We start from the raw sequence: 68,846 nt of genomic DNA on the forward strand, positions 1-68,846 counted from the left end.
TATATGATGCTGAAATTTCAAGGTTATAAAGGTCTAATCAAATTAAATAATTTAAAGTGTACATCTAATTGCCTATGTCTTTATCAATTTCTAAATTAGTGAATAAATGCTGTGTCTCCCGCCATGAGCTGCCTGTGATCCTGATTCACCACTAGGCTTTCTGGCTGATAGGTTTGGTATAATAAATTCAAATGTAATTTTAAAATTGCTTTATACTGTTCTACTCTATTGTTAGTTTTAAAACTTATAACTCAGGGATTACTAAATAAAAAATTTTGCTTAGATACCCTTAAACTATCTGTATAATTCTAAATATACTCTAAATTGAGATCTATTAATTTTAAAGGCATTTATTTGTTTATGTCAAAACTTGGGGGGGCTGGAGAGATGGCTCAGAGGTTAAGAGCACTAGCTGCTCTTCCAAAGGTCCTGAGTTCAATTCCCAGCAACCACATGGTGGCTCACAACCATCTATAATAAGATCTGGTGCCCGATTCTGGCATGCATGTGTATATGCTGACAGAACATTGTATACATAATAAATAAATATAAAAAAAGAAGCATTAAAAAAAAAAACTTGGTGTTTGTGCTACCATCTTTACTATCAAAAGGTTAAAATATGCTTGGTCTCATTTTCTAAATATGGTAATATTATTAATCTATAGTATCTTAAATGGACTTTTTATATAAATCCTAAAGTCCTAATATTTAATGGTTAATAAATGCAAGTTAATAGTCAGTCATCTCACAGATGATCATAGATGTTCAAGTTCTCTAACATGTCCTAAAATGTATTTATAGTCCTACAGATGCAAACATGGTCTCACTGCTATCTTAATTAGACAGCTGAGGATGGTTCCCTGAGTCACCATGCAGGAGTTGGTAAAAATAATAAGGGAGGAGTCTTCCTGATAGGTCATCTACAGCACAAAACTATGCTCCAGACCTTGCTGCTTTGAGGCTGTCAGCATTTCTACAGAAAAAAACAAGAGGTCTGCAATGCCCCATCCCACTGGTGTATAACCGAAAGTCAGCTCCACCTGGTAACTGTTTCCCATAACTTGGGTCCCATAGACATATTACCAACTTATGTCTTGAGAAACTTCAGGTGCCTTCTCAGTCTTCATATACAGCCATAAGTCTTCATATGAGGGTTACGCCTCACTCCTAGAGCTGCTACTGTCAGGTCTAGACACAGTCTGCTTTGTTGCCAGACTCAAGACACAGGTCTCAGATATAACTTTTTACCCTCCCCTTAGCTAAAGAACAATAAATGTTTGCAATAGTCTCATGGCAAATAACCAGATACAAAGGCCTAACTACACAGAAGTTTAAGTTATGAAGCTTCTAAGAAAATGTTGTTTGAGGGACTAAGAAAATGTTTTAAGGTTGGTAAACGCAAGTTATGAATGTTTGAGAGTCTGAAGAAAATGTTTCATGCAAATTAAAAGAGTCTAAATGTTTGAGAGTCTAAGAGAGTGTTTTAAGGTTGGTAAATGCAAGTTATAAATGTTTGAGGCTCTAAGAAACACCAACACCGGCTGATCGGTGAGTTTTCGCTCCTGGTTGGCATCAATTCCTGGGCACCAATCTCTACATCCCTACGCCTAACACCAGCAGACTGGTGAGGCTTCACTTCTGGTTGGGGCAAATGCTTCTTACTGCTCTCACCAACCTATATCCAAACCCTTCATCTAGGACCGTCTTCTCCCCTGAGGTAAGATTTTCCCTCTACTGGCACGGTTTCTCTCCCTTCCCCTCGCACTCATCCACGAAATCCTAGCTAGCTAACTATACTGTGTCTGCTATGGGCAACTATACCCTTGGTCTCTGGCCAGTGCTGATGAGCTGTTGGAACAGATTGTACCATACTACTCTACTGAGTCAAACCTTGCTCTTGGGACGCTTTGACAGGTCCCTGCTCAACGGGAATAGTCCATTCGTCCAGATTCTCCTCTGGGATGTCTTCTGAGATTTCAGATTTCTCCACCTAATGCCTGCTTTAAGGGCCTCTAAGCTTATAGATCTCTGCAACCAAACTTGGCCCCAAGTTCCCTTAGATGACAGATCCAAAATAAAACCTTTTTAATTATTTCCAGTGATTGGGTAAATGGAGGTTCCCTCAGGTAAATGGAGGTCCCCACCTTCAAGTCTCTTCTTTGATCCAAACCTTCCACCTCTGTTTGCTCTCCCAAAAGTTCTAAATGTACACCTAAAGAAATTTTCTCCATAACCTACTTTACTTTGTCTTCTGCCTATACATATATATATATATATATATATATATATATATATATATATATATATTTTTTTTTTTTTCCCAGTATCCTGCCAGATCCAGGTGTTTCCTACATCTATGACAGCACCAAAGCAGCTACCATAGGTGTTCTACTCTGACCTCACAGACTGCATGAGGGTGGACCTGTACTTTCCCTCCCAGTCATGGGTATTCTCACAGACCCTGGACAACATCAAAACAGACTACTCTTCTTGGGCTTGGCCAGCATTTCAGCCTTTTGACCTCCTTATTCCTGCCCTAGTGTCAGCAGGAAGTAGCTAAAGATGATTGATTTCTTCGCCCAAGATCCACTTATTATCAACAAAAGGCTAAAATGGTGTGCTTCAGGCCCAAGACCAACAGCTCCAGCTTCTCCCAGCATTCCTCAGTCCCTATCTGCTGCTGGGCATGGCTGGCAAACTCTACCCTCTACCCTGAACTTTCCAGGGCAGGGGTTTCCCCTCCTCTTCACCATGTACAATCTGGACATTTTGTTGCTATTACTTTTTTTTTCTCCTCTCTATTAACCGCTTGCATGGCAACCAAGAACTGCTTCCAATGAACCTACATTTACATACTTTAACTTACCTTACATGAGAAGGAGTTTGCCGTCCTTTTTTATTTATAGAAAAAGGGAGAAATGTTAGCATATAGGCGGCCTGCTTCTGGGTTGCCTAGTAACCTATGATGTCATCATACCACTCACCAGGTGTGTGGCAGGCCGGGTTCAGCACGCACAAGCTAGAAAAGGACCAACCTGCTACTTTGTGTCTCTCTTACCTTCTTCTCCTACTCTCCTCTCTCATTCTCTCCACCTCACCTTCTTTCCTGGGGGGCTCCCACCATGTCTCTCTTTTTCCTTTTCCTCTCTCTCTCTCCACCTCTATCCAACAAATCTCTTTCATATATCTGTTGTGTGCGTGGCATCATTTTAAAATAAATACTAACACCTCCTGCTTGTGGATGGGTCCAACAAATTCAAGGCCAGACCAGAATGTGTTTACCTCAAAGCTGTGGCCCTATCCACTGACCTGAAAGTGGGGGAAGACCTCCTTCAAAGACCCTTAAAACCTCCAGCCCTCAAGGAAAGACAAGGTTCCTTCATACAGTCCTCCCCTCTTATTCTGTGTGCCTTTTGTTTGTGTGTATTCTCCCACACCTAATTATTCATTCATTCATTAGTTGTTTCTTTCTTTCTTCTTTGTTTTTTCAAGACAGGTTTTTCTGTGTAGCCTTGGCTGTCCTGGACTCTATTTGTAGACCTGGTTGGCCTTGAACTCACAGAGATCTGCCTGCCTCTGCCTCCCTGAGCGCTGGGATTACAGGTGTGTGCCACCTTGCTGGCCATCAAAGCATTTCTTATCTCTAGTGTTGCACCCCTTTAATCCCAGCATGGGAGTCAGAGGCAGGCAGATCTCTGCGGACCCTGGGTACAAAAAAAAAAAAAAAAAAAAAAAAAAAAAAAGAAAGAAAGAAAGAAAGTTAAGAAAGAGAGAAAGAAAAGATAATGAATATTTGAACATAGGGAGTGTCCCCAGAAATATTTGAAACTCAAAATTGTCAATGTATAAAATTGTTACTAAAGGAATAAGTATACAAATTGAGAACCCTGGGTGGTTTTACTGTTACTTAAAAACAGTATGAATTGTGAGAAGTAAACTAAACAATGTATTAAACTTAAAAGAAATGTAGTTATCAGAGCATAGTAGTGCCTGCCTTTAATCCCAGCCACTCTAGAGGCAGAGGCAAGCAGTTCTCTGAGTTCCAGGAGAGCCAGAGGTACATAGTGAGAATTGAACCCAGGTCCTCTGGAATAGCAAGAAGTGCACTGTTGCAGGTTATATGACCACACCTGGCTAGCACACCCCTTTAATCTAAGAATTTTCTTTTTTGTAAACAGGTGGGTATGGTGTGGCTCAGCCCTAGCACACACCTTCAATCAAAGAGCTTTCTGTAAACCTGATTAAATAAAGTTAATTGTAGGTCAAGAGGCGGAGCAAGCAACCAGCTATCTGAAAGTGAACATGGAAAATAAAAACCAAAGAGAGTGAGAGGAAGACTGTAGGATGGATAGACACAAGAAATAGAAAGAAGGGACACTGAGTTGAAGGGTATTCAAGACATCACGGAGGAGAAAGAGCTTTTTCCAGCCGGTTGCATTTTCTGCCTCTCTGAGCTAGTAGGCATTCATCTGGCTCCTGAGTCTTTATCGGTAAAATTGAACGATTGAGATTTTCTTTCTTTAAAACAATACTGCACTAAACCACTTTAGTGAGCTATCTTTCCAACCTCAGGTCCTCATTCTTGTGTGGCAAACCCTACTGACTGAGCTAGCTGGAATTTAAAAAAAAAAATTTTAAAATTTTATTTTAAATTTATATTCTGCCTGTATGTAGGTCTGTGTACCACATATGTCCTGAGTGCCTACGGAGGCCAAAAGAAGGTATTGGGTCTCCTGGAACTAGAGTTACAAATGTTTGTGAGCTACCATGGAGGGCTGAGAATTGAACTTGGTTCTCTGGAGAAGCAGCTAGTGCTCTTATCTCTGAGCCATTTTTCCAGCCTCCTGGATGGATTTTTTTTTTTCTTTCCCTGAAACAGGGTTTTTCTGTGTAGTTCTGGCTGTCCTGGGAACCACTCTGCAGATCAGGGTGGTTGGCCTCCAACTCACAAAGGCCTGCCTCTGCCTTCAGAGTGCTGGGACCAAAGGCATGTGCCTAGCTGGAATATGTGATTGTCAGCTGGTGAGGCGCTTCAACTAGATTGAGGAGCTCCTTTCCTTTCTCGTGTTTCCATTACTTTCCTGTCTTTCTACTTTGTCTCTTCCACTGCTGGGCTTGATATGGAAGGCCTGAAATCTTAGCATTCAGGAGGCTGAGACAGGAGGATTTCAATGAGTTCTAGACCATACTAGGCCACACAGTGAGATGTTTGCATATATCTCAATAAATAACAAAAACCAAAACCCAACCAAAGCTAAAACAGCAATAACACAAAACAAATCCCAAACATCCAAAAAGTCCCTGTGAAAAAGATGTTGCCATTGTTACCCACACTTTGTGGAACCCTTTCCTGAGAGTGACTCCATCCAGAGGGTTATCCTTCTTGAAGTAAAAGACTTAACAGGGGGGCTGGAGAGATGGCTCAGAGGTTAAGAGCACTGGCTGCTCTTCCAGAGGTCCTGAGTTCAGTTCCCAGCATCCACATGGTGGCTCACAGCCATTGATAGTGAGATCTGGTGCTTCTTCTGGCGTGCAGGTGAACATGCAGACAGAATACTGTATAAGTAATAAATAAATAAATCTTTAAAAAAAAAAAAGACTTAACAGGTTGAAAACGAATAGCAGAAGTTAATTCAATGGCCAAAGAATCAAAACAAAACAAAACAGCCTCTAGCTTGCTAATCAACTTCTTTACCCTTTAGGAGTGGAAGTCATAGATACAATGTTAAAAATTAGGGAAGGTAAGTCTGGTGACAAAGGGCTATAAGCCTAGCACTGGGAGGTGGAAGCAGGAGGATCAGAAGACAATTTTGTGGAATTCAGTTCTCTCCTTCCACCTTTGTTCAGGTTGTGGGGACTGCACTCAGGTCACTAGGCTTGTGTGACAAGTGTTTTTTTTTTTTTTTTTTTTTTTTAAGTTTTGTTTTGTGAATAGGGTTTCTCTGTGTGGCCTTGGCTGTCCTGAACTCCCTTTATAGACCAGGCTGGCCTTGAACTCACAGGGATCTGCCTGCCTCTGCCTCCCAGTGCTGGAATTAAAGGCGTGCACCACCACACTCCCCTGGCTATGTGACAAGTTCTTCTATCCACATCTACACGGTTCCCCCTCCCCCGTTCTGAGACAGGTTTGTAGCTGGTCTTTGCTACTTTATGGGTTCTTTTTTCTACCCTTATTTTCCCTTTTCCTCCCCCATAAGATAGGAGAAAGAGGATACAGGGGGAGATCTCTGAATCTAATTTCTTCTTGGCTTGTAGCTACTTTGCTACTTTGTGGGTTCTTTTTCCCACTCTTTATTCCCATCCCCACCCCCATTTCACCCCTATCACTAGATAGGAGAGAAAGAATGATAGAGGGGAGAGAGATAGAGATTCTTGAATCTAATTTCTTCTTTGCTCAGAGCTGGTCTTTGCTACTTCGTGGCTTCTTTTTCCCACCCTTTATTCCCTCTACATCCCCTGTCACTAGATAGGACAGAAAGGAGAGGGAAGAGGGGGACTGAGAGGGAGAAAGAGAGAGAGAGATCCTTGAATCTAATTTATTTCTTCTTAAACTACCTTCAGCTACACTTCTGCTAGAGCACAAGGCAAATTATAGTCAGCTGCTGTGGATAGTCTGAAGCAGCCCTGGGATTAAAATGAAAACATTCTTATTTCTGTGCTTTTTAAAGAAACCAAAAATTCTAAAATTCTCACTACACAGGTTCTGATTATGTAGCCCAGGCTGGCCTCATAATCATGGCAATGAAGTTAACTTTCCTTTTTGTGTACGTGTCTTTGTTTTTCTTTTAGCTGCTCACAGCCTTCTTCCAGCAAGTGATTCCTAGGGAAATTCAAATTTCTTGGGTTCATTGTTCCCACAGTCTAAAAGCTAAGGAAAGGACATAATGTCTCTTTAGTATATTCTCATTCCTGTCAGGCAGGCTGCGGACAGAGGAATCATATGTTTAACTGCTTACACAGCAAGACCTTGTCCCACACAAAAACAAACCTTAGCAGGGATTACTCGTATGACCTCATAAACTGAATGCTTTACCACTGTGTATATTCCTAGGCCCCACCTAAAAACAAAATGGGGGACAATGAATCTATCTTATAACGCTGAGGACATTAAATGAATTGTAATAGCTAAGAATATTTTAAGTAGATAATGGTAAATGTCATGGGTATGCTGTCATGGTTAGTGAGCTCTTAGGTGATGCACGGGGACTATGTTAAGTGCTTTGAACACTTTTGTTTGTTTTGAGACAGGGTCTCTACTGAGCTCTCGGTGTCCTGGAATTCACCATGAGGTCCAGCCTAGCCCTACAGAGATCCGCTTGCCTTTGCGTAGCGAGTGCTAGGATTAAAGGCGTGTCCTTCGCCACCACGTCCCACTACTTTGCTCACTTTAATTTTCGACTAAGAATAAACCCCTTAGGGGAGGTACTATACTATCACTTAGACAAAGGGAAACTGGTTTTGAGAGGATGGGGGTGATTATGCCGGATTCGAAAAATCACAACTCCGCCCCAGGAAAAAGCGGCTTATTTCAAGGCATCTCAGACCAATGGGCAGTGCAGCACCAATGCCTCTGCTCACCGTTCGACTGGACACTGGCCTTGCCTGCCCTCCGGCTCAGATTTCTGCTCCGGGTCTGGCACAGGAAAAACAGGGCTCTAAGAGCCCGAACCAAATACCCAGATATGTGGCGCCTTTCCTAATCTAGCGCAGGCAGCGACTCCTCCGCACGTCACTTGGGCGCAAACCGTCTGCCCGGTTCACCTGCCCGGGCCAAACGCAGGAGCAGCCCCGCCGCCGCGGGCCCAGCCGTCGCTCACCGGCCCAGCGACGCCTCCCACGGTCTGTTGCAGCGCTCGGCGGAAACCCAACCCTCAGCAGCTTCAGCCGTAGGCCCGCCCCTTCCTTCAGGCGGGAGCGCGGAGCGCCAAGTCGACGAGCGCAGCCAATGGGGGGATGCGGCGGCCGAGTGGCGGGAGGCTCTGTTGACACTGCCTGCGGGCTGTTAACGCGTGCTCTGGAAGGAGGAAGATTCGGGGAGAGATACCGGAGTCGCTCTTTGCCGCTGCTAAGATTCTCCTTCTGCCAGCCTAGATCTCTTACTGGTCCTTCCCGGGCTCCTGTTTAACTTCCCTCAGCTCTTTCCTGACCTTGACCTTCCTCGACTGAGGTTCGGCATCAGTCCAGCTGTGGTAAATTCCGGTTCCCCTCCGGAGGATCCAGGCACCTCGCCTTCGTACTTAAGCCTCTGATTTTCTGGTGACTGGTGATACCTTCAGGGAGGCAGCCCAGCTAGCTAGGGACATTATTCCGACTCCACCTTGCTCATCTGCAACCTCATCTGCTTCCTCTCCCGTTAACTTAGATAATAGCCGACTCCGCCTGGACTTGCGCTTTGGATTTCTTGAGACTTGGGTAACTGGCGACATTCCCATTTTGGACCCTAGCCTCTTCTGGTTGCGTCCCTCCCACTCATGCCGACTCCTTAGAAAACCTTTTCAGTGATCTAGCAGCTCGCCTCTGTAACATCCCTTGGTCTTGCCTTCTGTTTTTGAGTGTTTTTAACTTGGCTGATGGGTGCTTGACATCTGATGCTTCTGCGCCCAGGATGGTAAGTGTGACCTTAAGCAGACCTCAGGGGCCTTGCTGCCTGACCTCTGCAGGTACTCACGTTCTGTTCTCCCTTACAGAGGAGGAGCTTAGCTCCCAGCCAGGTGGCCAGGAGGAAACCAGAAAGCAGATCATCCGATGATGAAGACTGGGATCCTGGCACAGTAGTGAGTGTTCAGGGAAATAGGGAAAATGGGGAAACAGGGAAGTTTGGACAGGAAAGGAGTGTGGGGTTGGCGCCCGCGGTTCATAGTCATCTTCAGATCTTCAGGAAGTATCTTTCATACATTCAGAACTGTTTTTTTTTTTTTTTTTTTGAAACAGGGTTTCTCTGTGTGGCCCTCCTCGCTGACCTGTAACCTTGTAACTTGCTCTGTAGACTAGGCTGGCTTTAAATTCACAGAGATCCACCTGCCTCTGCCTCCAGAGTGCTGGGATTAAATGTGTTCACCACCACAGCTCGGCTTAAGTAAATTTTTAATGAAAACTTACAATGTACCAGGCACTGAATGAAATTAATAAAATTGTTGTCCCTCAGGGAGGTTCACTAGAAACTAATACAGCTTCTGTTTTCTTGGTGGGAGGAGTGTTATGTTGGGTCCCCGTGCTGCAAAAAGTGGCTGTGGTTGTGCACACCCGCCGTCTGGGCACTTCCCTAGACAAGGCAGTGTATGCAGGCCAGTCAGGGCTACATGAAACTGCATCAAAGAGAAAAAAAGTAGTTCTGGAACGTGGCGCTTTAGGGTTTCTCTGGTAGCCCTGGCGGCCCCTAAACTTGTTCTGTAGTTCAGGCTAGCCTCAGAATTTAGATATCCACCTGCCTCCCAAGTGCGGGGATTGAAGGCGTTCACAACCATGCCAGGCTAGCACTTCCTTTTGTAAATTATTTTATTTGTTTATTTGTTTGTCTTTTGAGACAGGAATTTTCTGTTCTGTAGCTCTCTGGCTGACTTGGAGTCCACTATGTAGAGCAGACAGATCCACCTGCCTATGCCTACTGAGTTCTGGGATTAATGGTGTGTCCTTGAAGGCACTTTTTGTTAGGGTCTGTATATGAGTAAAGGACTTGAGGAGGGCCCCTGGTGAATGGTGCAGGTGTGCCTTATAGTATCACATTGATTAAGATAGCTTGACACACTGGTCTAAGTGTGCTCTTGCCTGATGGCTTGGGGTTCACTTTTCTTAAATTTATTTTGGGGAGAGAATGTATATGCCATGGCACTTAGGAGAGTCAGTTATCTCCTAGTACTATGTGGGTTTGGGAATCAAGGTCATTAGGCTTGGAGACTAGTGTCTACACTGCTCAGCTGTTTTCACAGGGTCCCCCTCACCCTGGCAGTCCTCGAACTCCTGATGTAAGTTGAGCTTCCTCCTTCCCCCTTCAGAGTAAACCTCAGTGCTTGGCTGAGGGTGGGGCTCATTAGCATTGCGCTTTACAGGAAGTTTTTACCTGTGAGGGAGGGACAATGGCTGCCTCTTACCATTTACAAAAATCTCTGCAGGTGAGTCATGAATGGTGCTGCATTTGTATGTTGCTTATAAAAATGCTGGTTGTTTTTTTTATCTTAGAGTTGCAGTGATAGTCATATATGGTAATACATGTCAAGAGTTGCATGTGGTACCTGATAAAAAGTACATTTGTTTTTGTAATCTAGGTTGGCCTCAAACTTGCTATGTGGCCAAGCATGGGCTTGGATTCCTCATCCTCCTGCCTCCGTTGCCCAACTGCTGGGCTTACAGCTATGTGCTGGCAATTTTTTTTCCGTCATGCCCCCTAGTACAGGCTTTTCTATTTGCTAGACAAACAAACTCAACTGAGTGAGATTGCTAGCTTGCCTCAGCGTCTCAGCTACCTGGTACTACTGGTGCTCAGCACCACTTTACTAAGTACTTACATTGCTGGTCGGTCGCCATTAGGATGGTCTCTGGTGTTGTCCCAGTGTTGCAATATAGCTTTCCTGGTTATCCTAGACTCCCAAGAAACGCAAGTCCAGTGAAGAGATCCAGCCCCAGCAGTGTTTCCTGTCCCCCTTTCGGAAGCCTTTGACTCAGTTACTCAACCGACCACCATGTCTGGATAGCAGTCAACATGTAAGTCATAAGTACAAGTGGCCTGGTTTTGTGTGTGTGTGTGTGTGTGTGTGTGTGTGTGTGTGCACGCGCCCAATTATTTTGCCACAGTAGATTCTTTCCCTGAAGAGTGAGGCTTGATTGGAGTCTTCACTTGTGTATAACTGTGTGGGTACCAGATCTACTTTTTTTTTTTTTTTTTGAGACAGGGTTTCTCTGTGTAGCCCTGGCTGTCCTGGATTTGCTTTGGATTACCTCTGCCTCCTAGTGCTGGGATTAAAGGTATGCACCACCACAGCAGGGTACCAGGTCTAAGGTGGCTCAGATTCCTAAGGAAATGAAAGTCAAAGAGGAAGGGTGTAGCATTGATCAGATACTGCATGTGGCTTTTTGTTTTGTTTGTCTCCTTTTTTCCGAGGTGGTTGTTTCATATAGGCCCAGGGTGGCCTTGGAATTATTCAGAACTTTTATTCATTTACTTATATATGTGTGGGTATTTTGCCTGCATGTATGTCTGTGCATCATGTGTGTGCTTGGTGCTTGTAGAGGTCAAAAGAGGGTGTCAGGTCCCCTGGAATTGGAGTTACAGGTATTTGTGATCTGCCCAACTTGTGGGTGCTGGGAATTGAACCCAGGTTCTCTGGAAGAACAGCCAGTAGTGCCATGAACCCTTAATCGCCCTTCCTTTCTTTCCTGGATGCTGAATTACTGGTGTGTGCCAACTGGCTCAATTTTTTATGTCTTAGAAAATGCTTTTGTTTCCTCTAGTGTTCAACTTACCATGTCAGGGTCTTAAATTATTTTGAACAGCTTTTTTTTTTTTTTTTTTTTTTAAGTCAACGTTTTGTAGTAGCCCTGGCTGGTCATACTATGTGGACCAGGCTGGCACTGAAAGAGATTTTCCTGCTTCTGCCTCCTGAGTGGTAGGATTAAAAGTGTGCTCTACTACACCTGACTTTTTTTTTTTTTAATTGTTGCACATACCTTTTTATCTTGTGTGTATGTTTGTACGCACGGGCATGCATCCATACGTGTGGAGGTCAGAGGATAACTTCAGAGATTTTATTTCTTTCATTTTACTGTATGGTTTTCAGGATTCCAGGGATTAAATATAGGTTGCTAAGTTTAGTGGCAAGTGCTGACCAGCCCAAATTTTTCTTATCAAACTTTTGAGAGATGGGAAATATAACTGAATTTAGTCATTTGTATATTCAGTAAACGTCTAGAGGTAATTTTGCAGCCTGGGGGGGAGGCGGGGGCAGGAGGAATCTGGCCAGCCTGGATTAGGAAATTCACCCGGGTTTGATTCTTTTTAGAATGAGTATTTTGCACCATACTGCGTTCTTTGTTTGGTCTTCATCCCCTCCCCCACCTTCCCCTTGCATTACTGGTCCCCTTCCTCCTAGTCCTTTTGTTATTGCTTCTGGATTTCTCTGTTGTGCCGGTCGTCTTGGAATGCACTTTGTAGAACAAGCTGCCCTCAAACCGAGAGGTTCGACCGCCTCTCGTGGGATGTGCACCGCCATGCCCACCTCAGTATCGGTCCTTTAACATGTCTTATACCAGCGGTTCTCAACCTGTGGGTTGCAATCTCTTTGGCAAACCTATCTCCAAAAGTGTTCACAATTCATAACAGTAGCAAAACTACAGTTATGAAGTAGCAACTAAAATAATTTTATGGTTGGGGTTACCACAACATGAGGAATTGTATTAAAGGGTTGCAGTGTTAGGGAGGTTGAGAAACACTATTCTATATTGAGCTGTATCTCCAGCCTTTTTATTTTTTTATTTTTTTTCCACTTTGTGCTTGGAGATGGGATCTTAATAAGTTGCCCAGGCTGGACTTGAACTCTGTGCTACTAGATGTCTCATGGTATAATTACACATTTGACAAGGATAACATACAAATGGTTGTTTTCAAAATGGCTGTTTCATCCCGGGTATTCAGAGGCAAATTCAAGGCTGTCCTGGCCTGCATAATGAGCTCCCTGTTTCAACAACTTGTATTCTGGGAGTGTGAATCTATTTTGAAGGTCTCAGTAGTTTCTTATAGCAGAACAGATACCATACAGGAAATTTGCTGGACTTCCAATAATGTTTAATTTCAAAGTGTGCCGCCGTTTCAGGATTATTATGATGAAGTTTCTTCACCTTCCAGTAGAGGATGTGCTCTAGCAAGGATCTTTTGTAATCCTCTACCTCCTGGGTGTTTTCCTGCTGATAGTATAGGGGTAGGTATTTTGCCTTTTAGCAGTCTCTCAACATAATACCCTTTAGAATGTAATTTTATTGATTGACTAAGGGAGACTCCCATTGTATAGCCCAGGCTGAGTGCAAGAAGACTGTTGTGAGTTTCAGGCCAGCCTGGGCTACAGAGTGAGACCCTTTCTCAAGAAACTGAATAAAACCAGGGCTTTTATTCAGTTTTTTTTTTTTTATAAAAACAAACAAACAAACAAAAAACAATGGTTCAGTGGCTTATAGGATCTGACACAAAGCTTGATGGACCTGAGTTTGATCACCAGGACCCACGTGGTGGAAGGAAGGACCCCACTTCTGTGCATCATCCTCCATAGCACACACTACATCCCTTGCACTGTTGGGTACTAGCTTTGGTCTTGCCAAGGTTTACAAGCTATTGTAACTCCCTGAATAATCCAGGTGTATACGGATAAAGATCAAAGTTTTTTGAGAGTTGTCACTTAATTCATCTTTAATTCTCCTGTCTCCTCTTCCTCCCTGTTAGGATTGTGCAGCGGAGTTGTATGGCAGGTTCATAAATCATGCCACGTGACTGGGTCCATGTGGGAGGTTTTATTAAGGGAAGGGGGAGGGGGTCACAGAGACAGTATCTGGGCAGGGTAAGGGAGAGAGAAAGGAGGTGGTAGGAGTTCTCATATAAGGTGACCCAGAGTTTGTGCAGGTGGCTGCAGGTGGTCCGCAAATGGTCGTAGGTGGCCTCACAGATGCCTCATGTCCAGTTTGTCAGGTTTTTTGGGGACTGTCCGTAGAGATGCCTGCTTATCGATCCCAACACTTTCCCCCAACCTTTCTTCCTTCAGCTTTGCCTCATAGTCCATTGAGTAGTCTTGATTTCAGGTTAGCCCACAGGTTAGTTGGCTTTTTTGTTGTTATTGATGATCTTACCCTCTTTATACCTTTTTAACACGTTTCCTTGTCTTGGACCTTCCCATGGCAGGAAGCAGTCACTGGCTTTGGGCTGATATGCATGGCCATAAATAAAAGGTTAGATAAGAGGTCAAAAGCCAAAGCCATAGACTCAGGAAAGCTCTGCATCTGTCATAGCTGTGCATTGTCTGTGTGCGTGAATGTGTGTGAGTGCAGGTGTGCATGTGCTGGGCACCTGTGAAAGTCAGGACAACTTGTTGGAATGTGTTTTCTCACTGTGGATCTTGGGTGCTAACTCAGTTGAGTGTGTAGCAGGTACCGTGTGTGTGTGTGTGTGTGTGTGTGTGTGTATACCATTTGTGTGTGGGTGCCATCAGAGGCCAGATGAAGGCGTTGGATCTCCTGGAGCTGGACTTATGAGTAGTTCCAAATCTTCCCAAATTGAACTCGAGTCCTGGAAAAGCAGGGAGCCCTCTCAGCCGTTGAGCTGTTTCCTCAGGCACCTTCCCCACTTTTGAAGCAGGGTCTCATGCAGCCCAGGCTGATTTCAGAACTACTGTATAGCTAAGGGTGATCTTGAGCTCTTGATCCTCCTGCCTCTACTTCTCAAATTCTGGGTAAACAGGTATAAGCTACCACACTGGCTTAATCTTTTTTTGGGGGGATGACAAGATTTTACCCAACCTGGTTTCAGTCTCAGCATTCTCCTTGGCTAGTCTCCTTTGTACTAGGATTGTAGGTTTGCATCACTGTGCTTTCCTGGACCTCACAGGGGTCTTAGTGAGGATTAAGTCATAGGAAACTAGATGTAGTACATGCTTATTCTCTCAGGAAGCTGAGGCAGGAAGAGTGAAAGTTTGAAGCCAGCCTGGCTAGAGTCTGTAGTTAGGCCTGTCTTACACTGCCTCCCGAGCTGTGACACAATATAAGAGATTCTGCTCTTTTTAGCTGGGTCATTTATGGGTGTAGTTATATGTCATTGCTCCTTTCCTCTGTTGTTAGTATTTTACCGATGTTGTTTATGTTCTAATCTTTGGCTGGCTGTTTAATTTTCAAGAAGGCTCATACAGATTCATGAAAATTAAACAGCTGGCAGAAATGATACAGCAACAAATTTATTTGGGCTAGTAGTTACCTTGGTGTAAGAGTCATAAATCATCATTACACATAAAGTAAAATTAATCTAAGAAACCCTGAAATGGAACATATAAGACTATTGGTCTATAATATAACATCTTCAACAGTCTTTAATTCCTGTATTCCTTTTTCTTTTTAGGAAGCATTTATTCGAAGCATTTTGTCAAAGCCTTTCAAGGTCCCCATTCCAAATTATCAAGGTAAAATGGAGACTTTGTGGGGTTTTGTCTTCCTTTGTTTTTTTACTTTTTGTTTCCTGCATGGTTTGCTTTATGGGTTTTCTTATTTGGTTAGTTGGATTTTTGTTTTGTGTTTTGTTTTTAAAGTTCGTTGTATGTTTTGGTTGAGACAGGGTCTCAATGTGTAACCATGAACTGACTTTGTAGACTTGGCTGACAGGTTTTACAGAGATCTGCCTGCCTCTGTCTCCTACGTGCTATGTCTGGCAGTTTATGTTGTTGTTAATAATGTGTATGTATTGTGTTGCATTCTCATCTGTCCACCTGTTTGTCTTACCAAGGAGGTCAGAGGCATTGGATCCCTGAAGCTGGACTTACAGGCAGTTGTGACTTGCCTGACTTGGGAATCACACCCAGCATACGCTGTAACTGCTAAAACATCTCTGATCTGTTTGTTTTGACGCAGGCTTTTGTTATATAACCCAAAGTGCCCTTAATCACAGCAATTCTCCTGCCTCTGTATTCTGAGTGATGGTATTTCAAGTGCGCACCACCATGCCTGGCATATCTTTTCCTTTTTTTTTTTTTTTTTTTTTTTGAGTCCTTTGTGTCAATGTGCCTGTACAGATTGAAGATTTATATGCTATGCTGGCAATAAGTCAGTCCATTGGTGAATGTATTCCATGCAGTCCTCCTGAGGCCCGTGTGAAGGCTATACTGCATTTGGCGAGACTTGCCCAAGACTAATTGCCCATCATCTTAGTGGGGCATGTCAGTGCTCCGAAAGCGCTTGGTGGGCCTGGTGGCTCATGGGCCTGGCTTTCATTCAGTTCAGGCATGTTCCGTGTTAGTTCCTTCGTAAGGTTGACTGTGGGAGGTCTGATTCCCACAGTTTTTCTTTGTCTTGTTGAGGACATTGCATTGTGCCAGAACTGGGACTGGGGACAGAAGTGGCCAGCTCTCAAGTTCTCATATATGAAAGGCCTCTGTTGAGTTTCAGACTTTGCTACAGTTGACTCGAGATGAACGCCATAAAGCCCTCAGAAGTTTGTAGTTCAATAGGAGAAATAAAATAGGAAAAACGCTTGAGGGTTGAGGAGATAATAGTCAGACAGAGATGTAGAGATGGTTTGAAGGAGCTCTGGGAAAGGAGGTGGGCATTCAGGAAAGTTACATTAAGGATGGGCATTTGAGTTGGGGCTGCTGAATATATAGCTGGAGTGCCTGAATATAGAGGATTAGCTCACAGCTTGGTTGCTGATTTCTAGGTCCTCTGGGTTCTCGTGCATTGGGCCTGAAAAGGGCTGGTGTTCGTCGTGCCCTCCATGACCCTCTGGAAGAAGGTGCCTTGGTTTTGTATGAGCCTCCCCCACTGAGCGTCCATGACCAGCTGAAGCTTGACAAGTATGCACACTGGTATTTTTTGAGTAGTTCTGGCCCACTGTAAGTGTATATGCCTAGGAGGATGGAGGGTGTTTCTCCCTGCTTGGGGTTGTCATAGGCTGTCAGCTGTCTTGACAACTGCAGTATACCAAGAGCAAATGGTTGGGAAGGAGATTGTTAGAGAGAGTGGTTGTATTCGGGTTGTGGGGGTTCCTCTCTACCTTCTGCCATGCTTATTGGGAGGAGCAAGTGATGAGGTGGGGACAGGAGTCCTCCTAGAGCATGTCTGCACCCTGCTTTGTCACCTGATGGAGAAGGTGCTGTCTGGGGCTCTGGGCCATCAGAGGTTGACTTCCTGAGGTTGCCTTTGCCTGTTGACCATGGACTGTTTTCTGCTGTATTTTCTCAGGAACACACTCCCTGTCCACGTGGTTGTTGATCCTATTCTCAGTAAGGTGTTGCGGCCTCACCAGAGAGAGGTAAATGAGGGTCAGAGGGAGGGTGGGTGGCACCAGGGTCTAAGTAGGAGCCACGGTGGACTAAATGGTGTTATTCATCAGGGAGTGAAGTTCCTGTGGGAGTGTGTCACCAGTCGTCGAATCCCTGGCAGCCATGGCTGCATCATGGCTGATGAGATGGGCCTGGGAAAGACACTACAGTGCATCACACTGATGTGGACACTTTTACGCCAGAGCCCAGAGTGCAAGCCAGAAATTGAGAAAGCAGTGGTAGTGTCACCTTCCAGCCTGGTGAAGAACTGGTACAATGAGGTTGAGAAATGGCTTGGAGGGAGGATTCAACCTCTGGCCATTGATGGAGGCTCTAAGGACGAGATAGACCGAAAACTGGGTATGGAACTTTAGCCTTTTACTTTGTGTTCACTTGTGGCCAGCATTGATGGCAGTGTGGGCACAAGTGGGGAAATTGCCATTGAAAAACAGCTGAACTACAAACAGTTCTTTCTAGGCGATGTTGAACAGCGATCAGTCTGTTTTTCTCTAAGATCATCTAATTTGTGCTGACACTTTTCTGTTGTAGAAGGATTCATGAACCAGCGTGGAGCTAGAGTGCCTTCTCCCATTCTTATCATTTCCTATGAGACTTTCCGCCTTCATGTTGGAGCCCTTAAAAAAGGAAATGTTGGACTGGTCATATGTGACGAGGTACTTAACACTTTGTGGTCTGGGTGGTAGAAGATCAGGATGTCAGTTTTTATTAATCATTCCTGTCCCAGGACTCCACTAGTTACTGGGGAATGCTAGGAATAGAGAATGCCACACTGGAGGGGACAAGTGAGTGGGAGATCCTATGACACCAGTTTGCCAAAGGAGGGATGGAACAGTGCATAAAACTGAGGAGCTGAGCAGGGTGACACACACTTTAATTTCAGCGCTCAGGAGGCAGAGACAGGTGGATCTGTGAATTTGTGGCTTGGTCTGCTATAGTGAGTTCTAGGCTAGTAAATATGCTCTATGAGACCCTGTGTCAAACAAAGAAAACTCTGAGGAGAGTTTAGGTACTGTGGTCCAATTGGTATTTCCCCCCTCCCAAATAGTAATCTTAGACCAAAGAAGGACTTTGCAGTGCTTAAGGGAACAGTTTTAGAATTATTAGACACCTTTATTAAGATCCAGGCTCTGTCACTTAATAGTGTGGCCTTATACTTAAGTTACTTAACTGTGTGAGCTGCTGTTTCTGCATCAGGAAAATAGAGTGACTATACCTGCCTGGTAGGATTATTGTGAGGATTCAGTAAATTGATTGGGGAAGCTCTTATCCCAGGACCTGCTTTCTCCTAAGCTAAGCCTTGTTAAAGCTCCTTTTTATTCTCGGTTACTAATGTTTGAATGGTTAGATAAGAAAGTCTGTTGTGTTATATCGTATGATGGCAAAAGCCTATAATTCTAGAAACTGGAAAGCTGAGATGATCAAGCGTTGGTGCCAGGGCCTGGAGAGTTGGCTGGGTAGCTCAATGCCCTTACTGAGCATACTTACTCTCTCAGTAAGAGAGGTCCCCATAGGCTCATGTATTTGACTGCTTAGTCACTAGGGAGTGGAACTGCTTGAAAGGAAGAAGGATTAGGAAGTGTGGCTTTGTTGAAGGAAATGTTTGAGGTTTCAAAAGCCCATGCCAGATCCAGTTTTTCTCTCTGATCAGAATGTAGCTCTCAGCTACTGCTCTTCACCTACCTTCACCTTTGCTTGTGGTTTCTTTGCACACCAATGGAACATTGACAAAAACACTGATCTTAAAGATGTCCTGGGTTTGGTTCTCAGCACACATGAGGTGGCTCATAACCACACATTTGTTGTTTCTGTTTTGTTTTGGTTTTGAGACAGGGTTTCTCTGTGTTGCCTTGGCTGTCTTGGACTCACTTTGTAGTTGAGGCTGTTCTCCCAACTCACAGAGATCCACCTGCCTCTGCATCCTGAGTGCTAGGATTACAGATGTGTGCCACTATTCCCGGCTATTTCATAACCACACATGTAACTCCATTTCCACAGTATGTAATACTTTCTGGCTTCTGCAGGCACACGCACACATGTACAGATAAACTCATGCAGACACACACATTAATGAAAAAAATTACGTAGAAAAAGTTCATGCCAGCTTAGGCTACAAAAAACAAAAAACAACCTTTTTAAAAACAAAAGCAAAGTCTAGTGTGGACATTTTTTGTAGGGTTTTGTTCCTAAGTTTATGTGTTATGTGTGTATGCCTGGGTTCATGTATGTGTGCCATGGGTGCCAGAGCCTCTGGAGGCCAGAAGAAGTTGTTAGATTTCCTTAAACTGGAGTTAAGGGCTATTGTCAGCTCTCTGAGGCCTGGGTCCTCTGCAAGAGTAATGATCACTCTTAACCCAAGGTATCTATCTCTCCAGGTCAAGTGTCTGTCTGTCTGTGTATCTACTCATTCACTCGTCCATTTATCTATCTATCTGTCTTCTATCTATCTAGCTATAGATTTTATAGGCTAGCTGTGCATTTCTGACTAGTATGTATGCATGGTGGTAGAGATGCTAGAAAGCAGTGAGGCTGGTGGGTTTCTCACTGTTTGTATATCTACTCATTCATTCACTCGTCCATCTGTCTGTCTGTCTGTCTGTCTGTCTGTCTGTCTAGCTAGCTAGGCTAGCTGTGCATTTCTGACTAGTATGTATGCATGGTAGTAGAGATGCTAGAAAGCAGTGAGGCTGGTGGGTTTCTCACTGTGAAAGGATTTTGTGGCCACCCTTCTCTACCATATTTTCATTTCTTGGGAAGCCTAAGATTACTTGGCATACTTGGGTATCGTGGAGAATAGTTGAGAGGCAGTTCTGTCTGTCAAGTAATTGGCAGCCAGCTCAGGGAGGTCTTTGCCCTTATTGCCTGATTGTACCTGATCTGGCCTAATTTCAGGAGCAGTGTGCCTGATTAGTACTTAGTGAGAGCTTACCTGGGAATATTTCTTGCTATAGGAAAAGAGAGAGGAAGAAGAGAGTGTGTGTGTTTAGGGAGGAGACAGGTCAAAAGTTTACTTTTGGAGACCCTGATTGCTGGTTCTGAACTATTTTTCAATTGGCCTTTTATCTTTATGAAGGGTCTGTTTTTGTCTGTTGAGTTTCCTGATACGATGATGAGCAATTCCTCCTAATACATAGCAGCAGTATAGAATACATAGAGTATAGCAACAGTCTTGTGCTCAGGGCCTGGTATCTGTTTTATTTTATCACCATGTAGGGTGACTGATAGCAGCCTGGTCTAGGTCAAGGGACTATATTAGAGAAAGCAAGCTGAAGCTCTTTTTCCCTGGGAACATCTAAATTTACTTATTTTTCCATAGATAGGGTCTCCTCTAGTCCAGGTTGGCATAGACCTATGTAAGCCCAAGCTGGATTCATATTTGGCAGTCCTCTTGCCTCAGGCTTCTGAATCTGGGGTTACAGGTGTGGGCTACCATTCCTAGCTCAGAAGCTGGTCTCCCCCCTCCCCCAATGTGATGGTAGTGATAGGCCCTGACTGGAGCTCAGTGATTAGTTCAGTAGGAGCTAGAGTTGGCTGTCCTGTCTGCAGACTCAGACTGTTAATTAGGTTCCAGCCAAGTGCCTTTTAGGGGCCAAGCCCTTGGAATTCTGGGATGCCTTTTTTTTTTTTTTTTTCAGGGAGTTTCAGTTTAAAGGAACCCCAATTGTTGATGTGTAGCCAGTATTTACTACTTTGTGGGTTCCTTTCTCTCTTTCACCCTCTCCACTCCTATACTTCTTTCCTTTCAACTCCCTAACACTAATAGAGAAAAAAGGATAGAGGGGAATGGGGGGTGTCATTAATGTTAGACTACTTCCTGTTGATTAGGGGTATTGAGTTTTTGGGGGCAATTAGGTTATCTAATTTTTTTTTTCTCGTTTCTTTGGATAAGCTGCAACCAACAGCAACCAACCACCAACCAGCCACCCACTTATGGTGCTCTAGCATTTATATGTCCTGAAAAGTCCCCAGAATTCCAAACGTCACACACAGAAACTATCTGCAGCTGGCAAAAATCATGCCTCCGTTGAAGCACAAGGCAAATCATAGTCAGCTACTGTGAAGCAGCCTCATATCCCCACATCTCAGATAAAAACAAAAACATTCCCATAACTTTTCTGTGTTTTTTACAGAAACCAAAATTATACAATTCTCACTATATCAATGCTCATTAAAAGTTAAAATTTTGTTTAAATTTTTTTTAGATGAACCTTAATTTATTTGACATTTAACTAACACCCAGTTTGTACATGACTATTCAGTGCACTGAAAGTATTGTACATAGCAAAAATGTGCTTAAGAAGTCTGTGTCTGTTGACAGTGGGCGAGAGACAGGGCACGCAGTTAATAGACATTGGAGTTCCAGTCATAGCTCCATTAAACTTGTACAGTGTGATTTTTGGGTGACTGTTTACCTCTCTGAGCTTTAGTTTCTTCATTTCTAAAATGAATATAATTTTCATTTGCTGTATGGGTTATGAAGGAGTCAGGGAAGAGTCTTTGTTTAATAACATTGTCAAAGGAAGGCTGAATAGGACAAGTGTAATTTGTGTGTGTGTGTGTCTTTCTCAGCATGGAACAGAAAAACTGTTGGCGTGATCTTGGCCACTTGGTTCTTAGGAAGACTCCTTTTCTATTTTCTTGAGAATAAATGGCTTAAAGAGAAGTTACAGAGATGGCTACAGGAAGACAGGTTAGAGAAGAGGTGAACTATGAAGGGCAGCTCTTTGGATACGTTAGCTATATGGCCTCTCCCTGAAGGTGGAGTACAGCTGAGTTCTTTTAGCAACCATGGCTCGAATAAGACATCAAGGCATCTGGCTCTGAAAGCTTTGGGTTGGTTGGACTGCCAGGGAGGAGTAGGACTCCCTGGAAGCATACGTCTGTAACATGGCCACATGGACTGTGAAAGATTGGTTAGTAGTGGTTTGGACATGGGGGAATGGGAGGGGACAGAGGGAATCCTTGCTTTTTGATGTAACATTGGTCTACCTTGTGAGCCTAGTACTTCTCTCCAAGCCAATAGGTAAAGAAACTTAAGCTGACTGCCTAGTTCCTGCAACTTTAGGGATTGTGATGTTTGTGACTCTATACTTTGTTAGCATTTAGTTTTATCATTTATGACTATGAACTCTTCTAAGTGAGAATTAATTATCTTGCAGGGCCACAGGCTTAAGAACTCTGAGAATCAGACTTACCAGGCTTTGGACAGCTTGAATACCAGCCGGCGGGTGCTCATCTCCGGGACACCCATCCAAAATGACTTGCTTGAATATTTCAGCTTGGTGCACTTTGTTAATTCAGGCATTTTGGGTAAGGAATTCTGCCTGTTTTGTCCTTAGAGTGTAACTCTAGCTAAGGAGAGCAGGGAGACATTATTACCATTTAGATGTGGATTACTAGAAACTCTTATAGAAGGTTTCTCTTGTCAGGGAGTAGCCAAGCCATAGCCCAGCTGATACCTGTAATGGCAGCACCTGGGAGATGGAGGCAGGAAGACCAGGTTCAACACATTTCCAGCTACATAGGGAGTTGGAGGTTAGTCTGGGCTACATCAGAGTTTTCCTCAAAAAAGAAAAAGGGGGTGGGAGGCAAAGCTTTTGAGTGGCTTTGACTGTGGAGCAACTCGGGAAGACCCACTTGGTCCATTTGTCTTCTGTCCAGGCAGTGTTACCTGTGTAGACGATAGTTAAAATTATGTGTGATATATGTTAATGTGGGGATAGCCATGTAGGTGCCTGTGTATAGGCCTTTTCTTTAGTTGCTCTCTACCTTAGTTTTAAAATTTTTTTAAATTATTTTAAAATAATCTTTAAATTTATTTTTCAAAATTTTTATATGTGACTGTTTTGCCTACATACATGTATGTACGCCATCATGTCTGTGCCTGGTGCCCTTGGCATCAGATCTCCTGGAATTAGAGGTGTCCAGATGGTTGTTAGTCACTGTGTGGGTTCTGGGAACTGAACCAGGTCCTTTGCAAGAGGAGCAAGCACTCTTAACTGCTGAGGTGTGTTTTCAGGCCTTTAAACTCATTATTGTAGTGTGTGTCTTGTGTACATTGGTGCATCTGCCTATGGACTTCAGAGGGGAGTGTTAGATTTAGATCCCCGGAGCTTGAGTTACAGTCAGTTGTGAGCTGCCCTTCAAGGGTAGTAGGAACTGAATTTGGGTCCTGCAAGAATCTATATATGCTTTTAAACTCTGAGCTATCTCTGTAGCTCTCTACCTTAGTTTAAAACTTTTTTTTTCTTATATTTGTTTAGGTGTGTATGGGATGGGGTGAGTATGTGTGTGTTGTAAGAGTTCCCATCCATGTGGTCCTAGGAACTGAACTCAGGTTGTCAGGCTTTGTAGCAATTCCTTACTAGCTAAGCCATTCCACTTGCTTGTCACCTTATTCTTTTGAGACAGTCTGTCACTGAACCACTGAATGGCCAGCGACCTCTAGCGATCTGCCTGCCCTCTAGCTTTCCCATTGTTCTAGTACTCAGAAAATTCTTTTTAGACAGAACATACTGTTCAGAAGATTATTGCAATAAAACATCTGTGAAACTATCAGTAGTTCAGTTACTGCCACATCTGGCCTCCTACCCCATTGTAATTACTACCTTTTCCCAGGCATCATAGATTAATGGTGTGTGTGTGTGTGTGTGTGTGTGTGTGTGTGTGTGTGTGTAAAAGCACGTTTGTATGTTCATGTGTGATTTCTAGAAGTGGATTTCAATTATCTTTCTCAGTTGTTCTTCATTTTCATTTCACTTCCTTTTCTTTTCTTTTTTTGACAAGGTTTCTCTGTGTAACAGCCCTGGCTGTCCTGGAACTTATTCTGTAGACCACACTGGCTTTAAACTAGGAAACCTGCCTCTGCCTCCTAAGTGCTGGGATTAAAGGCATGTGCCACCATTTCCTTCCAGAAAAGACTGTTCTTGAGGCCAAGTATGTGGGCACATGTTTGTAATCCCAACACTCAGGAGGTAGCAGGACTACATAAGGAAACTTCACCCATAAACAAACAAACAAATAAAATGAGGAAGAAAAGAATAAGGCCAGGCATGGTGACTTAACCTCACACCTGTACTCACAGTCACACTTGGCAGACTGAACTGAGTGGAAATGTAGGCATGTATGTACTAGCATATTCAGCTTAATAACATGTCCTGATAAGTTTTCCTAAATTCCCATCCATTGTCTTGATGGTCTCTGCATCCCTGAATCAATACTATTTTATACTTTTGAATTAAAAAGTTGCTTTATTCATTCACCCAATGTACAGCACTAAGTAATAGGAATATATTCTAAGTTCTAATTCATCTTCTGCTTTGAAAGCTTCAGGACTTTGTCTTTTCTTTCTATATTTTTATTTTTTGTTAGTTTTTGTTTGTTTGAGACAGGGTTTCTTTTTGTGTAGCCCTGGTTGTCCTGGAACTCTTTCTGTAGACTGGCCTCGAACTCACAGAGATCTGCTTGCCTCTTCTTCCTGAGCATGTAGATTAAAGGCGTGTGTATGGGTGTTTGTCTTTGTGTATGCGTGTGCACTATATGCATGCAGTACCTTTGGAAGAGAGCATCAGACTCCCTAGAACAGGAGCTGCTGTGTGGATGCTGTGAACTGAACCCGGGTCCTCTGTAAGAGCAACAAGTGCTCTTAACCACTGAGCCATCTCTCCAGCTCCTTCTTTTTACCTTTTCTTAAGCATTTGACTCCAGGAAAACAGCAGAAAAGTTTTTCTCTTCCTTTTCCTTAAAGTCATTGGGACAATTACAGTTGTTCTTAAACTTATGTGTGCTATATGTTAAACAAGAGATTTAAGCCCAGTTACTGTAAGTGCTGAGGTAGGTGGCTTTTGTGCAAGAGCCAGCTTAACAAATCCTGTCTCAAAAATGACGAAGTCTAGCCTATGGGGTCTTGCTAGGCAGCTCAGGGTAACCTGAAATGCAAGATCTTGCCTCAGACTCCTGAGTACTGGTATTACAGTACTGGGATTGCTACTGTTGAACCTTTTGCTATTGTTGAACCTTTTCTTTCAGTTAGAAAAATGTTTTTTAAAACTTGCTTGTTTGTTTTCCATTTTAAACTTACTGTTAGGATGCCAGACAACAGCTTGTAGGAAGACAGCTTCCTCCTTCCATCATGTAGGTTTTAGGGATCAAACTCAGGTCATTGGGCTGGGCAGCAAAGCCAGGCCGAACCATCTCGCCAGATAATCTTTTTTGTTTGTTTGTTTGTTTGTTTGTTTTGAGGCAGGGTCTTGCTGTGTAGTAGTCTATGTTTGCCTCAAAATTCTGCCTCAGTTTCCTGATTTCTAGATTGACAGATACGTAACATGGCTAGTATGTTTTTTTTTAAAAAAATATTTTTACTTTGTGTTTATGTGCTTTGCCTGCATTTTTGTCTGTGTATCGTGTGTGCCTGTTGCCCACAGAGCCAGAAAGAGGGCGTAAGATCCCTTGGAGTTAGAGTTACAGATAGTTCTGGGGCACCCTGTGGGAGCTGAGATTTGATCCTGGGGTCCTCTGGAAGAGTAGCCAGTGTTCTTAGCTACTGAACCATGTCTTTGTACTCCATACAGCCAGATCTTTTACTTACTTATTTATTGTTTGAGACAGGCCTCACTATGTAGCCCTAGTTGGCCAGGAGTCTCCTGTGTTGACCAGGAAGCTTTGAACTACCTGCCTCTGCTGGGATTAAAGTTGTGTACTATCATGCCTAATGTCTTCCCCCCCGCCCCCCTTTAGTTTTTTGAAACAGTATTTCTCTGTGTAGCCCTGTCTATCCTGGAACTCCCTTTGTAGACCACGTTTGCCTCAAACTCACAGAGATCTAACTGCCTCTGCCTCCTGAGTGCTGGGATTAAAGTTGGCACCACCACCACCCAGTTGTTTTTTAAACTTTGTTGTGTGTGAGAGGGAGAGATGGATTCAGTGCCACATGCCTGTAATCCCAGCACTCAGGAAGGCAGAGGCAGGTGAATTTTTGTGAATTAGAGGCCAGCCTGGTCTACAAAGTGAGTCCAGGAAAAAAAACGGGGGTGGGAGGGAGGGAGGATGATTGGTAACATGGTGATCTGTCATTATTAGCAGTGAGAAAAATCATTCTACCCTTCTGTGCTTTAATACTCAATTTTCTCCTGTGTTTAGGAACTGCCCATGAGTTCAAGAAGCATTTTGAGCTGCCAATTTTGAAAAGTCGAGATGCAGCTGCCAGTGAGGCAGATAGGCACCTTGGGGAGGAACGTTTGCGGGAGCTCATCAGTATTGTGAATAGGTAATAGCCTCAACTTCGCTCATCCAAATGGCCTTCCAAGACATCTGAAAACTGCCTAGACTGTGGGCTTGGTCTGTCTGGAGCCTCTAAAGGGCTGGTGTTTGAGAGAAGGAATGGGATCTGTGTCATGAATTGTCACTGAATAAATAACAAAGTCTTACAGGCTAAGTTCCACTTCTGGGTAGCCCTGTGGTCTGTTTTGTTCTATCAGCCTTCCTGAAGAAGACATATCCTTGCCAGCACTTTAGAAGCTTCTTGACAGTTGTTTTTAACCTAAAGCATCAGGTTTCTGTGTAGACTAGTTCTATGGTGGGTTGGAGAGCTGAAGAATCTTTGTGTGGCTAGTAGGCCAAGGGTGTTGATTTATTTTTCAGGGGTTTTAAATGAACCAAGGGCAAGTACATTCTGGACTCCTGTTATTGGCATGTACCCTTGATGAGTTTCATTATGAATGCCCTGTCCTCCCCACTTAATGGCTACCTACCTCTTACCAATTTTAGATGGTAGAGTTATTGTGTCTCATGAATCTACAGCTTTAGCCCCCTTCTTTCTCTTCTTTTGAGCTAGTACCTCATGTATCCCAGGCTTTCTCCCAGATGTTGGGATTACAGGCATGTGCTATCATGTCTGACTAGGCAGGTACTCAGAAGATCCCTCTTTTTCTGGTCTGTCCAGAAGATAAGGGCTTAGTGATCCTGAGGTCATGTGACAGTGGATACCCGTGCAGATGCAAATAGATGCCTCCCAGTAAAGACAGTTTAGGGACTGGAGTGTTGGTTTAGTTAACTGGAGAACACAGGTTTTTGTGGGGGTTCCCAACATCCAAATAGTGGCACCCGTACTTCCAGTTCCAGGAAATCTGGTGCCCTCTTCCCTCATTTGAGGGCACTAGGTATGAACATGGTTACAGAGATACATGCAAGGAGAACACTCATGTACATAACACTTAACAAAAAGAAAGGCTTAAAGCTTGTGACCCGCTTTTTCCCATAGCTGCAGGGTGAATGCATGATCTTAGCTTTCTTTTAAAGACCAGCCAGCAAGCCAAAAGGAACAAGCGGAGTTGTCAGCTTAAAGCAGACAATTTTAAAGGTCTTTGTTCCACAATTGAGACTCTGAAACAAGTAAATAAATCTCATGTGCAATGATGAGTCTATAATGTAGCTCATAGAAATAATAGGTCTGACACCCTATAAAATAGAGTGAGTCTTGGTTCCCTAGGTAGGAGCTTTGGTTCTAGTGCATAGCACATTGGTGTCATCAGCCTTTTACCTTTTCTCATTTCCCCTAGGTGCCTGATACGGAGAACATCGGATATCCTCTCTAAGTATTTGCCAGTGAAGATTGAGCAGGTGGTTTGTTGTAGGTACTGAACTCAGCTGAAAGGTGTGCCGTGAGTGGGTACAAGCTTAGCTTCTGAAGTGTGGCTGAATCTCAAGATGTTTCCAGGGTAGTCGTGTGTGCTCCAGCTTTTTTTATTGAGTCGTCTGCTCTTTTATTTTCAGGCTGACACCCCTTCAAACTGAGCTATACAAGAGATTTCTGAGACAGGCTAAGCCTGAGGAAGTATTGCGTGAAGGCAAGATTAGTGTGTCTTCCCTGTCTTCTATCACCTCTCTGAAGAAGCTGTGTAACCGTGAGTGTGCCCATGCCCAGTATCTTCTGTGTGAGTGAGCAAGGGAGAGGAAGTCCCTGTGAGTAGGCTGGTGACCCAGAACTTCTCTAGAGACCTCCTGGAGGCCACATGTGTACTCTACTCTGTGAACCTTTACTTGGCAAACTTGCCTTCTGCGCAGTCCATCCTTGATGTTTGAAATGTGCTGACTGTGTAGTTGAGTGCTTGTATGTACATATCCTCTGATACAGCATGAGTCAGAACATAGTAGTGAGTGATGCAGTCTATCTAGGTTTCCAGATGATAGTGGTTACACCCTGTGGGAACTTGGAAAAGTTGTGAGTCCATAAATCCGTGCCAGATATCCAGAGAGTGAGCATTGAAGCAGAAGGTTCAGCAAAGCAAAGTCACTAGCATTTAGGTATGGTTTTGTTTGGTTGATTCCCCCCCCCCCCCCCCAGACCCGGCTCTCATCTATGAGAAGTGTGTGGCAGAGGAAGATGGCTTTGAGGGTACTTTGGATGTCTTCCCACCTGGTTATACTGCTAAAGCTGTAGAGCCACAGCTGTCAGGTGAGTCCTCCCTCTCAGATGTTCTCCTTGGATAAGGAACTCTAGAACAATAGAAAATTACCTCTGTGCTGATGCTATCCTGTCTGAAAGCAGGATACCAAGTGTAACAATCCCTGGATGACCAATTGTGAGGACTGATAGTAGTCACTCTTCCTAGGTAAGATGCTGGTCCTTGATTACATTCTGGCCATGACTCGAAGCCGGAGCAGTGACAAAGTCGTGCTGGTGTCTAATTATACTCAGACATTGGATCTCTTTGAAAAGCTGTGTCGGGCTCGAAGGTAGGAAAAGTCTAGCCAGGGTAACAAAGGGATATGTCTTCCTTACTGGCACTCTGGGAAGACTAGGGGTTTGTGATTATTGGATGTTTATAAAAATATGGCTATATGAAGGACTGTCCTGAGAAATTCTCTTCCCTAGTTGGCTGTGATGGCAGTAGCTCCATCACTGAACAGGCTGATATCCTGGTCCTTCAAATACTCCCACAAATCAGAATTCCTGCCCTTACTTCTCTATCCTTCTCTTTGGGAGGCCTTAGACTATGCATGAGCAGCCTCAGGAAAAGTTAATCCAGTCTTCTTCATAGCCAAAGCTCCAGGGGATCCATCCTTCTTGGGTCTTGATCTTTGGATGTCCCTCCAGGTATTTGTATGTTCGCCTGGATGGCACAATGTCCATTAAGAAGCGAGCCAAGGTTGTGGAGCGCTTTAATAGTCCATCAGTAAGTACACCAATGTGGTAGCATAAGAATTAAGCGTTGGCAGAGAAGCTATAAGGGGACAGTTTCATTGTTTTGTTGTGTTCTGGTGGGTGTGATAGGATGAAGCTGATCAGTGATGACTGGCTTAACTGACTTTGTGGGTTGGGAAATTGAATGGTAGGCAGAGCCACTTGTGGTCCTCAGGATAAGTCTAGAAGAGTTAAGAGACATTCCTAGTTTATGTTTACAGTGTGTGCACCCCACTCCCTCATTTTCTTCCCAGAGCCCTGATTTTGTCTTCATGCTGAGCAGCAAAGCTGGGGGCTGTGGTCTTAATCTCATTGGTGCTAACCGGCTGGTCATGTTTGATCCTGACTGGAACCCAGCCAATGATGAACAAGCTATGGCCAGAGTCTGGCGTGATGGTCAAAAGAAGACCTGCTATATTTACCGACTGCTATCTGTAAGGATGCTGATGGTGGTCGGAGTGGGGATGGGTCAGGAGACACGACCATCTTAACTGTTTCTCATCGTCTCCTTTTCCTTCTGTCTTTATCTGGCTACACTGTTCTTTACTCTCCTGTTCTCCCTCATCCCTTCTTTTTTCCTTCTACCTAACCTCCAGATGTTTCTTGCTGTGCTCTATGGATGCTTGTTCAGCATATACTTTTTATGGGCCACTATTTTCTTTCATGCTGTCATTTGCTTTAAAATCTTCTCACACTCCTTGTCCAGTTGGTCTAAGGAGCAATAATAATGTTTTCAATTATCCACTACAGATCATGTATACTGGTGTGGCTCTGGCTCATTGATTTTGGACATTTTCCCTAATATATGGCTATGCTGAGTACCATGCAGTTTTCATGCTTGACTTCATCTCTATTGATCTTGGTTCCCTCATCTGTGTATTTAAAAAAAATTCTTTTTAAAGATTTTATTTATTTAATGTGAGTGCTCTATCTGCATGACAGAAGCAGGCATCAGATTCCAGTATTGTGGTTATGAGCCACCATTTGATTGCTAGGAATTGGAACTCAGGACCTTTGGAAGTGGAAGTACAGACAGTGCTCTTAACCACTGAGCCATCTCTCCAGCTCTCATCTACGTACTCTTAAGGCTATACTATATTACTCACTTGTGCAGTTTATTGACTTTGCTCTTGACTTATAATCCATTTTTTTTTTTAAGTCAGCTCCTATTTTTAGCATTTTCTGAACTTCTCAACTCCTTTTATGGGACCTTAGGTATGGTATACAGATTTTTGCCATTATGAAAGTCTGTTTATAGTCTTTATATTTTTTATATTGAGTGTTCTTTGGCCTCAAGGACATAGGGATATTTCACCTGACATAAAATACTCAAATGATACTAAATGAGAGTTGGGCTTGATACAGACAACCTGTTACCCTAAATGGATTTAGCCAGGCCCCGATATCCTCCACTGGTGTAGCAAATAACCTGGTTATTTTGATCTTAGAACTATAAAAATGGATATTAACTATGAGACAGATATTAACATAGGATCTGTCCTTTTCATCCATTGCCCTTTTTCAAGATGTCTTCAACCCCTGGGTTTTCCTGCTCCCTCAGTATGTGCAGGGATGGCTGAGCCCTACATTTCATCCCACTCCTAGGCAGGAACAATCGAGGAGAAGATCTTTCAGCGACAGAGCCATAAGAAGGCACTGAGCAGCTGTGTGGTGGATGAAGAGCAGGATGTAGAACGGCACTTCTCTCTTGGTGAGCTGAAAGAGCTGTTTGTCCTGGATGAAGCCAGCCACAGCGACACACATGACAGGTACGTGGAATGCCCTTGTTATAATCTGAGCTACCTGAACAGCACAGAAATAAGATCTGTAATGACTACAAATTTGTCCTCCAACCTCAGGCTGCATTGCCGCCGTTGTGTAAACAGCCGCCAGGTCTGGCCGCCCCCTGATGGCTCTGACTGCACTTCAGACCTGGCTCATTGGAATCATAGCACAGATAAACGGGGGCTCCAGGATGAGGTACTCCAGGCTGCCTGGGATGCTTCACCTACAGCCATCACCTTCGTCTTCCACCAGCGTTCTCATGAGGAGCAGCGGGGCCTCCACTGATAACCAGCCGGTCTGGATGTAGTGTTTAGGGGAAGGATACAGGGAAAAGGGGTTCTCTGTCTCTCTCATGAGGCTCTGTTCAGTTTTGTTCTCTGAGAGAAAACCATCAAGAAGGGCTGCATGATGTTTGCCCAAAATTTATTTTGTAAGAAAAACTTTTTTTGGTTTAAAAAAAAAAAAGAAAGGAATAAAGGCATGAAAGGGACTGAGGCCTGGGAACAGATTGGTAAGCCCAGGAGGGAAGAGGCCTCGTGGTGGGCATTTCTATATGTCTCTAAAGCCTGGGTGCCTGCTTGAGGAGTAAAGCAGGTAACCCCAGAGCAGGGTTGGGAGCTTTTCTCAGTAAAGATAATGACCTATAACCTCCTGACCTGGGGTTCCCAGAGTACTGAGTAAGTGGCATAAAGCCTCTGAACTCAGTTATGGGAATGCCTTTGCTGGGCCTCATCAAGGCCTCCAGGACCTCAGTGCAAGGGAAGATGAAAACAAAACAAAAATAGACAAAGTGGAAGGAGAATGACAGAATCGGTGGCTGGGGATTCTGGGCAGCCCATACCTCAGCCCCTGCAAGCTGATGGTACTGAGGATGGGCCTGTGAGGTACGGACCCCATCACATGGTGCTGACATAATCTGCAAAGGCCTGGGATGAGTCCCACGAGTCGCTGACCACATGGCAGGTAGCCCGGAGCCGCCGTATTGCTTCCCTTGCTGTGACTGCATCCTGGTCTAGCCAGTTCTGGAAGAGGCGTAGGTGACCAAAGGCTCCACGACCCCAGCGCTCTAGTCGCTTGGCAAACTCCAGAAGCCCATCTGGCTTGATGCAGTTGGAACTAGTAGGGAAGAGATGGGTTAGGTATGCAGGAATCAACTAGGCTTTGGTCTATATCCCTCGTCTCCCAACCCCTAGCTTACCTGATATCCAACTGACAGAGAGAAGAGGAAGAGTCCTCTGAGAAAACATCTGCTAGGGCCAACAGGCCAGCATTCCCTGGAGAGAGGGAGGGGGGTACTCATTACCTCTACCCAAGAACAGCGAAACAAGTGTATCTTACCCCAGCTCTAGCTTGGGAGAGCCCTAGACCTAGCAGTTCTAAAGACCTAATACTGAAATATCTATATTGCAACTACTGTCTTTCAGTGGAGTGGGCAATACCTTTACCCCAAAAGTTTCTAGGTCAAAGGTTCCTTCCTTCCTCTCCAGGGTATGGTCCCTACCCAGGCGGTTCCCTGGTAGTCGAAGGCCCTTCAGTGTCGAGTTTCCTTTCATAGCAGCAACCATCTCAGGAAGAAATTGGGCTGGGCGCTTCTCAAACAGACGGCAGAAGGAGAAGGTAATCTCTGTCAAGAGAAAGTAGAATATATGGATGACTGAAGTAGGGCTGGTGCTGTTCTTTCTGCCTCAGGTGGTCCTAGCAAGGTATGTGAACATTTTATAGAGACCTGAAAAAAAGAATAATCTGTAATGTCCCAAGCAATGTTGGAATTTAATTCAAATAAGATATTGAGCCTAAGTGTTTGGCAGAAGAAGCATCTCTGCAGGGACACTTTTCTCCACCTCTTCCTCTCTTTAGTCACCGTGAGCATCTGAAAGGAATGTGCCACAACAGCATTGTTCATTTCTACCCACTATCTTATTTTTCAGTTGAACCCACCCAGTGTGTTACCAGCTACTAGCCCCTTAAAAACAAAAAACAAAATGGTGAGGTACTAAAAATTGGGTAAATGCTCATGTTTGTAGCAGAAGTTGATTTTGGGAGATTAGAAGGAAGGTCATAAAGTTCTACATCCTTTATAGTCAAGTCAAGGAAGATGTAAGAGCAGGGAAAGAACAGTGGATTGTACACTGAGATAGTGGCAAAACTACAATGAGGACACAGGAATGTTCAGGTTCTGGATTAGGATCTTACCTTGAAGGGTCAGATTCTGTAGCAAAAACAGCACCTCACTCTGACAGTCTGCAAGATTCATATCATGGAAGCTCAGCCTTTTCAGGGACGGGTTGTATTCTGGATAGGAGACAAGCCATGGGCAGTGGGGCTTAGTTTTCCCAGGGAACAATGCTAGGTCTCTACCTACTCTCCTTTACCATTCTTACCTTTGAGTGTTTGCAACACAAGCCCAAAATCCTGGGGAGAGGCAAAGGTGGCACTGTCCAGTGACAGCTGCTGTAGAGAACCTGAGGCCTTCAGAACAGAGCAAAGCAGTGGGGCTGGCTGAGCTCCTCGTGGAAATCCCATTTCCAACTGCTCTAGGCAGTTTTCTGTATATGATAGGAAGAGGAAATTCCAATTAGCCATCTGTAATTCACTTAAAAAATACATGTTTAGAGCATAGTGGTGCATGCCTTTAGTTCCAGCACTTAGGAGGCAGAGGTAGGCAGATTTCTGAGTTCAAAGCCAGCCTGGTCTATAACATAAGTCCAGGACAGCCAAGGCTACATGGAGAAACCCTGTCTTGAAAAACGAAAACAAGCTATGTATTTTATATGTGAGTACCACAGTGCTCAAATAAGGGTCAGAGAAAACTTACAACAGTCAATTCTACCTTGATAATCTCAGGCCTGGTACTTAGTACCTTCACTGGCCCGCTATTTCTACTTACAGTAGACTCACTATCTACTTGTCCTGTACCTGCTATGTGTTGGGCGTCATGCTAAGTTCTAGAAATGGATCATTAAATATAAAATCTTGTCTTTGCATTTAGGAGTAAGATACAAGCAAGTAAGTATATTCTAGGGCAGATGGCTCAGGGGTTATTTGCTTTGTAAGTGTGAAAACCTGACTTTGGATCCCTAGAACCTATATCAATGACATGCCTACAGTGGCCCACATCTGAAACTCCAGCACTGGAGAGGTGGAGTTAGGTAGATCTCAGGGTTCAATTGGTGAGTTAGTTTAGCCAAAATGGTGAGCTTCAGGTTTAGTAAGACAAATCTCCCCACCCCCAATAAATAAAGATGGAGAGATGGGAATTTAGCTAGTGGTAGGGGGTTTGCCTCACGTGTGAAGACCTAAGTTTAATTCCTGGAACTACAAACAAACAAACACCCCTCGGGTCTCTGTGATGACTCAGAAGGTAAAAGTGTGCTATACAAATCTAGTTTAGTCTCTGCATTCACAAAGGAGGACAGAACTGAGACCCAAAAGTTGTCCCCTCATTTGCAGTGATACACACGTGTGCATATACACAATAACAGAATTCTTAAGAGAAGAGGAAGAGAGAGGAAGACAACCTGTGTCCTCCACATATGTACAGACACGTGAACACATATAGAACAATGCCCAGTGCTGCAAGAGGAGGCCTAACAGGAAATAGAACATAAAGCAGGACTACCTATAATAGTTATCAGTTTAGATCCCCTACTGGAGACAGCTGTCCTTGTCACACTCATAGCAGTCTAGGGATCCATCTAACAAGGTTATTTTAAAACATGGCAGCTTGTAGGGGAAACATAATATGACAGCAAGGTTGCCTGGAACTCAATCTACTGGTTCCCTCTAGCCCCCCCAAAACTGCTGTACGTATAACTGGAAATATGTGTATGTGCATATACATTGCTTCACCTGGTATTTCCTCATCCCCAATTATGTGGCCAGGAGCCCCAGCACTCTCTGGTACAGCAGGGTTGTCCCTCTGGCTTGGGTGGTCAACACGAATAGACAGGACCCGGAGCAAGGGCAAGGCTCGCACAATGGCACGAGTCAATTCCAGGATGGGCAATGGTGAGAATAGGTCACTGAGATGCAGGGCACGGAGGCGGCATCCAGCCTGGCCTGACAGGGCCCGCAGGCTGTCCAGTAGTCGGAAGATATTAGAGCCCAGGCCTACAAGAAAAGATAAAGGTTTAAATGTGGGAAATTTAGGTAGAAGTAATATTCTGTGAAAACTCTAAATATATTTCTATTGATTACTACTAAGTCTTGAGCTTGTGTGTATATGTATATGTATATATATGTATATATTTAAGTATTTGTCTCTTATTTATTTTCATCTTTCCTTGGGTAACTGGCAAAATGCTGTCTGCTGTGCTATACTCTAGAGTTATCACAGGAATCCCAAAATAAGATAGGATGTGTTCATGCTAGTAGTTCTGCTGTAGACCCAGAGAGCTGCACAGGTATCTAGGTACAGATGCTAAGTAGAGTGCAAAAGATGCAATTTTGGATAGTCAGGAGACAGCAAGTCACGAGAGGACACAGCTCTACAGAGTCAGGGTCTGACACTGGAAAGTTTTGAAAGCTAAGAAGTAGAGAGCATGATCTCATAGGTCATGAAGTGGACTTAAAAGCTGAAAGGTAATGATGGTCCAACCCAGTAAAACTATGTAGGAATGGCAAAATAATAATAATAATAATAATAATGATTTTTTTTTTTTGTAGACTGGGTATGTGTATCCAGGTTAGTTTGTCCCTACTGTGCATGAATTGTGGGTTTGATATAACAGAAAGAAAAAAAAAACATTTTTCACATAATAAATACAAAGAATCTTTTAAAAGGTACAGTAGCTTGCTCAATAATCTTAAGTAACTCCTTGGAACCCAGTTCCTCTTTCCTTGGAAAGTATAAGCTGCTGTTGATGTAAATTTAACCGGGATTTTTTTCCCCTCCCCTAGACACAAGGAACACATGGTGCTCTTTGTCCATATAGTTTGATTAAACATCATAGGGATTGAAGAGTACAATATAGATATGTAAAAGATACAGACTGAATAATTTAGCTTTTATCATAAAGCTTCCCAATTCAGTTTTAAAGGAGATACAATGGAGAAGAAATTTTTGGCAGAAAATACTTGACATTCAGAGGCCTGAAGACTGAGCAACAGGTTCTCAACTGGAATACATGGTGTGTAAAGCATAAGGGGGCAAGCAGGATTGAACAAAACGATTAGGTATGATGGCAATGCCTGTAATCCCATGTGGGAGGCGGAGGCAGGAATTTGAAGTTAAGGGAAGCCTAGATTATATAGGAAGACCACTGTGTCGCTCATGTTTTTCCAAAGTAAATATGTTGCCATCACTGGCCTTTTAACTCCCCATCTTCCTGCCTCCACTTCTGGAGTACTACTGTACTCAGCCTGTAAATAGCTGTGAATGAACAAAATTGTTTAAAGGAATACTTGTGCAGTGCAAACAATGGGTTGTATGAAGGGAGGACTGCTGAAATAATTACATCAGGTGAGGACTAATGATAACATGAACTAAGGATATAGATAGAAATGGATTTGGAAAATGGAAATGTAGGACGTAGTGACTGAATATATTGGAAAAGACAGATCTTGTTTTTTTTTTGGGCAATTCAGTCAGTTGCAATGTCCTCGAGCAGAGGAGGATCATTATATTGATAGTGTGATCTAGGTTGGAAATGAGTTCGAGGGTGATACCTAGTAGTTAGCTGAGTTAATGGATCTGGATGTTGAGGAAAAAGTTAGGGCTAATGTCTTAGGCTGAGGCATTGAAGCTACCGGAATGGATGTAGTTATCTAGAAAAGGAGGATAAGGTGGGAGAGTTCTGAGAAACTGATGATTAGGAGGAGAAACACTGAGGTAAATAGAAGTATTTCAGGAAAAAATAGTTTTCAAGGTTATTTTGGTTGTTGCAGTTCTTCTTAAACAGGGTTTGTCTGTGTTGCCTTGGCTGTCCTGGAACTCACTTTGTAGATCAATTGGCCTAAAATTCACAGAGATCTGTCTACCTCAGCCTCCCAGATTTGTAATAAATGTGTGACCACACATGCCTCAGGAAGAAATGGTAATTGTAAGATGATGATTGGAAAAGCATGTGAAATCTAGTAGCTTTATGACCTACATCCTTCTTTGTGCACTGGTGAAAGTGTAAGTGAAGCCTGAGTGAAGAGAGTAGAGACGAAACTGAATGTTGGTGGAGACCTGATTCAGTGTTCACCTAGTGGAAGTAGAAAGAAGTCTAGTGATTTAAAAGAATGAAATTTAAAGACAAGTTATCAGGCCTTGTATATTGGCTCTACAGTTCACTAAGCAGGGCTATACCATGCCATTCACTATCGTAAGGTTGATGTTAAAAATTAGTTAATATTTTGAGAATATTTACTGTTAAATATAGCCCAAGTATATTAAAATTACTAAAAGCATTTAAGAAGCAAGCCTTCCTAGAAAAGGAGGAAGTATAGATATAGAGTATGGGGACTTAATTAGCTTCAGATAAGATAGCTTTCATTGTGGTGAAGAAAAGGGTGACTCAGAAGCTGGCTTGAAGAAAATTTGTGTATGACTCAAATTTTCTTTGTTAGGTCATCTATGGAGAGTTTGGACTGGCAGATTGGGATTTGATGTTGCAGATATACTGGGCTATTAGGAGGTTGATGGCAATGAATGACACTGTGGTTTTTGTAGTCGTACTTAGCAGTTTAGGTAGCCCTGGCTGGGTATGGACTACCTCTAGCTGACTTTTCAGCTCCTCCAGAAGCCTTTCTTCTAATAGTAAACCCAGACTACTGACTATAGACCTCATTTTCCTCTCCTATCATTAACAGTGTACCAATGTTTTTTTGTGTTTATCTGTTGCCTCCATGAGACACAAAAGATCACATCTGCCTGATCCTACCACCTATTCTGGATTAGGCACCGTGCTTCTGAAAGATCCAACCCCAGCCCTGTTCTTCAGTGCTCACCATTGTAGGAAAGTGTAAGGCTCTCCAGTGATACCCAGGAGCTCAGCAGGTGGCACAGTGTCAGAGCTGCCTCTGTGGAGAGAGGAACTGTGAACAGCTCCAAGGTGGAAATGCTGCGGAATCGCTGGGATGCCTCCAGCGCTGGGAGCCCCAAATAGCTGGGATCTGATCCATCCAGGGCTCCACAAGCTACTTCACCAATCTCCATTTCTTCACCATCCTCCTTCTCACCAGCCACGATAAAAACAAAGTCATAAAGGTCTTCAGACTCTGCACCAGACCCCTGACGGGTGCGGGCACCCTTCTTCCCTGTAGCTCGTTTGAAACGCTTTAAGGGCTTAGGCTGTGAGGCTGAGCTAGCTGGAGCCCGTTTGGATGACGTGGAAGAGGAGGCAGAAGCAGAGGCAGCTGGAGCAGAAGATGGCTGCCTTGTGCCAGAAGCCTCATAAGAGGTGGCTGGAGAACACAGCTCCCTCTTTGAGTCTGTCCCGCCTATCGTCAGGCTCTCTTGTGTGCTGCGGCGTGTTACACGAGTGGTAGGTACAGCCCTGGGCATCTGCTTCACTTCACTCTTCCGCCGGGTGGCCATTAGCGCTGCTGCGCATCTCTCTGCTGCATCCCGCCGAGGCCGTCGTGAACCTAGCAATAAGGACCCTTCATCTCGGGATGGGGCCCGGCCACGGGAGGCTTCACCACAGAGACGACAAGGCAAGCTACCAGGGCCTGGCTGCCAAAACCCAGCACTCATGGTGAGGATAAGGATGAAAAGGGCTGACTCAGGCACAGGCCAGGAGTACAGCGACACTTGGCTAACGGCCCCATGGTGAATGAGCTGATGCAAGAGCTGCCGAAGTGACTGCTGAGCAGCTACATCAGAGAACAGCAGGTGGCGGAATTTAAGGGTATGCAGAGAACTGGCCAGGGTCTCTAGAACCCTGCGGTTGGGTTCTGCCACTAGCTCAGTTGCTCCCTGCAGCATATTGCAGATGGTGAGCTGTCGGACATGACGGGAGCTGTGCAGAAGAGGTGAGAAGCGTTGATCACAAAGACGCTTATCAGAAGACACGTCAATGGTTCCACGTAGAACATGGGAAAAAAAGGCCTCCATAAACTTGGCTCTCCAGCAAGTCACACTCTAAAAAGCAAAAAGTGCCAGACATTTGTCGAGTGTCCTCTTAAGTTTCCTTCTAGTATCAAACATTGCTGAGTACACACTGAGACATCAGTCTACGTAAATTACATAGATTCATGCAGTGTTTACACTTTTGAGGTATACATTACTGGTAGCCCCATTTAAAAAAATAAGGGAGATAAACATTTTAGTTATTTCTGTAGAGGAAATGTATAGTGTTCCTTGTCTGACAAGTGACAGCCTGTATATACAGGCATATTAATGACTGGTAGTCCTCTAGCATTGCTCCGTAGGAGCTAGCCACCTTTTTTTTTTTTTTTTTTTGTTTGGTAAGCAAACAAAAAAAACTGGGTTGAGGCTTGCTAAATACTTCAGGCTATCAGGCCATCAAGCTCAAGGAATATGTTCCTCCCATCATTGGGATTAAAAGTGTGCACCAACCTTTCTGAGTTCAGGACCAGCCTGGTACACAGAGGAAGTTTCAGGATAGCCAGGGCTACAGAGAAAATATGTTTTGAGTAAAAACAAACGAAGTGCACCAAAGTAGCTGGATGTGGTGGTGAATGACACTGGTCATCCCTACCAGGTAAGTTGGTAATCAAAACTTGGACCCAAACTAAGGAACAGTTTGTGTACATATACATGTGTCCCTCTGGCTGCTGAAAGTCAATAGTGGGTGCTTTTGACACTTTCCTTTTTAAGGTAGGGTTCTCCCTTGAACCCAGAAGTGATCTGACTGGCTTAACCATCTTAATTTGGGAACCCTGTTTCTGGGTTGGGATTGCAGGCAAGTACCATGCCCAACCCAACACTTATCCTGTCTTGGAAAAACAAACTCTGGAGGGAACAATTTTTTTCTTTGTCTTCTGTCTCCTCTCTATCTGACAGGGCTTATGTGTAGCCTTTGCTGTCCGTGAACAAGCCCTGTAGACAGCCTACCTTGAACTTACTCTGCCTCCGGAGTGCTGGGACCCTGCTACACAGGGAATATCTGATGCGCATCAGCGTTTCTTGTATAGGTGTTCCCTTCAACGGCCACCCAACGTGCACGCCAGCTTCCCAGGCTCGGGGATTCTACATGCAACATCTGAACATTTTATTTTTTCAAACTTCCCAATGAGTCTGATGTTCGCCAGAGGTCAGGAAGGGCTATCTAACTCACTAAGCCCGAGAGTTTTTGTTTGCTTAATTAGATTTTATAGTTGTGGGTTGGGGGTGTTCATGTGCTGCTGTGTGTGTGCAGTTCAGAGGAAACTTTTGTGAAGTCAGTTTTAACTTTATGCAGGTTCTGAAGCTCTAAGTCAGGTTGCCAGGCATGTCAGACAAGTGACTTTACTCTTTGATTTTATTCCTGCAAGTGCTAGAAGGTTTGGGCTTTGTAGATATGGTCTCATGACCTTGTTAACAGCCCTACCATTTCTAGTTTAAAGCATCTAGTCTCCATCCTTCATGTAGTCATCTGCTGGCTTCATTACAGGCCCCAATTCTCATTAGAACTCTTGACCTCTTTTCCTTCTCTAAGATGTTAAGTACTATCACCTGTTTTATGATGAAGATTGTTACATGGATCAAGACTAAAAGTAAAGATGGCAGACAGTGCACGCCGTTAATCCCAGCACTTGGGAAATCCCAGCACTTGGGAGGCAGAGGCAGGCAGATCTCTGTGTGTTCAAGGCTAACCTGGTCTACAAAAACAGTCCAGTATGGCCAGGGCTACACAGAGAAATCCTGTCTCAGAAAAACAAAATAAGGCAAAAAAAAAAAAAAAAAAAGACTAAAAGTAAGACACTTAACCAGGATGGACACTATAACAAAACACTTCACTTTGACCCTTAACCTACCCATCTTAATCTTCCCTATCAGAGTGATGCTCTCAATTCAAATCAGGAGGTCCTAGTATCCTTAGGCAAAGTGTAGCTTTTTTGTCCTATGCTCTGCCTTCTATGGTAGTATTTAGGTGTAATTTCATGGTTAAGTTAACCTACATGTCTTGCTTACCAGCTGGACACCAAGGAAGTGGAAAACTTAGCTGGCAACCAAACCTCTCTTCCCCCAATTATGAATGTTGAGTACTGAACCCAAAGGCCTTATGCATGTTAGACAGCAATTTTAAATATTTTTATGTGTATGGTGATTTGCTTGTGTGTATAACTGGACACCTCACTCTTGCCTGGTTGTAAGAGCCAGGAAGGGTCGCCCTGTGAGTGTCATGAATTAAACTTAGGTCCTCTGAAAGATCAGCAAATGCTCCTGGACAACTCATTTTAACACTGACATTCCTCCACCCTCTGCTTAGTGTTGATTGGTAGCAAAGAAATATTTTTGAGTCCTTTAGGGTCTCACTGGCACTTTTCCCTACACATCTGTTGGTCCACACAGAGGTTTTTTTTTATTTCGTTTTTTTTGTTTCTTTTGACAAGATCCTGCTATATGTAGCTCAAGTGTGCCTCAATTTTCAGCATCCTGGGATTATAGACATGCAAATAGCTTAACATACACAGTCCTGAAAATTATTCGCAAAGCTGAACGTGGAGTAGTATGGCTTTAATTCCGGCAAATCTGAGTTCTATCCAAGTTGAGTAAGCCTTCAATTTTATAGGTAAGTTATATGGCTATGAAAAAATCTGGACAAGATTGTGACCTAAGCTATTGTGGTTGTTTCTGCATAAGAAGGATAATGGACATGTAGGTGAAACTAAATGCTGGACTTTTTAGACCTGTTAATAAAGGTGTAACACCTCAAGTGTGGTAACTGCACAAGCAGCATGGCACAATTAATAGAAGCAAGTACTTCAAGAGCCACACTGCTTCAAGCTAGGTATATCCTGTATTAACTATAACCTTTGGGAAGTCCTCATTCTGTCAACTTCTTCATCTGTAACTACTAAACCAACACAATGATTGTGAAGGTTAAGTATATAAAGTTATAATGGTTATCCCAGTGGCTTTTCAAGAATTCACGCTGGTAGAAGTAATTTTTCCAGTGCTACCTTTAGAATCTGTAAAAAAAAAAAAAAAAAAAAAAAAAAAAAGCCGAGAAATCTAGCCTAAGCAACTCATTTTGTGGACTCCAGCACAATAATGCAAACTGAATTCAACACTCTTGCATGGGGGTGGTGGAAACGACAAACTGCTAATGAGAGGACAGTTGCCCACCTTGGCCTGTCCTCTATAAGCTGGCAGCTCAGATGCTGAAAAACGTGAAAATATGTTCAAATGAGGGAGGACTAAACACTTCCTTGTTAGCATCAATAGATGTTCACAGATGTCCATTTTTCTTTTGAGTGAAACTTTGTTTTGCTGTTGGTGAGGAAGGGTTTGTAGTTTTGGTTCCTTGGGCTGGCCTCAGGTTAACTTGCTATGACTGACTTTGAATTCTTTATCCTTCCCACCTCTACCTCTTTAAGTATTATTGTGATTACAGGTATGTTTCCACTAACACCTTTACTTTCCCTCCATCTTTACCTAAAACATAGGTCTGTATTCTCTGCACAGTGTCTGAGGAAGTAAGAGGTTATCAGATCCCTGGGACTAAAATTATAGACACCATGTACACGCTGGAAACTAAACCTGGCACTTTGAACCACTGAGGCATCCCTCCACCCCTCAAAAGCCCCATTTTAATTTGGCTTTTTGATTTTGCATGTGACTTCACTTTTACAGTGATTTTTTTTTTTTTCTCAATAAAGAAAGCACATCTAAATATATTTAGCATGCCTGGGAACTACGATAGGCTGGTCCTGTTGACATATTTTTATTTTGGAAGCTCTTTTAAGGGTGTTCTCATAGCATGAACCCCCTGCAGTAACATGGGCACATACCATTTACCCAACTTTATTAGTGTAAAGGTAAACAACCTGTTTACCTTCAAATAAATAAATGGATGAATGAATGTGACAGTTTGTTTTAACCAACAAAACACTAAGGCACAAGTTTCAGGTATCTGATCCTAAGAATGATATTTTGTACCCCACCCCCAACCCTGACAAAAAAAAAGTTTTACATGAGGTAAAATTTTTCTTCCACACATATTATGACACTGAATGTTTTTATTTCATTGCAGTTTTTTGTTTGTTTCAGACAGGGTTTCTCTGTGTAGCTTTGACTGTCCTGGACTCCCTTTTTAGACCAGGCTAACCTTGAATGCACAGTGATCCATCTACCTGCCTCTGCCTCCCAGAGTGCTGGGATTACAGGTGTGTGCCACCGTGCCCCACTATCATTGGAGTTTTTTGAAGTCAGGGTCTCAGTCTTAGATAGTAAAGGCTGGCCTTGATATATAACTAAGGATAATCTTGAACTTCTGACCCTCCCACCTCCATAGTCCAAGTGCTGGAATTACATTTATATGTACCACTGTACATGGCTTTATACAGTGCTGGGTACTGAACCCAGAACTTTGAATATGCCAGGCAAGTACTCTATCAACTAAACTATATCCTCATTCTCTACTGGTACTTTCTATAATGTGTTTAACTCTTTGTTCATTTTATTCTATTATGATTTTCCTATTGTCTATATTTAAAATTTTTTATTTGTTTGTGTGCCCGTGAAGGCCAGAAGAAGGCATCAGCTCCTTTGGAGCTGAAGTTACAGGCAAACAGCAGATGTGAGTGCTGGAAACAGAATAATTTTATTTGTACTGATGTTCTGTCTCCATGTATGTCTGTGTGAGGGTATCAAAGCCACTGGAATTGGAATTACAGACAGCTGTAAACTGCCATGTGGGTGCTGGGATTTGAACCCGTGTCCTTTGGAAGAGCAGCCAGTGCTCTTAACTGCTGAGCCATCTCCGGCCCCACATCACCAGCTCTTTTTGTTTTGCAAATAGCGTTTCAAATGTTGCCTTATAACTGATCATTTAAAATTCATTTATGGAGGCTGAAAAGATAATATTTAAAAATAAAAGTCTTGGGGCTGGAGAGATGGCTCAGTGGGTAAGAGTACTGGCTACTCTTCCAGAGATCTTGGGTTCAATTCCCAGCATTCATGTTATCTCACAATTGTCTACAACTCTAGTTCCAGGAGATCCACTGTTCTCTTCTGGCTTCCATGGGTACCGGCACAAACATACATACATGCACATATACAGATAACAAAACAAAAATCCAAGACCTTAAAACATGTTTATTGTGTTGCCATGTTATGTGATTAAGCCAATGACTCTCAGTCCAGATCGTAGTCTTACACTTGCTACTCTTATCACTGACCTACACTACCAGGCCCCAACTTCCTTTTTGGTTTTACCTGTTTTAATAAATGGCATTCTATTCTGAGACTACATACTGAGCTACTTACTTGTTTTTAGTTGTTTGCTTTTAAAATTTCATCTTTAATTTACACAGATATTATCTATGTAATGGAAGCATACTCTTTTCTGTTGCTTCTTCATTTCCTACCACTTTGCTTTCAAAATATCTATTGCACCACACAGATCTCTACACAGTTTGAATTATTCTCGTTTCATTAGCAGTGTTCTTTGAATCTATCGTAGTGCCTTAGAACTAAGCAGGATCAAAAAGTGGCTTGGTTGTTACTGGTTTTTTGTTTGTTTTGGCAGTGTTGGATATTAAATTTGTTGTGTTATACATGGTAGGCAAACACTCTTCTCACTAAGCTATACCTCAAAATCCTCAACAGATATTTTTAAATTATAGGTAAGATGAAGACTGTTTTTATGCTAAAGTAGGAATCAGAAAAAGACATCTGGAACAGGTATGTACCAAATCAGAACTTCTGCCTAAATAACTTAGGGAGGTTCTTGCCCAGCCTGAACCTCCCTATCTTCTGAAATGGTTTGAGCCAAGAAAACAAACTAAATAACTTTCTAGAAGCTTGAGATAATGTTGGATAAAGAAAAATGGCATCACGTGCTGGTCAGCCTACTATAAGTGAAATACTGAAAGTATGCTTCTCTAAAGTTGACAGAAGGCCATTATTACTTCTGTTTAAGAGCTCCAGTGGTTTTTGATCTGAATTAGTAAATAGAATTTTGGGGCAAAAGGAATCCTACTAGAGACCCTGTCCAACCCCTCTCATGATTCTGAGTTCTCTGTATGCCCTAAATGTTCTTATGTCAAGGTGTTATCCAGTCTGTTTGAATACTTAGTAACAAGATGTTTATTACTCCTGAAATTAGCTTGCTTTATTATTAATCTTAAAGTTCCACCTTTAGGTTAGCAAAAATGTATTTTCTTTAAGATTCAAGTCTATTAATTTGCAGCCCATGTTTGTCTTTTTCAGAAGTAACATCTCATATTTCAAATGTGATTCAAATGATGTGGTTTTGACCTTTTCTTCCCTATCTTCCAGGGAAAGATAGCCTGACTACTGCAGAAACACTTAGGATAATCCTCTTCCTTGTCCTATACACGCACACTCATCCATGCTCACACAGATCAGGGTACACAATGAGAAACTTCAACCACTGTTTACTAGTCCTTAATCCTTTTTATTTTATGTGCATGAGTGTTTTGTCTACATGTATGCATCACATATGTGTCTAGTGTTCCAGGAGGCCAGAGGAGGGTATTGTATTTCTTTGAACCAGAGTTACTGATAGTTGTGAGGTGCCATGTAGGTGCTGGGAACTGAACCTAGGTTCTCTGCAAAAGCAGCCAATTCTCTTTAGTGATGAACCATCTCTCTCCAGACCCTACTCACTTATTCTTTTTATATAGCTTCTTCTAAGCCAGATAAATGTAACAAGGCCTTGCGAACCAAACTTTTGTACTTAGCAAAGATATTTTAATTTTTTGCACCAACTCTGGTGCAAAAATGCAAGGAATTGTGGGTCTACATTCCACTGTGATCATACCCTTTCCTGTTTTAAGTACCCTGTAATCATGGTGAACAAGTCAATACTAAATACCAAATGAGCCAAAACCTTGTGACATATCACTTGAGCTCAGCTCCCAAATCCACTCACTGCTCCTCAGTAGTTCCTAGTTTGTGTCGGTTTGTTATACTTGGTTTTACTATGCAAGGTTAGGCTAGAGTTCTTCCTGATACCTTAACTTACCTCCAAACTGGAAGGCCTTGTTTTCATCAGCTCATCCCAGAGTCGGCGCCAGATGGCCTGAGTGGAGAGACCTGTAAGAAGAAATACTGTTTGGCTGCTTGCTGCCCACCATGCATAAAGTATATTAGCCTTTCATATTGTCCTCTGGCTTCAGAGGAATAAGATAGCTAGCTAAGCAGTTAAGAGCACAGACTCTAAGGACGGATGATCTGGGTTTGACTATTAATGAACTATTCTAAAGCTATATAATCATGGGCAAGCTACTTAATTGTTTCCTCATCTGTAAAATGTCATAGCTATTTCATAGGACTGTTGAAAAGGATTAAGTGAGTAAATGAAGTTCTCTGGGTTAAGTACCTAGAACTGCTTGTCCCATCAAGGTTACACAAATATTACGTGTTAATTTTGCCAATGAGAAACAGCTTGGTAAAATAAAAACACTAATATCCAAAAGTTCTAGTTATAGCTTGTTTGTGTCTTATCAGAGGAACAGGGATGGTATACATGTATTATGTACACTATAGGAAATAATATAAGAAAATAGATGTGAAGGTACTTTTTATAAAAGATCTATTTCTTTTTCATGTGGTGTGTTTTGCCTGCATGTATACTGTACACCACATGTACAAAAGAGGCCAAAAGAGGATGTTAGGTCACTGGAACTGGAGTTAAAGATAGTTGTGAACTGATATATGTATGTTGGGACCCAAACCCAGATTCTTTCCAAGAGCAACAAGTGCTCTGAAACCACTGAGTCATCTCTCCAACCCTATGTAGGTGCTTTTTTGTTTTTTGACACAGGGTATTACTATGTAGCTTTGGCTGGCCTAGAACTCACTGTAGAGCAGGCTGGCCTCTGACTCCCAGAAGGGATTAAAGGTGTGCACCACCACACCTAGCTGAGGTGGGTTTTGAAAAGCACGAAGTTCTACTTGGGTATCAGTTACCTGAAGAACATAACATGGTATCTTGTTCACAATCATGAATGAGAAAGAGGAGAAAAGACACTTACTTTTTCCTTTAAAAAACAAACGGACAAAACCCCCATTTTTATTGATGTATGCACTGTTCTGCCTGCTTGCCAGAAGGGGGCACCAGATCTCATTATAGATTTTTGTGAGCCACCATGTAGTTGCTGGGAATTAAACTCAGGACCTCTGGAAGAGCAGCCAGTGCTCTTAACCTCTGAGCCATCTCTTCAGCCCCTTGACACTTACCTTTTTTGAGAGCAGTTTCCTCAATCCTTTCCAAGTAATATATATTGAGCAGAGGTAAGATGCTTTGAAGTATTGGGCCTGGGAGGGCTACAAAAACCAAAACACAAAGTTTATTTTCTCTCCTCCTGGGTTCTAAACATTATCTATCTCAAAGCAGCTGAAAATTCAGGAGAAAGGATGAGTTAAACAAACTGACCTGCTCATTGAGGTCAGTATACTTCTGCCCAAGAAGCATTGAGCTCTGAGTATACTCTGAGCTAGTATCTTCCTATGAAAACTAAAGATAACTGTTCTCTAAAATGCATTATATCTTAAAAACAAAAACCAATTTAATCTGTATTCCAAGAGGCAAGATGATCAGGAATTCAAGGCAAGCCTTGACTATGAAACTTCCCTCATTCTTTTAGGTTGTTTTTACTTATTCTTCCCTCCTGGCCTTATTACAGAAAGCAGCACTAGTCTCAAAAAAAAAAAAAAAAAAAAGATTTGAGTAACTTGTCCAATACACAATTAACTGTCCAACTCTAGATGCAAAGTCCTAGAACTTATTATACTCCCTGTTAGAACTAGAGAAGTTAGGAAGAACTGATATTTGTTCTGTTTGAGTCAAATTCTTATTCCAGCACTTGGGAGGCTGAGGCAGGAGTAATGTTTCAAGTTCAAGCTAGCCTGAGCTACATAATGAGTACCAGGACAGCCAGGATCACATAGCAAAACCCTGACTCAATTAAAAAAAAAGATTTGGGTGTCTGGATTTGGGGTGTGTGAGGAGGGAATAGATAGAAATGACTACCTCATAACATTAAAGATCATGCTTGTAATTTGTTTAACACAATACCTGTCCATAATAAGATCAGCAAATATTGATTATATTATGTTCATTCTGTCTATTCTATTAAGCTTAAGACCTTCTAGTATACAAAATTTCTATTCCTTGAACTACTTAAAAAAAATATTTTATTGCTTTCTGGCGGTGACAACCTCCATAAGAGAACATGCCTCTCTCAAAAGATCTCCTTCATCCCTCTCTAGGAGAGAAGAGGAATCACAAGAAAAAGCACCTGGTGCAGAGCCCCAATTCATACTTTATGGATGTGAAATGCCCAGGATGCTATAAAATCACCATGGTTTTCAGCCATGCACAAATGGTAGTATTGTGTGTTGGCTGCTCCACTGTTCTTTGTCAGCCTATGGAAAAGCAAGGCTAACAGAAGGAATGTTCCTTCAGGAAGAAGCAGTACTGAATGCACCTGATTCAAGATGAGTGGGAGCCATCCCAATAAACACATTTTGGATACATAAAAAGATTTTTTAAAAAATTATGTATATAAGGTATTAGATCCACTGGAACTGGAGTTCCAGGCAGTTTTGATCTGACATGCTTGTTAGGAGTCGAACTGTCCCGGGTAAAGGAGTACTCTCTCTCTCTCTAGCACCTCTATTTTCTTTAAATTAAACAGGGTCTCGGTTCTGGCTGCCTTGTAACTTCAGGCAGTCCTTCTGTCTTAGCCTCCTGAGCACTGGGATTACAGGTGTGAGTCAGCACACATAGCTCTTCCTCAGTGTATTTTTTTCTGTACTTGAGGATTAACTGAATCTTGAGATCTGAGAATATAGTGTACCATTTAGTATCTATCAGTGAGCACTCAATGATATTCACTGTACCTGTTGAATGAGAGCATTAATTCCTTGTGCTATATTATACTAACATAGGCCTCTCATCTGATCGCACTGACCTCTGTCTCTTATTCTCTCTGAATCTTGTTCTTCCTGATGACACTACTTTGCTCAAAATCTTTCAAAAGCTCTCCATTCAAGATAAAGTTCAAACCTCCCATCCTGGTATTTAAGGTTACACAGCTTATTCTACTGAGCTTTTCTCACTGTACTTTTGAGAATGTCCTACAACAGGTATATGAGGTCAGAGGACAACCTGCAGGCGCCATTTCTCCTATGTGGGTCCTAGAAATTGACCTTAGGTCCTCAGGCTTGACAGCAAGTGTCTTGCTGAGCCACCTCACTGGCCTTTTGTTTTGTTTTTTTCTTCACTGTTGTGTTGCATCTCTTACCCTCTCTTCTCAGCAATGCTAGTCCTCCAAGCAGCCTTTCCTGACTGCTTTCTAGCTCACTCTGAACTTCCCTTCAAAATAGCACTGCTTGACAGGCCTCTTCCTTGGCCCTTCTAAAAGTTCTTGCTGGAGATAAGCTCTTGCTGGATGGCTATTTACTTCATCTAGCCCACTAGAGGCTCCCCTGCCTCCTCAGCCAGGCTGGGCTCCACCAACAACAATGAAGTAGTGATAAGGAGATAGAAAAGCCTTGCCTTCAGAGCTTCCCCTTTTTCCCTTTCCAATCTGCTCTCTGTTAAGTCATCCCCTCTCACAGAAATATCTCTTCTATCCACAAACTTTAATGTATTTTTCTTTGCTTCCTTCTAGCTTATACTTTTTTTTTTTTAAGATGCTTCCTTTTTGCAAGGTGGGGCCTCCATACCACTGAACTCCTTCTAGCCAAGATAAGCATCTAGGAATCTCCAGGCTGATGCAGGCTTCCACACTCCCAGGACTTCTCTGAGGCCCTACTCAGCCCCACTGAGGCCTTTCTCCCATTCATGATGGGGTCAGCCTGACCTTTTCCTCTCAGCTTGGCACAAGGCCTCCAGAACCTCCTTTGCTCACACAGGGCCTGAGGACTTCTTAACCCTCTCTTCTCCCCTACCCCCACATATAGGAAGGCACTTGGGCCTTCTCAGCAGTGGTGGCCCACTCCAACCACAAAAGGGCCTAAATGGCCACTCTGTAGAGCCTTAGAACTTATTTTGGAGTGGCAACCCTTCAAACCCACCTCCTCATGGTTTAGCAAAACCGTTAACCTCAAATGTTAGCTGACCAGGGCCTTCCTTCTTGGCAAAGATGTCACCACCATCATGGCACCTTCTGGTGTAACATCCATTGTATACTCCAAGGCCAGAAGCCTCCTCTAATGTTACCCTCTCCTCCTGCATCTTCCATTTGGCCTGACCTGTGATTTCATCCAACTTCTGCCTGACTATTCCACCATCACCATTCTGTCAGGCCATGGCCTCCCTTGTCTCTGTTGAAGCTAGGCCTGCCTCAGAGGGCCCTAACTTTTCAACTCTCTACCACTTTTCACATCGTGGATTCTTTCCCCTCTTAAGTTGCCAGGCCGCTAGCGCGCAGTATCCTCCCACAGCAGGGCCTCCCTGAGACCATCTGGTCGGGGCGCTCCAGGCCGCTGGCCTTAGCTCAGTTCGGACCTCGACAGGTCCAGCCCTTTGGTACCGACCGCTCTCAGGCCTGAGGCCTCGGTTCCCTCCCATATGGACCAAGGCCTCTACACCAGGACGCGTCTTAATCCCATTCGGGCTACTCGGTCCGAGATGCCTTGGCCCTTGCCCCGCCTGAGGCCTCCTCGGCCCTCCCCGCCGGCGGGTCTTTCGAGCCTGTCCTTGCTTGCTGAACCTCTGCCGGCCCGGTCCACTCACTTTCTACCATGTCCACCGCCCTGGCCTATCCAAGGGGCCTCCGGTGCTACCTGCTCTGCGGGCGGATCAGCAGCGAGGCGTCGGTGCGCTCCCTTCAGCCCCTGGGCCGTCAAACAGGCCACGGCGCCCCCAGCCTCTCGGCCTCTCCCCCAACCCCGTTCCCTCGCTCTCGGCTCGGCCGTCCCACCCCGCCCATCCGCCGGGCTTCGGGAGTTTTGCTACCCGCGGTGTACGCCGCAGACAGCGGAGGCCCCGGGCCGACAGTTTAGGTGGCCCCGGGCCTGGCCTCCCTGCCTCAGGTCGGGCCTGCCAATTGCGGCCCCGGCCCGGAGGCGGCCCGGCCATCCCTGACCGTCGGTCCGCTCCACATCCGAGAGTCCCCAGCCCAGGGCGGCCCCAGCCCGGTGTCAGTTCCGAGCCTGCGCTCCGGCCTGCCACTCCGGCCCCTGTCGCTAGGGCCCGGGCAGCTTCGCCCCACAGCGGGCCTTCTGGCCTCGACCCCCGCGCCCCCCGGGCAAGCCGCGGTTGGGGTCCGCTGGCTCGTCTGGTCTCAGTCTTCACTCTGCCCAGCCCTGTCAGTCACGGATTTCATGCTCCGGCTCAATCTGCCTTCCAGTGCCCCGGGCTGGGCCTTGCCCCGGGCCTCTCGGCCTCGCCCCCCGCGCCCCCTAGCCGCTGGGCCGCCCCCGCTCGCTGCCGGAGGTCGCCCCTCACTCCGCCACTTACCCCACACCCCGCTCTCCAGAACCCCCATATGGGCACTCACTGCCCGCCCGCACAGCTCGAACAGGGCGGGGGGAGCGCTGGGGCCCGAGGCCGAGCTCTTCGCTGGCGCCGCCTCCCGGGACGTGGCCTCCATGGTCGTTGCCGCCGCTACCTCACAGAACCAGCAACTCCGGGCGCGCCAGGCCTCGGGCGCCGCCATCTTGGGGAGGTGCGCGAGCCCGAGAATGACACGCGCGGGCCGCCATCTTGAAGAGGTCAGCTCTTAGGAGCGCTCCATAGCTAATATGGGTACGAACAGGAACCGCGCTGGAAGAATGTCAAATGAACTAGCAGGCGTTTCAGGTATCTTAGGCAGGAATCTTTGTAGAGTCCCAGCGCGTCAATGCATTTGGGCCGGGAGTGGCCAAAAGGGCGTTTCTTAGCAAATCCTCCTCAGGCATATACTCCAGCTTCCCCTACCTTCTGCAGCTAGCGAGTGGTACAGGCCAATTTGTGCATGTGTTCGGGACTACGAGGAGTATGCCGCACTTCCGGCCAGGTCGCCGGATATCCGCCGAGTGACCCTTACAAGTCCTTCTTGGTCCTCAAGTGGAGTAGGGACCGTTGTTACTCTTCGTGCCGAATCCCGAACAGCGTCTGACATGGGACTAGAGGACGAGCGAACGATGCTTACCGGCTCCGGAGACCCCAAAGGGGTAAGGCCAGGAGGTTGCTCCTAACCCTTCTCGGTGCCCTGAGGCCCGGGAACAAGCTCCTCAGAGCACCTTCCGGGGCTCTGTCTAGTCAGGGTTGATCAACTGGGGTTTGCCGGGTTGAGAGGTGGTTACCGCTACTCCTCTTCAGAATTCGATGCGTGACCTTGGACAGATCAATGGCCACTCTTTCGCAGGACCGCTTTACCCATCCCACGAGTGGAAAGGTGTAACTGGAGTTACAATGCTGTACCGATTAAACTTCCATAAAGAAACAAAAAGCCACTGTTTTCAGTCAGATGTCTCGAGGTTCCGATTTGACAAGTGTATGAAGAGTTTTTAACTTTGCTTAGGTCAGGAATCACTGGTTAGGTTCTGGGGACCCTAGCCCTATGCCGCTTTGTGTGAAAAAGTGGCTTCAGGAGTTGGGGTGTAGTGTTAGAGTAAAACGCTTGCCTAGCATCCAGACCTGGGTTCGTTCCCCAGCACCGCCAACAAAAGTGGTTCTTTATCTTTTGGGCTGTCTTTGGGGACCGAGTAAGAATGTGTAGTGTAGTTCTGTGGTGAAAGAGGGAGCTCTTTCCCAGGCTGAGTACCAGTGTGCTAACAAATGCTGGCTGCTTACTGATCTTGGTGCTTTAGATGCAGTAAGTCATTTAACTTGAAGGATTTTCCCATGAGGTAAATATCAGGCACATTATTTTTGTCATTTTTCTAGACAAGGCAGCAAGCTAGGAAGTTTATTATTTTGTCTGAGGGCACACAATTAGCAAGACAATGCAGCTGGGAATTCAGTCATGTCTTTAAAGTCAGAACTCTAACCAGCGAGTCATTTTGCTTCCATTTCCTATACATTTGTCCTTTGTCTACTTCATGACAAGACACTGGGGCTTTATGGATTTGGAATTATTTGAAAATTTGTTTATCCCTTAATTTTTTCTAGTCTTAACAATTTTCAGAAAGTGCTGGAGCCAGGCTTAGAAAGTTCAGCAGTGTAGCACAAACCACCACAGCAGCACATAAATTTTAAAAATAATGGGTGACTACAGGTGAGGCCTTTAATCCCAACACTCTGGAGGCAGAGGCAGGAGGATCTCTGTGAGTTCAAGGCTATCTTGATCTTCATATCAAGCTCCAGGACAGCCAGGACTATAGAGAGAAATCCTATCTCAAAAAAACAATCAACAAACCAGTCACTACATAATAAAATGAAGAAATTATTTTGAATTAATTTTATGAAAGATCGTAATTATTGGAGATTAAATCTTTTATTCAATGTGACTTTGGTTTTTCTCATTGGTGGAAACATTCCACAATTAGACCACAATTTTAGTTTGTTTGACACAGTATTTTTAACACATTAATGTTTGTAGCGTTGCTAATTGGGGAGTGATACCGTTGTCTTGCTTTTAGAATGCTAATTCCAGGTTTTTTTTTTTCCAATTTTATTTTTACTTTAACCATATATTTGTGTTTGTTTGCATGCATATCTGTGTGTCACTTGTATGCCTGGTGCCCTCTGAGGCCTTAAGTGGACATTGGATCCTCTGGAACTGGAGTTGTGAATGTTTGTGAACAACCATGTAGGTGCTAGAAGAACCTGGGCTCTTTGGAGGAGTGACAAGTGCTCTTACCTGCTAAACCATCTTTTGTGTGCTTGTATAGGTGTGATGTGTGAATGTATCTGTCTATAGATCCTTTCACATGGGCTCCTGGGATCAAACTGAGGTTTTCAAGATTGGCAGCAAGCAATTTTACCTAATGGCTTTAGGGCTTTTTTTATTTTTAATTTAGGCTGGACCTTGGACCCAGGGCCTCAAGTGTTCCAAGCATGCTCTTTACCATGGAGCTCTAATGTCAAGAGCTTTTTTTGGGGGGTATGGGGGTGTTTTGTGTGTGTGTGTGAAAAATTTTTTTTTCCCAAGACATGGTTTCTCTGTGTATCCTTTGCTGTTCTTGACTTGCTTTGTAGTCCATGCTGACCTGCTTGCCTCTGCCTCCCTGAGTGCTGGGATTATAGGGGCACCACTGTGCCCAGCTTCTTTTGTTTTGCCTGTATGTATGTCTGTGCACTGTTTGAGTGCCTGGTTCTCAGGGAGGACGGAAGAGGGGGTTGCATCCCCTGGGATTGGAATTATGAATGGTTCTGAAATGACATGTAGGTGTTGGGAATCAAACCTGGTTCTTTTGCAAAAACAGCAAGTTCTCTTAGCCAGTGAGCCATCTCTCCAGCCCTCTAATAAATTCTTTAAAGGCTTTTAAGAAACTTTGCTTAATGAAAAACTAGAATTTATATCCTAAGTAACATCTTCACAAGTTGAACTGCGATTAGTTGAACCTCTCATCCTCCACTTCTAGGATACGTCTCATGTTGTGGATTCAGGAAACATGATAGTTGGCCTCCTATTTTTATTTCCCTATGTGCCTTTACTTTCTCTTCCCCCAAACGTGGCAGGCAGATCACTGTACCAGTTCACCAGATTTAGGACCTGTGCTGATGCTTCTGTAGGTAATTTTTACAATTAGGGAAAGAAAGGAGACTAATTTTAAGTTACACACTGGAATCAGAAATAGATAATGGGGGGCTGGTGTTTCTGAGGTCTTGGGTGAAGTTGTATAGACTTTTGTTCTACTGATCTGCAAGTCAAAGGGCAGTGATTATAACCCTGAATTGGCTAAAGAAGAATTTAGGTTTGGCCATTTTCATATTCCAAATTCAAGGTAAGAGTCTAGAAAAAAAGTGGTTCAGAGATGGTGCAGCGATTAAGATCCAGTCCTGCTCTTGCGGATCATATGAGTTTAGTTCCCAGTACTTAAATCAGGCGTTTCACAATTGCCTGTAACATTCTTCTTCAACTTTTTTTTTTTTTTTGAGACAGGATTTCTCTGTGTAGCCTTGGCTGTCTTAGACTCACTTTGTAGACCAGACCAGCCTTGAACTCACAGAGATCTGCTGCCCCTGCCTTTTGAGTATTGGGATTAAAAACATGTGCCTGGCTAGTTGCCTGTAACTTTGGTTCCAAGGGATCTGATGTCTCTGAACTCCACAGGCACCTGCATTCACACTTCTATACCTACATACATACCTGTAGTTAAAAAAAATAGTGAAAATATAGTTTATATATTTTTTAAATATATATATGGTTTTCTTCCAAACTTTGGGATGTAAAGACAAAGTTTAGCTATTTTTAGCAGGGTTTACCAGATATTTTAATTGCTGTTGTTTTGTGACCGGGCCTTATATAGTCCAGGCTGGACTGATTTTGGGCTCCTGGTCCACTGCCTTTTAAGTGTTGGATTACAGGAGAACACCCCACACCTGGTTAAGCCAAGGCAGGTTATTTTTGTTTTGTAAGGTTGGTGTGTTGTGTGTGTGCATGGGTGTGCATACTTTTTGTTTTCCCTTTCAGTGTGGGAATTGGACCCAGTGCCTTGTGCGATGTTGGGGAAGCACTCTATCATTGAGCTACGTCCTTAAACTGTCAAAGTACTTTTAATTCTATAGGTCTCATTTGAGTATCGGATGGCTTGAGTCTATTATCAGGAAATGTTTAATAATTGCTTATTGTTTCTAAATTGGGATTACTTCCTGAAGAGCTGACTAATCACATCCTAAAGGCTATCAATACTTCATAAACTGTAGACTGTCCTGTATACTTAGATCTTACTGATGAAAGTGAGGTGGTGTCTGTCTTGAAATATTCCTGGGTTTTGTTTTAATAAGATATGGTAAGGTACATGGAGACAACTACCTTTGAAAGAATTTATGGGCTAGGCATAGTGGCATATAGTGGGTTTTCAGTCAGCTGGTGTATGAAAGGTGTGTTCCTGGGCAAACTGCATTTTATCTCTAAAAATTAGCTGGTTCTGGGAAGGCAGGATTAACAACAAAGCTAGGATGATGACAAAACATCGTAAAATAATTTGATTAATACAGTCTTTTCTCCGTGATTATGGTATAAGTGTGATTAGGGAAATGCATGTTGCAAAATTGCTGCTGACATTAATTTTCTTTTCCTTTTGTAGGAAGAAGAGGAGGAAGAATTAGTGGTAAGAGTGGGCCTCCAGTTTGGAAGTAACTTACTTGAAGTAGGAAGCTTGAGCTTCAGGAAACTAGGGCAGTTTAAGGAATCTGACTACTTGGGGAAAATGATGGGCTAAACCTTTAATAACTCCTGTTGAGTGGAGTGTTTGGAAGTGTGAGCCTTAGAAAGCTTTTGTCTTTTCTAGATGTGCAGCTTCTTTGGTCATACCAGGAAACTGACAACATCTTAAAGGCACTCATCTGCTGTTTGTGGTTTAAAAAGAACTCTAGAAGGACATTTTTCTTAGATAGTTCTCAATGTTTGCATTTTTCTGACTTTGCAAGTAGGCGGCAAGGACTGAGTCTTATGCAAGGGAAATTGAATCCTAAATGCTGTGTTAACAAGTGATGTCTCCGGTAGATCTACTTCCTGTTTACTACCTTATTCTTCAGGGCTGAGGCTCTCAGTGCATGCTGGCAACCTGGCAAGGCAGAAACTTGAAACTTCCCTACTACTTAAGCATCAAAGAATTAAATAGATGCCCCTATTTTGCCATGGCTAGAGTGTGGCTCTGCCTGCTGGCCTGTATGGTAACTCAGAAGCTCCTCCTTGATTTGGTGATTATACTGACCAAAGCATATATATTTGGTAGATGTCTCCTGAAGCTTCGATTTTGTTCTTTTTCTGTTTCTTTGTCAGGACCCCCTAACAACCTTGAGAGAGCAGTGTGAGCAGTTAGAGAAGTGCGTCAAGGCCCGGGAACGGCTAGACCTCTGTGATAAGCGCGTGTCTTCCCGGTCAGAGACAGAAGAGGACTGTACAGAGGAGCTCTTTGACTTCTTGCACGCACGGGACCACTGTGTGAGTCAGCCTGAAGACAGGAAGGGCAAAGCCAAACAGTGGCCAACAATTTGAACAGTCTTTGGGCTCCAAGTAGCCCCACCATAGGACTATAGGTCCTATATGTCAGTTTTTGAAATAAGCCTTTTATATACATAGGTTTTCTTAATCCTTACCACATATGTTGGAAGTAGTTATTGTCTCCACTGTACAAATTGGAACAGACTGACATGGAAAAATATGACTATCCTAATATGCACTGTTAAATAGTAGAGAAGCTGGATTTTATACATTCTGTTTTCTTTTAGTACTGGAGATAAAATACAGGCCTTGCATGCTAGGAAATGCTCTATCTACTGAGATATACCCCAGCTCTGGATTTTGTATTTAAAAAAAATTTTTTTTAAATATTTTCAAATGAATTTTATGTGTGTGGGTGTTTGCCTGTATGTATATGTACCACATATGTCCCTGGCTCCCAAAAAAGTCAGAAGAGGGCATCAGATCCCCTGTAACTGGATTTGTAGATGGTTCTGACTTGCCATTTGTATACTGGAAACTGAGCCCAGGTCCTTTGCAAGACCAGCTAGTGTTCTTACCTACAGAAACATCATCACTGCGGTCCCAGATTTTATACTGTGAATGATCTGTTCTGTGTGTGTGTGTGTGTGTATTCAATAGGTCTTACATGAGTTGTTTGTATAGTTTTTTCTTTTTAAATAAGTCTGTTTTACTCTTTCATATAACTATTTTATACATATTACACACATGCAGAATTTGATAAGATTGATTCTATTAAAATTGGTTAGGACTGACCAGTGATGGTGAATGCCTGCAATCACAGTATTAGGGAGGCAGAAGCAGGTGGATCTCTGAGCTCAAGGCCAGCCTGGACTACAGAGTGAGTTCTAGGACAGCCAAAACTACACAGGGAAACCCTGTCTTGAAAAACAAAACAGATAGAAACCCAGATTAGGTAAACCAGGTGTGGTGGCTCATACTTAATAATTTTAGAACTTACAGTTTAGAGTGCTGAGGCATGAGGATTATTGCAAGTTTGAGGCCAGCCTGAGCTACATATGGAGTTTTAGTCCAGTCTAGGCTATAGAATGAGATTCTGCCTCAAAAACAAAAACAAAAAACAAACACAGACAGTTGGTTCGGTAGTCAGTTCACTGAGAATATATTCTATATGTAGGTAGTAGAGTACATGCCTAGTGAGGCCTGGGTTTGATCACCAGCAGGGGTTGAGGTGGGGTGGTGGTGATGACGAGGGGGTATCTGAAGGATAGTGTTACATGTTAGAGAGATGTGGGGGAAAGTGGAAATTTCACACTACTGATAGAACTAAAAAATGTTATCTAGTTTGGCAGTTCCTCAGAAGGGCAAGTATAGAGCCAGCTGTGGTGGTACACATCTGTAGTCCTAGCTACTCATGAGTCTGAGGTAGAGGGTCACTGGAGCCAGCCTGGTCTAAACAGAGAAGTCCTTTCTCTTGAGGATAGAGTTAAGCAGGGATCTAGCATATGGCCACAGTTAACAGCAGCAATTCCATTCCTACATATATATCCAGGAGAAATACGAAAGTTTTAGATTTCTAGTAGGGTGCTAGCATATTCCTGCCAGGGTAATTCTGAAAACAGATTTGTGTGGTGATAAAGTGGAAGCTTGCAGGTAATATGCAACTTCCAAAAGAAGATGAAAAAATTCAGAGTTGTAGACAGGACAGGGTCACATACCTGAGGAGAGTTACTATGGCCCGAGTATGGATAAGGGTGCTTAAGAATGAGGGTGTCAAGAAAGGAACAGTACTGTTCCAGGCCATGAAGGACCTGTGAGCCAGGACCTTAAAACCAAGTAATGACGTAATTTTCTCTTGTCTAGGTGGCCCACAAACTCTTCAAAAGCTTGAAGTAAATGTGCAGATTCATTCGCCTCAGCCTTGTCACTGGGAATCAGGAACAGTTCCTGTGGTTTTGAACCATTTGTTTCTAATGTGTATAGTAAGTTCTTGAGATTTTGGCAAGTGCTTCTCTTCTATGTAATTAGCAGTAATTCCATCTTAATAAACTGATCTTCAGACTTGCTGTCTGTCCTTATTCTGCCACCCCTTACTTTATTATTTCGTTACTTAAATATCTTTAAATGCTTTTTTTTTCCCCAGTAAAATTGAACCCACACTCTTATGCCTTACTCCTGGGCTACATTTCACCCTTTTATTTTGCTAAATTGTACTTGCTGGCTCTCTATTTTTTTAATCTTTCTGCCTCAGCCTCCTGAGATTCTGATTACAAGCAGGTGATATAAACTCAGATTTTGGGGTTCTCCCCCCTCCTTTTTTTGTTGTGCTAGGAATTGAACCCAGGGTCTCATGCATACTAGGCACGAACTCTACCACTGTGCTGTTTCCTTAGTCCCTTCTTCGGAGTGTTTTTTTAGTTTTTTATGGTTTTTTGAGACATGGTTTCTCTTTGTAGCTTTGGCTATCCTGGACTTGCTCTGTAGACCAAGTTGGCCTTGAACTCACAGAGATCTGCCTGCCTCTGCCTCCCAGAGTCCTGGGATCATATGCATTTGCTACCATGCCCGGCTCAGAATGTTAAATTTGAAACTTTTTTGTGGGTATGGGGTATGGGTTATGTACACCTGTTATCTCAGCAGTAGGGACCCTGGAGCAGGAGTTCAAAGCCAACCTAGGCTGTAAGGGACCCATCCCCGCCCCACCCCCAGAAAAAAAAAATTTTTTTAAACATATAAATGATAGGATGTAACCAACTCCTGTCACCTATTTACCTAGCAAGTAAATAATCCCTAGTGATGGGATGTGTCTATATATTTTGTATATATAAAATTATCATACATAAAGGTAAAAGTAGTTGCTTAAGACCTAGTTTCTCATCTCAAAAGTATCTTTTGTCTTTTTTGTTTGTTTTAGTGTGTCAACAAATTTTTTTTTGGGGGGGCTGCAGGGATTGCTCAGTGGTTAAGATCACTGGCTGGGGTTGGAGAGAGGGCTCAGTGGTTAAAAGTACTGTCTGCTCTACCAGAGGTCCTGAGTTCAATTCCCAGCAACCACATGGCGGCTCAGAACCATCTATGATGTGATCTGATGCCCTCTTCTTGTATGTTGGTGCACTCGTTCATGAAATAAATAAATATATTTTAAAAAAATCACTGGCTGTTTTTCCATGGTTTAATTCGCAGCACCCACATGGCAGCTCACAACTGTCTGTAACAATAACTAGTTCCAGGGGATCTGACACGCCCACATGTACATCAATATAGACAAAACACCAAGGCACATAAAATAAAATCAATTAAAAAATAATTTTACTTGTATGATTTGAAACAGTAGTTCTGGTTAGTCTGGAACTTGCTTTGTAGACTAGACTGCACTAGGTTCAAATTCACAAGGGATCTGATTTTCAGGGCCTCCTGAGTGCTAGGATCAAAGTCATGCTTCTGGCTTAAAGATGTATTTTTTTTTGTTTTTGTTTTGCTTTTGTGTTTTTGAAGCAGGGTCTCATATAGCTTTGGCTGTCAGACTCACTGTGTAGATGAGGCTGGCCTCGAACTCACAGAGATCCACCTGTCTCTGCCTCTGAAGAGCTGGGATTAAAGGCATATTCCTCTATGCCCAGCCTAAAGATTTATGTGTCTGGGTGTTTTGTGTGAATGTATATAAAGCAGGCTGCATGTGTGCCTGGTACCCTCAGAAGCCTGAGGACACTTGACATGGATTTCTAGCCACCGCTAGGATGAGCAGATGACTGCTCACACAAAACATTTTAAAAAGGAAGCCAGCAGGAGAGCATTGGAGGTTTACAGTATTTGCCTCTGCTCCTGACAACTGGAGTCTGAGTCCTGGAACCCACATGGTAGAAGAAAACTGACCCCCAAAAGTAGTCCTCTGACCCCTTTACACGTTCTGTGGCACATGCATGTAGTCCCCTACTCCCCTATTCCTCCTCTGCCTGGTGACACACAAACACTTTTTCACACACATTTTTTAAAGACGGAGTGAAATTGGGTATGGTGGCATATTCCTTACCTTCCAACTAGTAATTCTGCCTGCCTTCCTTAACTAGGGTTATCTCAGCTATTTAGGAGACTAAGGGATGAAAATCATTTGAACCAAGGAGATTTTTTGTTTATTTTTTTTCCAAGACAGGGTTTCTCTGTGTAGCCTTGGCTGTTCTGGACTCACTTTGTAGACCAGGCTGTCCTCACACTCACAGAGATCCACCTGCCTCTGCCTCCCTGAGTGCTAGATTATAGGTGTGAGCCACTGTGCCCAGCTTGAACCAAGAAGTTTAATAGTTGGGCAACATAAACTTACCTAAAAGAAAATTTTGTTTTTACGAGAAAGGCTTTCTCTGTGTAACCTTGGCTATCATGGACTTGCTTTGTAGACCAGGCTGGCCTCAAACTCACAGAGATCCACCTACTTCTGCCTCCCTGAGTGCTAGGATTACAGATGTGTGTCACCAGGCCCTGCTTAAAAGAAAATTAAAGAAAGAAAAAGAGAAAGGAAACGGGTGTGGTGGCACATGCCCTTAATCCCAGAATTTGGGAGGCAGAAGCAGGCAAGTTTGAGGTCAGCCTTGTCCACAGAGCTAGTTTCAGGACAACCAGGGCTTCATAGAAAAAACTATCTTAAACAACAACCAACAAAAAAAAAAAACAGCCACATACAACGAAAGAAAAATAATCTGGAGAGAAAGTGAATGAAAATTAGTGCCTTGTACTTAAATTAGGAGACTGATAAACTAGAGAGACTGTGGAAAGCACAGATGAACATTATGGCAGACCTTTGCTAGGTGCACGCCTTTAACCTCAACACTTGGAAAGCAGATGCAGTGAGTTTGAGGACAGCCTGGTCTACCTAGCAAGCTCCAGGCCAGCTAGGACTACAGAGTGAGACACTGTCTCAAAAAATTTTTTTCAACATCTTAATAAAATTTCAAATGTTCAGCAAAGCTGAAACTTTATAGTGTACTTCCCTATATTATCACTTAGATTTTAGAATTATTAAACTATTATAATTGTGTTATATGAAAAAGGGAAATATCCAGAGTTTTACTTAGAGGATGCTTGAGTCTTGCAAAATTCTAAACTGCAAATGAAAATGCTGAAGCTAGGCAAAAACTACTGGATAGCTACAAACGAACAGTTCCTACACTTAACAGGATGGAAACATTTTGAGTTGTAACCAAGTCTTGTGAGCTCTTGATGAACTTTATGGTGTGACTCAAAGTTCCAAGAAATCAAACCAAAACCATGGCCATGTTAAAGATTCTACAAGGTTAATAGACTGATTAGGACTGTGATTGTGAAGAGCTGTAATGTAATGTTGCCCGTCTAGAGACAGATGACCTTGGTCCACCTTTAGTGCCTACTTCTGTACCTGACCTAACATTCTAACATTCATGGGACTACATGTAGACCCTTTTGGGAAGTCTTCATAGACCACTAGCTTCCTCCACCAATCCAGAAGGTGAAAAGGTCATCACAGCACATCCGAAACCCATAGATGCCTCTGCTGTGCTGTAACCTCTACCTGGCAGTTTTCACCAGTTCTTTAAAGGACTCAACACTGATCTAAGAAACCAGACATGGTGGCTCATGTCTGTAACCCCAGCACATGGAAGGTGAAAGAGGATCATAAGTTCAGCCTGAATGAACTACATGAGCTTGCAACGCGGCTCAGTGGGTAGAGGCCTGACGACCGGAGCTCAGTCCCCAGATCCCCACAGGCATGGTGAAACCCACTCTGAAGAGTTTCCTTCTGTCTGCTACACATGTGGCACGTGTGCGCTTGCATTCACCTAAAAATGTCAACCAGTCTGGCCTCAAACTCACCTGCTTCTGCCTTTGTCTCTACAATGCTGGAATTAAAAGTGTGCACCACCATGGCAGACATTTCTTTGTCAATTATTTCAGTTTGTACTTTGGTCTGTACACAATCCAGGTGCCTGCAGAGGTGTGCATATAAATCACACACAAAGGACTGATCAGGGTCTCTAGAGCAGGGTTTACAACAGGTTTTTGATCTGCTTGATGTAGGTTCTGGGAGTGAACGCAGTCCTCTGTAAAGAGCAGTCTGAATTCTTTTTTTTTTTTTTTTTTTTTGACCCAGGTTTCTCTGTGTATCCTTGTCTGTCCTGGACTCCCTTTGTAGACCAGGCTGGCCTTGAACTCTGGCCTGCCTCTTACCTCCCTGGGTACTGGGATTAAAGGCCTGAGCCACCATGTTTGCAGTCTTTTTTTTTTTCCTAAGATTTATTATGTATACAGTATTCTGCCTGCGTGTATGCATACATGCAAGAGGACACCAGGCCTCATTATAGGTGGTTTTGAGCCACCATGTGGTTGCCGGGAATTAAACTCAGGACCTTCAGGAGAACAGACAGTGTTCTTAACTTCTGAGCCCCTCAGTTTGCTTTCTTAATTGCTGAGACATCTCTATAGTCTACGATATTTTGAGTTGGATAATTCTTAGCAGTATCCTAGATACTGGAAACACATGAAGTTGTAGCAATCCAAAATATCTTCAGATTTTACCAGATGTCCAGAGGGATAGACAAAATCACTTCTGTTTAAGAACGACTGCTTGAAGGATGCTGGTGTCGCATGGCTTTAATCCCCGTGCTCGGAAGGCAGAGGCAGGAGGATCTACAAAGTGAGCTCTAGGACAGAGAAACTGTCTCAGGGATGGGGGTGACAGCAACGACAGATGGACTTTGGTTGGGTGTGGTGGTAGATGTTGTAATCCGATTTCTAAGCAGGAGGATCAAAGATTTGTGGCCAAGCCAGGCTACAAAGCAAGATCATGCCTCAAAAACCATAATAGGGCTGCCAGATAAACTACTAACACCAAGCTCAGTGAAGGACCCTGTCTCACAGAGCACGACAGAAGAGGGCACCAAATGTCCTCCTCTAGCCTTTGGAATGCACATAGGAAATAAGAAAACCAATCCAATCCGGGCATGGTGACACACGCCTTTAATCCCAGCATTCAGGAAGCAGAGACTGGTGCATCTCTGTGGGTTTGAGGTCACCCTGGTCTACAAAGTGAGTCCAGGACAGCCAGGGCTCTTGTTACACAGAGAAACCCTGTCTCGAAAACAACAACAAAAACAAAAAAGAAATACTGATTCAGTATGAAATGGTCCTCACTTGTTCATGGGCTTGTCAATCCCCCTCCATTCATGCTCCTGTAAGTAACCCAACTAAACCATTGGCTCACCAAACTTGACTTGTGTAGAATTATTTTGGTCTTTCATTGGTGCCCTATCTCAAGTAAAGAGATGCTTATTCATCTCTCCCTAAGAAAAGCCTCACAACACATGTCCCATTTTCTTTTTGAGGTAGTGACTGTGAAACACTTGGAAGATTGCATATTCAGTGACCCATTACTTTACAAATAACCCACAGTATATACAAGAGATGGTTAAATCAGTGAGTTTTAATGTAACTGGGCATGGAAATATACCCAGTTAGAATTCAGAATCTTCTAACTCTGTCACTAATCTTTCAGGGAACTGTTATTTGTCAAGTTTGGGTGTAATATCAAAGAAGAATATTTAGTTGTTGATAATACCTCAACAGATTGAAGAAGCAGATGTGATACTCTGTCCCCACAAAGTAATTTAGCAGAAATTTGTTTATTTTATTTTTAAGTGTGTATTAGGGCATGTGAGTGTAGTGCCTAGCAAGGCCAGGTGAGCATGTCTCTTCACCTAGAACTAGAGTTATACCACCCTATGTGGGTGTTGGGGGCTGAAATCAGTTCCTCTGCAGGAACAATAAGCTCTCCTAACTGATGAGGCACTTCTCCATCCCTTTTGATGAGGTGCTGGAATCTGAACCCAGGTGTCATGATTGCATAGTAAGCAGTTTACTGAGCCACCTGCTATTTTACTGGGTCTCCGTAAAACAAAACGAAAAGTAAAACAAAAGCTGGGCAGTGGTGGCACACATTTTTAGTCCCAGCCTTCAGGAGGTAGAGGGCAGGCAAATCTCTGAATTTGAGGTCAGCCTGGTCTACAAAGTAAGTTCCAGGATGGCCAGGGCTACACAGAGAAACCCTGTCTTGTAAAAGACCAAATGAACAAGTGAGTGAATGAATAAACAAATAATACAATGACAAAATTTTCCCAGCCTCTAGCCCATCACACCTGAGTAGACAGACTTTGGAGGGCTTTCAATACTTCAGAGTATGAAGGGGATGACTATAGCTCAGCAATAAACTACAAGGTCTTAGATTATATCACTAGCACTGTAAAACTATAACCAAAAGATCCTGAAACCATGAGAATGATTGATTCGGTTTAACCCTTCCTCTTTTGCTTTCCCATTTAGTTCTTAAATTTAAAAAAATTGGTGGTGGGAGGGGAGAGCATGCCATGGCTTTCCTGTGGAGGTCAGAGGACAATTTGGGGAGTTAGTTCTCTTCTTCTATCATGTGGTTCCTGGAAGTGCTTTTACACACTGAGCCATTTTACAAGGCCCACATCCCCACTCTTTGAGCATTCGGGAGGCTGAGGCAGGAGGATTGTTGGGAGTTGAAGCCAGCCTGACTACAAATTAAGTTTCAGGCCAGCCTGAGTTACATAAATAAATCCTGTTGTAAAATAAGTACAAATAATAACTCTTAACAGTCTATTGAGGTAAGACATGTTTGGAAAAATAAGCAAATGAAGATTGCTAACAATTTGTTCATTGTAGAGCCAGCATACACCTCTGGTTTATTTTATATTGACTAGACTATTTTACATCTTTTTGTTTTTTTCTTTCAAAAGATTTACCTGTCTGAGTGTTTCGCTTGCATGTATGCAGTATGTATGTATACCATGTGAGTATCTGGTATCTGCAGATGTTAGAAGGCATCACATTTCCTAGAACTGAAATTACAGATGGTTGTGAGCCTGAGAACTGAACCTTTGCTAGAGCAACAAGTGCTCTTAGCCACTAAATCATCTCTCCAGCCCATATTTTATGTATCTGTAGGAATGAAATGAGCTTGTACCAAGCTGATGGCAATATAATTATATTTATCTATGGTGATGTTAATGATTTCTGCCCAGTAAAGTTGGAATTGATTTTCCTATAGTAGCAAAGACCATTCTAAACTTTATAGGTTTTGTTGTTGTTGTTGTTGTTGGTATGTTATTGGTATGAGGGATCTTAGCGCATGCATGCTCCTGAGCTATACATTATACTTTAATTCTCAGGATATTACACTTCTGCAACTAGTAGCAAAGTCATTTCAGCGTTCTTCTGATTACATTAAAAGAAAAAAACCGAAACAGTGTTTCACTATATAGTCCTGGCTGGCCTTGAACTCTATGGTTCTCCATAGACCATAGACCAACTAACTCAAAGACATTCACTCGCCTCAGTCTCAGGAATGCTGGATTAAAGACATGAGCCATCGTGGCCTCATTTGGTTAGCTAAAATTCTGAAACTCAAATGCTCATTTAAACAAGACTTACTTTATTTTCAGTACTTTATTTTCATATGCCACTATGCCCGGCCAGACGATCAATTCTAAAAATACTGATCACTCCTTTCTCTCCCTGGAATCCTCAATGGTGGAGTCAAACTTGGAGCCTCAAGGGGAAAAAAAAAATAGATACATAGTTTTGAAAAGGAACATACAAAGAACAGATCTTGAAACGGAAGCTTCTACGGCTCCCCTGAAATTCTGCTTCTGTACACAGTCTAATTTCGCTCTACCTTGGTGTCTTTCTCCATGCAGTCTGAGCCCAGAAGGCTTTTCCTGCCTGTCCTGGGAGCCTCTTAGATTCACAGCCCTCGCTTCGGGTTCTCCCTGAGGGGCCGGGCTGTGAGCCCCGAGACCTTGGAGAGCCGCAAGCCTAGCTCCTCCCTTTTGCCGCTGTTACTCTAAGCAGCGCGCAGTCCGACCCGGAACTCGCGGGAGCGCAGCTGCGGTTCCGGCCGGAGTTATTTGGCGTTGCCCGCTGACATGGCTGCGCCCGTATTAAGGGGTGTTCGGAAGCTGCTGAAACTTGCGGACTTCAGGCCGGTCCCGCGGCGACACCGGTATAAGAAGAAATGGGTAAGGTCTGGCGGGGGGCATTCGAGGAACAGTCCAGCCCTTGTGTTCTCTGCCATTCACAGCTGCACTCGGGACGCCCACTCCAGGGACCGTAACCTTCTCCCAGCTGTTGTCACACCTCTGCCTCCTCTTCCTGTTACATAAGCAGCCTCCTGACCCCGCCCCTCTTTGTTAAGTCATCACTTGCCCCTTCATTCGGTGATGTCATGTCGCCTCGTGTTCCTTTTACTTGCTTAACTTTATCTTGCCCTTCCCACCCTTTCTTTCTCCTTTTCTTTCCTCCCTCTTTCCCTAACCCCTCCCGTCCCATGACCTCTTCCCCTCCTTTCTTCCTTGAGCTTTCAGCCCCTGCACCCTCACCCCTAGCAAAAGGTCCTAACAACTACCCCTCCCCTTCTGGGTCTCCTTCGTCCTGCCGGAAAGAATCTAGCCCTGTTTTCGCTCACGAGGTTCCTTTGGCACCCAGGAAAGAGTTGAACGACCACCTTTCCTGTACTGCTGGCCTTTCTCCAAATGCAGGCAAAAGGTTTACCAACCCTCCTTACTCTAGAGAGCCTTTCTCTTGCCTCACCGTTCCCTCTCCTTGCTTACCCCGACGGATTCCCTCCCCACCACCTCAGCCCATACTGTCCTCCCCCCCACCTCCACAGGGGAGATGTTCTTTTGAACCCTTTTCTCCACTCCTAGGAAGGCTGTACAGCCAAGAGCCGGTTAGTTCATCCCCTAGTTTTGACCAATTCAGCCTTCAGGGGTCACCCGCTTCTCATCAGCGGAACCATTATTGCAACTTGATCGGTTCCCCAAGACCTCAGCGGCCATGTCCTCCAACTCCATACCCTTGTTACAGTAGTCCAGTGACTTCCCCACCTCTCATTCATCAGCCCCCCAGAAACAGCCCAGTAACCTCCCCTCAACTCACTCATATATCCTTGGAGACTTGTCCTGTGCTTGCCAGTTCCCTTATGCCAGTGTCCCAGGGAAGTTACGCCGTAATTTCACCTCTTCTTACCCACAAGCCCCTGATAACTGGCCTTAAAATTTCACCTCCCCTTGCTTACCGACCTGTGGAATCTAGATTGCAAACCTCTACATCCATTTCTCACAGAACTGGTCCCATGATCTCCCACTGGTCCTCGGAGAGAAGTTACAATGATCCTCTTCTTTCTCAACCCGCTGGCAACCCTTACCACGGCCACCCTAAGCCTCCAGACTCTTGTGAACCTAAACCACAGCTTGGTGTGTCTGGTGGGGAAAATGGTTGTGGCCCTCCACTTTCTTCTCAGGCAGGCATGTCTAGCTCTCCAATCGCGCCCCAACAGGGTACTTTTCATTATTCTCATCTTTGCCCAGAGTCCCAGATAGCTGCTTCTAGGGGTCCATACTGTGTTATCAACCTCCCGCCTGAGAGTGCTGGTTCTCTTGGCTCACCTCAGCCTCAGAGTCTCCACAAGTCCTTTCTGTCGTGGGAGGCTGCGGGCAGCTCTTACCTCTTGGTAACCCCGGGTGCTGTAATTTCTGGTCCTCCCTGCCCCACGGAACCACCTCTTGCTCAGTGTCCTTACCCTTCCCTCTATTTCCCACCTCCCCTGGGCAGCCAGTTTTTAGCTCCACCTCCGTCACCCAGAGGTTATAGTGAAATCCCTGTCCCTACCCCAGTCCCGCCTCAAGTGAAGTCCCCCAAGTCTACAGAAT

General features: G+C 43.7%; 6 protein-coding genes across 8 annotated transcripts in view; 5 read left to right on the forward strand and 1 right to left on the reverse strand.

The window, feature by feature from the left end:
- Window positions 1–7,891: 7,891 nt before the first annotated feature.
- Rad54l (RAD54 like) lies at window positions 7,892–31,263 on the forward strand. 2 transcript variants are annotated; one of them, XM_021660015.2, is made up of 18 exons: window positions 7,892–8,189; window positions 8,363–8,608; window positions 8,688–8,774; window positions 10,579–10,698; window positions 15,083–15,143; window positions 16,391–16,526; window positions 16,915–16,984; window positions 17,066–17,354; window positions 17,544–17,668; window positions 22,172–22,322; window positions 26,151–26,277; window positions 27,569–27,643; window positions 27,783–27,913; window positions 28,354–28,464; window positions 28,622–28,745; window positions 29,107–29,185; window positions 29,448–29,627; window positions 30,799–31,263. In XM_021660015.2, the coding sequence occupies exons 2-18, from the start codon at window positions 8,606–8,608 to the stop codon at window positions 31,261–31,263; spliced, it is 2,334 nt and encodes a 777-aa protein (XP_021515690.1). In that variant the 5' UTR covers window positions 7,892–8,189; window positions 8,363–8,605. The 2 variants fall into 2 exon arrangements, with proteins under 2 accessions (XP_021515690.1, XP_021515691.1); XM_021660016.2 differs by having other exon boundaries at window positions 7,899–8,608; window positions 30,799–30,962; window positions 31,053–31,263.
- A 121-nt stretch (window positions 31,264–31,384) lies between these two features.
- Lrrc41 (leucine rich repeat containing 41) lies at window positions 31,385–51,922 on the reverse strand. 2 transcript variants are annotated; one of them, XM_021660013.2, is made up of 10 exons: window positions 51,513–51,922; window positions 47,282–47,368; window positions 46,065–46,135; window positions 37,912–39,046; window positions 34,828–35,088; window positions 33,360–33,524; window positions 33,172–33,270; window positions 32,480–32,602; window positions 32,177–32,252; window positions 31,385–32,094 (listed from the first exon to the last, which is right to left on the reverse strand). In XM_021660013.2, exons 1-10 carry the CDS (start codon window positions 51,709–51,711, stop codon window positions 31,875–31,877), a joined length of 2,436 nt encoding a protein of 811 aa, XP_021515688.1. In that variant the 5' UTR covers window positions 51,712–51,922; the 3' UTR covers window positions 31,385–31,874. The 2 variants fall into 2 exon arrangements, with proteins under 2 accessions (XP_021515688.1, XP_021515689.1); XM_021660014.2 differs by lacking the exon at window positions 51,513–51,922 and adding an exon at window positions 50,837–51,384.
- On the forward strand, window positions 47,364–48,535 carry LOC110563066 (small ribosomal subunit protein eS27-like). Its single transcript, XM_060379803.1, has one exon. The coding sequence runs from the start codon at window positions 48,277–48,279 to the stop codon at window positions 48,487–48,489; it is 213 nt and encodes a 70-aa protein (XP_060235786.1). The 5' UTR covers window positions 47,364–48,276; the 3' UTR covers window positions 48,490–48,535.
- Window positions 51,923–52,040: 118 nt separating the features above from the next.
- LOC110563073 (cytochrome b-c1 complex subunit 6, mitochondrial) lies at window positions 52,041–59,151 on the forward strand. The gene is made up of 4 exons (XM_021660025.2): window positions 52,041–52,207; window positions 56,231–56,254; window positions 56,929–57,090; window positions 58,954–59,151. The coding sequence occupies exons 1-4, from the start codon at window positions 52,154–52,156 to the stop codon at window positions 58,984–58,986; spliced, it is 273 nt and encodes a 90-aa protein (XP_021515700.1). The 5' UTR covers window positions 52,041–52,153; the 3' UTR covers window positions 58,987–59,151.
- A 7,846-nt stretch (window positions 59,152–66,997) lies between these two features.
- Nsun4 (NOP2/Sun RNA methyltransferase 4) overlaps window positions 66,998–68,846 on the forward strand; it is an 18,367-nt gene continuing 16,518 nt past the window's right edge. The window contains exon 1 of the mRNA XM_021660007.2: window positions 66,998–67,154. Within this exon, the coding sequence (XP_021515682.1) occupies window positions 67,062–67,154 (93 nt within the window). The 5' untranslated portion in view covers window positions 66,998–67,061. The remainder of the gene's footprint in view (window positions 67,155–68,846) is intronic.
- The window catches only part of LOC110563059 (sperm head and tail associated protein-like), a 2,899-nt gene continuing 1,220 nt past the window's right edge, over window positions 67,168–68,846 (forward strand). Inside the window, exon 1 of the mRNA XM_060379804.1 lies at window positions 67,168–68,846. This exon is cut by the window's right edge and continues 1,220 nt beyond it. Within this exon, the coding sequence (XP_060235787.1) occupies window positions 67,361–68,846 (1,486 nt within the window). The 5' untranslated portion in view covers window positions 67,168–67,360.

The sequence above is a fragment of the Meriones unguiculatus genome, chromosome 3 (assembly GCF_030254825.1).
Source record: "Meriones unguiculatus strain TT.TT164.6M chromosome 3, Bangor_MerUng_6.1, whole genome shotgun sequence".
Taxonomy (NCBI): Eukaryota; Metazoa; Chordata; class Mammalia; order Rodentia; family Muridae; genus Meriones; species Meriones unguiculatus.

What these genes read in the sequence shown, in the direction of transcription:
- LOC110563073 (XM_021660025.2), top strand. Translation starts at nt 52,154, where the DNA reads ATGGGACTAGAGGACGAGCGAACGATGCTTACCGGCTCCGGAGACCCC. An exon ending in GCTCCGGAGACCCCAAAGGG is followed by an intron (nt 52,208 to 56,230) that starts GTAAGGCCAGGA and finishes TTCCTTTTGTAG; the next exon opens with GAAGAAGAGGAGGAAGAATT. An exon ending in AAGAGGAGGAAGAATTAGTG is followed by an intron (nt 56,255 to 56,928) that starts GTAAGAGTGGGC and finishes TTTCTTTGTCAG; the next exon opens with GACCCCCTAACAACCTTGAG.
- Lrrc41 (XM_021660013.2), bottom strand. Translation starts at nt 51,711, where the DNA reads ATGGCGGCGCCCGAGGCCTGGCGCGCCCGGAGTTGCTGGTTCTGTGAG. An exon ending in TCTGGAGAGCGGGGTGTGGG is followed by an intron (nt 47,369 to 51,512) that starts GTAAGTGGCGGA and finishes TGGTTTTTGTAG; the next exon opens with CCCTCCCAGGCCCAATACTT. An exon ending in GGAAACTGCTCTCAAAAAAG is followed by an intron (nt 46,136 to 47,281) that starts GTAAGTGTCAAG and finishes TTCTTCTTACAG; the next exon opens with GTCTCTCCACTCAGGCCATC.
- Rad54l (XM_021660015.2), top strand. An exon ending in ACTGGGATCCTGGCACAGTA is followed by an intron (nt 8,775 to 10,578) that starts GTGAGTGTTCAG and finishes TGGTTATCCTAG; the next exon opens with ACTCCCAAGAAACGCAAGTC. An exon ending in GTCTGGATAGCAGTCAACAT is followed by an intron (nt 10,699 to 15,082) that starts GTAAGTCATAAG and finishes TTTTCTTTTTAG; the next exon opens with GAAGCATTTATTCGAAGCAT.
- LOC110563066 (XM_060379803.1), top strand. Translation starts at nt 48,277, where the DNA reads ATGCCTCTCTCAAAAGATCTCCTTCATCCCTCTCTAGGAGAGAAGAGG.